Source organism: Tachypleus tridentatus, chromosome 9 (assembly GCF_004210375.1).
Source record: "Tachypleus tridentatus isolate NWPU-2018 chromosome 9, ASM421037v1, whole genome shotgun sequence".
In the NCBI taxonomy this organism is placed as follows: domain Eukaryota; kingdom Metazoa; phylum Arthropoda; class Merostomata; order Xiphosura; family Limulidae; genus Tachypleus; species Tachypleus tridentatus.
The window spans coordinates 2,807,982-2,880,070 of record NC_134833.1 but is presented as its reverse complement, the minus strand read 5'-3'; the positions used below and the strand labels follow the sequence as shown (position 1 = coordinate 2,880,070).

Genomic DNA, 72,089 nt, shown 5'->3' with positions numbered 1-72,089 from the left:
TTAATATTATTTATTAAGAAATATCGTTAAGTCGATTTGGACTTCAGATATAATAGAAATATTGTTAATTAAAAACAGTTTTAAGTTTTTTGAGCATCACTTATAAAATTAATATTATTTATTAAGAAAAGTGTTGTGTTTGTTTGATTTTCACTTAAGAAATTAATATTATTTTTTATGAAGCAATGTTAGGTTTGTATGGACGTCAATTATAATATTAATATTATTTATTTAGAAAAAAACATTAGGTTTCTTTGGACTTCAATTATAGTGTTAATAATATTTATTAAGAAACAATGTTAAGTTTATTTGGAGATAACTAATAACATTAATAATATTTATAAGTAAACAAAGATGGTTTAATTGGACATCACTTATAACATAAATTTTTTTTATTAAAAAGAATGTTACCTTTCTTTGGACAAAACTTATAACAATAATATAATTTAATAAGAAACAATGCTAGTTTTCTTTCGAGATATCCATAACATTAATCAGGAAATAATCTTGATTTCATTGGACTTTACTTCTTATGTTAATATTAGTTATTAAACAAACAGTGTTGAATATTTTTGGATATCATTTATAACATTAATTTTATTAATTAGAAAATGTTAGGTTTCTTCGGACATCTCTCTTAACATTGATATTATTTATCAAGAAACAATATTAGGTTTCTTTGGACATAACTAATAAAATCGATATTATTTATTACAAACAATATTGGTTTCCATGGACATCACTTATAACAGTAATATTATTTATTAAGAAACAATGTTAGGTTTCTTGAGTCAACCCATAAACATTAATATCATTTATTAAGAAACAATGTTTGTTTCTTTGAGTATCTCTTATAACATTAATATTATTTTATAGAAAGACTGTTAGAAATGTTTGGATATCAGATATAACAGTAATATTACTTATCATGGAAGAGTGTAAAGTGGTTTTGAACATCTCTTATAAAATTAATGTTATTTATTAAGAAACAATGCAGTGTTTGTTTGAAGATTACATAAAAATAATATTACTTTATTATGAAACAGTGTTATGTTTCTATGGGACTCACATATAACAATAATGTTACTTCTTAAAAATAATGTTGGTTTCTTTGGACATCACTTATAACATTAATATTAGTTATTTAAATAAAACGTTAGGTTTCTCTGGACCTCATTTATAACACTATTATTTACTTAGAAACAATGTTATGTTTTTTGGAGATAACCAATAACAATAATAATATTTATAACAAAACAACCTTGGTTTCATTGGACTTATAGCAGTAATTTTTTATTAAAAACAACTAGGTTTCTTTGGACATACCTTATAAGATAAATATTAGTTTTTAAAAATAATGTTTGTTTCTATGGACATCACTTATAACATTATTATTATTTATTGAGAAACAATGTTAGGTTTATTTGGGCATATCTTATAACATTAATAATATTATTTAAAAACAGTGTTGATTTCTTAGAACATCACTTATAAAATTTATTTTATTTATGAATAAACAACGTTAGGTTTATAAACATCACTTACAAAATTAGAATTATTTATTATGAAACAATTTTAGGTTTGTTTGAACTTCACTTTTAAAATTGATATTATCTATTAAGAAGCTTGTAAAATTAATATTATTCATTAAAACACAATTTTAGGTTTGTTTGAACATCACTAATAAAATTTATATTATTTATTACGAAATTTGTAAAATTAATATTATTTATTAAAAACAATTTTTGGATTGCTTGAACATAACTTGTAAAATTCACACTATTTATTAAAATCAAAGGTAGGTTTGTTTGATCACCACTAATAATATTAGGTTTGTTTGAACATCACTTGGAAAATTAATATTATAAAAGGTATATTTCTTTGAATATTACTTATAAAATTAATATTATGAATTCCGAAACAAAGTTAGGTGTGTTTGAACATCACTTATAACATTAATATTATTTATTATTAAACAATCTATGGATGACACTGATATTATTAATATATTTTTAAGAAAGAATGTGAGGTTTCTTGAACCTCACTTTTAAAATTAATATTATTTATTAAGAAACAATTTTTGAATTGTTTAAAAATCAGTTATCAAATTAATACTCTTTATTAAGAAACAATGCTAGGTTTGTTTGTTCATAGATTATTAAATTAATATTATTTATTATGAAACAATGTTAGGTTTTTTGGATGTCCTACTTAATATTAATATTATCTATTAACGATAATTTAGGTTTGTTTGGAAATCATTTATAAAACTGATTTTATTAATTAATAAACAATGATAGGTTTGTTTCAACATCATTCATAAAATTGATACTACTTATTATAAAACAGTGTGAAGTTTGTTTCAACATCAGTTATAAAATTATTATCATTTATTAAGAAATAAAATTAGGGTTGTTTGATTATGACTTCTAAAATTAATATTATTTATTAAGAAACAAATTTACGTATGTTTGAATATAACTTATAAAATAATACTCTTTATTAATGGACAATGTTAAGTGTGCTTGATCATAACCTATAAAGTTAATATTATTTATTTTGGTAGAATGTTAGGTGTCTTTGGATGTCAATCATAACATTGATATTATCTATAGCAAAATTTAGGTGTCTTTAAACACCACTAATAAAATTAATATTGTTCATTGATAAACAATGTTAGGTTTGTTGGAACATTAATTATAAAATTGAAATTATTTATTAAGAAACAATGTGAGGATTGTTTAAATACCACTTATAAAACTAATATTACTTATTCAAAACAAAGTTGTATTTGTTTGAATATCACTTATAAAATTAATATTATGAATTCCGAAACAAAGTTAAGTATGTTTGAACATCACTTATAACATTAATATTATTTATTATTAAACAATCTATGGATGACACTGATATTATTAATATATTTTTATAAAAGAATGTGAGGTTTCTTGAACCTCACTTTTAAAATTAATATTATTTATTAAGAAACAATTTTTGAATTGTTTAAAAATCAGTTATCAAATTAATACTCTTTATTAAGAAACAATGCTAGGTTTGTTTGTTCATAGATTATTAAATTAATATTATTTATTATGAAACAATGTTAGGTTTTTTGGATGTCCTACTTAATATTAATATTATCTATTAACGATAATTTAGGTTTGTTTGGAAATCATTTATAAAACTGATTTTATTAATTAATAAACAATGATAGGTTTGTTTCAACATCATTCATAAAATTGATACTACTTATTATAAAACAGTGTGAAGTTTGTTTCAACATCAGTTATAAAATTATTATTATTTATTAAGAAATAAAATTAGGGTTGTTTGATTATGACTTCTAAAATTAATATTATTTATTAAGAAACAAATTTACGTATGTTTGAATATAACTTATAAAATAATACTCTTTATTAATGGACAATGTTAAGTGTGTTTCATCATAACCTATAAAGTTAATATTATTTATTTTGGTAGAATGTTAGGTGTCTTTGGATGTCAATCATAACATTGATATTATCTATAGCAAAATTTAGGTGTCTTTAAACACCACTAATAAAATTAATATTGTTCATTGATAAACAATGTTAGGTTTGTTGGAACATTAATTATAAAATTGAAATTATTTATTAAGAAACAATGTGAGGATTGTTTAAATACCACTTATAAAACTAATATTACTTATTCAAAACAAAGTTGTATTTGTTTGAATATCACTTATAAAATTAATATTATGAATTCCGAAACAAAGTTAAGTATGTTTGAACATCACTTATAACATTAATATTATTTATTATTAAACAATCTATGGATGACACTGATATTATTAATATATTTTTATAAAAGAATGTGAGGTTTCTTGAACCTCACTTTTAAAATTAATATTATTTATTAAGAAACAATTTTTGAATTGTTTAAAAATCAGTTATCAAATTAATACTCTTTATTAAGAAACAATGCTAGGTTTGTTTGTTCATAGATTATTAAATTAATATTATTTATTATGAAACAATGTTAGGTTTTTTGGATGTCCTACTTAATATTAATATTATCTATTAACGATAATTTAGGTTTGTTTGGAAATCATTTATAAAACTGATTTTATTAATTAATAAACAATGATATGTTTGTTTCAACATCATTCATAAAATTGATACTACTTATTATAAAACAGTGTGAAGTTTGTTTCAACATCAGTTATAAAATTATTATTATTTATTAAGAAATAAAATTAGGGTTGTTTGATTATGACTTCTAAAATTAATATTATTTATTAAGAAACAAAGTTACGTTTGTTTGAATATAACTTATAAAATAATACTCTTTATTAATGGACAATGTTAAGTGTGTTTCATCATAACCTATAAAGTTAATATTATTTATTTTGGTAGAATGTTAGGTGTCTTTGGATGTCAATCATAACATTGATATTATCTATAGCAAAATTTAGGTGTCTTTAAACACCACTAATAAAATTAATATTGTTCATTGATAAACAATGTTAGGTTTGTTGGAACATTAATTATAAAATTGAAATTATTTATTAAGAAACAATGTGAGGATTGTTTAAATACCACTTATAAAACTAATATTACTTATTCAAAACAAAGTTGTATTTGTTTGAATATCACTTATAAAATTAATATTTGTATTATGAATGAATGATAGGTTTGTTTGTACATTACTTGCAACATTAATGTTATTAATTATCAAACAATGTTAGGTTTCTTTCGAGATTATTTCTTACATTAATATAATTTATTAAGGAACACTTTTAGAATACTTTGGATATTCTTATAAAATTAATTTTATTCATCAACAAACACTGTTAGGTTTGTTAGAACATTGCGTATGAAATTTATATTATTTTTTAAGAAACAATGTTAGGCTTGTTTAATTATCACTTGTGAAATTAATATTATTTATTAAGGAACAATGTTACATTTTTATGGACATCACTTCTTTTAATTAACATTATTTATTAAGAAATAATTTTAGTTTTCTTTGGACATCACTTATAAAAGTAATATTATTTATTAAGAAACGAAATTAGGTTTCTGATCAGAACTTACAGAATTAATACAATTTATTAAGAAAAAATATTAGAATTCTTTGGATATTTTTATAAAATTTATTTTAATCATTAATAAACATTTTTAGGTTTGTTTAAACATCACTTATGAAATTGATATTATTTTTTAAAGAATCAATGTTGATTTGTTTAATCATCACTTGTAAAATTAATATTATTTATTATGAAACAATGTAAGGTTTATATGAACGTCACTTCTAAAAATAACATTATCTATTAAAGAAAATGTTGGTTTCTTCGGTTATCACTTATACTATTTTTATTTATTTATCAATAAACAATGTTTATTTTGTTTGAGCATGCCTTATAAAATTAATATTAATTTTCAAGAAACAATGTTACGTTTGTTTAAACAATACTATTAAAACAAATATTATTTATGAAGAAACAATAATAAGTTGGAAAGATCAAAACTTATGAATTTAGTAATATTGATTATGAAAAATTTTAGGTTTGTATGGATATCACTTTCATTAATATTACTTGTTAAGAAACAATTTTAGTATTCTTTGGATATCATTTAGAAAATTAATTTTAATTACTATTAAATGTTAGATATTTTAACATCACTTATAAAATTAATAATATATATGAATATTCTTTATTAGTATTATGAATTATAACTTTTAAAATTAATATTATTTTATAAGAAACAATGTTAGGTTTCTTTGGATGTTACTCATAACATTAATATTATCTATTAAAGAAAACTTTGGATTCTTTTGAAATCACTCATAAAATTAATTTAATTTATTAATAAACAACGTCAGGTTTGTTTGAACGTCACTTATGAAATTGAAATTATTTACAAGAAACAATGGCAGGTTTTCTGGAACATCACTTGTGCAATTAATATTATTTATTATGAAACAATGTGAGGATAATATGCATATCACAGTAATATTACATATTAAAGAAAATTTAGGTTGTTTGGATGTCACTTATAAAATTAATTTTATTCATAAATAAACAATGTTAGGTTTCTTTGAACAATACTTACAGAATCAATTTCATTTATTATAAAACACTTAGGTTTGTTTGTACACCATTTGTAAAATGAATATAATTTATTATGAAAAAATGTAAGGTTTACATGTACGTAACTGATAAGAGTAGTATTATCTATTAAAGAAAATAAAGGTTTCTTTGGAAGTGGCTTATAAAGTTTGTTTTATTTATCAATAAACAATGCTAGATTTGTTTCAACACCACTTATAAAATTAACATTATTATTAACAAACAATGTTAGATTAGTTTGAACATCAATTACAAAATTAATATTATTTATCAAGAAACAATTTTAGGTTTATTTGAACAACATCACTTGAAAAATTAATATTATTTTATTAATAAACAATGTTAGGTTTGTTTCATCATAACTTATAAAGTTATGAAAGAATATTAGGTTTGTGTGGACGTCATTTATAATATTAATATTATTTTTTACGAAAGAGTTTTAGGTTTCTTTGTACATCACTTATGAAATTAATATTATTTGTTATGAAACAATGTTAGGTTTGTTTGACCATCACGTGTAAAATTAATATTATTATTATATAAACAATGTTACGTTTATATGTATGTCATTCATAACAGTAATATTATCTATCAAAGAAAATTTAGATTTCTCTCGAAATCACTTCTAAAATTAATTTTATTTAATATTAACATTATTAGGTTTGATTGAACATCACTCATAAAACTAATATTATTTATTAATAAATAATTCTAGGTTTGAACATCACTTAAATAATTAATATTTTTATTATGAATCAAAATAGGTTTGTTTGTACATTACTTGCAACATTCATGTTATTTATTATAAAGCAATGTTGGGTTTCTATCGAGGTCACTTTTTACATTAATATTATTCATTAAGAAGCAATTTTAAAATTTTTGGACATTCTTATTAAATTAATTTTATTCATTAATAAGCAATGTTAATTTTGTTTGAACATCGTTTACAAAATTATTATTATTTTTTAAGAAAGAATGTAATTTTGTTTGAATATCACTTATAAAATTAATATTATTTACTAAGAAACACTGTTATTTTTCATTGATTATAATCTATAAAATTAATACCATTTACTATGAAATAATGTTATATTTCTATGGACATATCTTTCATTAACATTATTTATTAAGAAATGATTTTAGGTTTCTTTGAATGCAACTTATAAAATTAATATAATTTATTTAAAAAAATATTATGTTGGTTTTAACATCACTTGGAAAATTAATATTATTTATGGAAAAACAGTGTTAGGCTTGTTTGAACATATCTTATAAAGTTAATATTATTTATTATGAAACAACGTTAGGTTTGTTGGTACATTAGTTGCAACATTCGTGTTATTTATTATGAAACGTTCTTTAGACGTCACATCTTAAATTAATACTATTTATTAAGAAACAATTTTATGATTTTTTGACATTCTTATAAATTAATTTTATTCATAAATAATCAATGTTATGTTTGTTTGAACATCACTTATGTAACTGAAATTATTTATTAAGAAACAATGTTAGGTTTCTTTGAACATCACATATAAAATTAAATATATATATTAAGAAACGACATTAGGTTTATTTCTTCATAGCTTATAAGCTTAATATTAATTGATATCAAATAATGTTAGGTTTCTTTGCATGTGACCCATAACATTAATATTTTCTATTAAAGAAAATTCAAATTTCTTTGGAAATAAAAAAAATACTTTCATTTATTAATAAAGAATGTTAGGCTTGATTGAACATCTTTTATAATATAAATATAATTTATAATAAAGGAATGCTTGTTATCTTTGAACATAACTTACAAAATTAATAACTTTTTATTTAGAAACAATTTTAGGCTTGTTTGTACACCACTTGTACAATTAATATTATTTATTATGAAACACTGTTAGGTTTAGATATGTGTCATTGATAACAGTAATATTGTTTCTTTAGAAATTACTTATAAAATTAATATTATTCATTAATAAACAATGTTAAATTTGTTTTATCATCACTTATAAAGTAAATATTATTTATAGAGAACCAATATTAGGATTGTTTGAAAATCGCTTTTAAAATTAATATTATTTATTATGAAAAAATGTTAGAGATCTATGGTCGTCACTTTTTAGGTTAAAATTATTTATTAACAAAAACTTTTAGTATTCTTTAAACATCACTTATAAGTTTAATTTTATTAAATAATAAACAATATTAGCTTTGTATAAACATCACTTGCAAAACTAATATTATTTATTAAGAAACAATGCTAGTTTTGTTTGATCATAACTTATAAACTTAATATTATTTATTGTGAAACATTGATTGTTTTTTGGATGTCACTCATAACACTAATATTATATATAAAAGTAAATTTAGGGTTCTTTGGAAATCACTTATAACATCACTTATCGAATTAATACTCTTTATTAAGAAACAATGTTAGGTTTGTTTGTTCATAGATTATAAAATTAATATTATTTATGATGAAAGAGTGTTAGGTTTCTTTGGATGTCCTACTTCATAAGATTATCTAATAAAGGTAATTTCGATTTATTTTAAAATCATTTATAAAATTAATTTTATTTATTAATAAACAAGGTTAGGTTTGTTTGAACATCACTCATAAAATTGATACTACTTATTATGAAACAGTGTGAGGTTTGTTTCAACATCAGTTATAAAATTAGTATTATTTGTTAAGAAACAATATTAGTTTCTATGGACGTCTTTTCTAACATTTATATTATTTATTAAGATACAATTTTAGATTTCTCTGAACATCACGTATAAAATTAATACTATTTTTGAAGAAAAAATATTAGGTTTGTTTGAACATTACTTTCAAAATTAATATTATTTGTTAAGAAACAATGTTAGGCTTTTTAATTAGTATAATTTTTAAGAAACAAAGTTAGGTTTCTATGTGCATTACTTATAACATTTATATTATTTATTAAGATACAATTTTAGATTTCTTTAAACATCACTTATAGAATTAATATTATTTATTACGACACAATGTGTGGTTTGTTTGAACATCACTTAAAGAATTAATATTATTTATTATGACACAATGTGAGGTTTGTTTGAACATCTCTCATGACAAAAACATTAATAATTATGAAACAATGTTAGGTTTCTGTGGGCTTCACACCTAACAATAATATTATTTATTACGACACAATGTGAGGTTTGTTTGAACATCACTCATGACATTAACATTAATAATTATGAAACAATGTTAGGTTTCTGTGGACTTCACACTTAACAATAATATTATTTATTACGACACAATGTGAGGTTTGTTTGAACATCACTCATGACATTAACATTAATAATTATGAAACAATGTTAGGTTTCTGTGGACTTCACACTTAAAAATAATATTATTTATTACGACACAATGTGAGGTTTGTTTGAACATCACTCATGACATTAACATTAATAATTATGAAACAATGTTAGGTTTCTGTGGACTTCACACTTAACAATAATATTATTTATTAAGAAACAATGTTAGGTTTGTTTGAACATAACTGATAACATTTATGTTATTTTTAAGAAAGAATGTTTGTTTGTTTTTGACATCACTAATAACATTAATATTATTTATGAAGAAGCAATGGTAGGCTTCTTTGGACACCTCTTATAACATTAATAATATTTATTAGGAAACAATGTTGGTTTCTTTAGACTTTTCTTAAGCTATTGTATCAGCAATATTATTTTTTAAGAAACACTGTTAGTGTGCCTTCCATTAGCTATTTAAATGAGTTTTGTGTCACCCTCTACTGTTGTTGTTAACCATAACCCATGTTTTTCTAAGTATACCCTCCATCAGCTATTACCCAGATACTAAGTAAGGAAACAAATATAAACGAATGAAAAATAAAAGAAGCCCTATTTATACAGCTTCTAAAACCAAAATTAAACCAATATAAAGGAACACCTTTATATCTATACTAGTTAATAACCTAACATACAGTTGAAACGCCCTCTACAATTCCATACCAGTTTATACTCTCGTCCTTAAAACATGTGTCCGGCAACGGTCACATTCAAACTCTTTCTTTTTTAATCTGAAGATGACTTAGGAAGGTCGAAACGTTGTTCTCTCCTTATCAATAAAAGTGTTAATACTGTGGTATTTTCCGTTATGGGTCTTACTTGCTGTGTTGAATAATACTGTGGTGTGTTCCGTTATGGGTCTTACTTGCTGTGTTGAATAATACTGAGGTATGTTCCGTTATGGGTCTTACTTGCTGTGTTGAATAATACTGTGGTATGTTCCGTTATGGGTCTTTGTTATTCTGCATATTGTTTGTTGTTTCTGTTCTTGATACGCGAGCAGGGAAATAACCATTGTTTATAACCATGACAAATTAATATAAACTACTAATAATGATAGAAACATTGTAATAAAAATAGAAACTTATAATAATATTAGAAACTCAACTAATCTTTATAAAACAGTTAAAGTTTCTTACCATGGAAACAGTATAGCTACGAGTCAGCCGGAGGTGAAAATGTGGTATTTTAAATTACAAGAGAATTATAAATTCTTTACTTGCTTGCCAGTTGTTATAAAACTGATATTTTATAAAAATACAGCTTGTCCTTGTGATGGAAGGATAACATTTGAAAGATGTAGTGATATATGTGACAAATACGATCTTTATCAGAACATTCCCATCCGTACTAACAGTAAAAGTGCAGGGCTATTTGAACCATCAAGTCCTACCACCACACGACGTTCATGCATACTTGGATGTGCTAGATGTGACATTCATGTATATGCATTAAGACTATTGGAGTAAAGATAAGGAAGTTAATAGGCCCTAGAGGGGCAAAATGAAGGACCCCTTAGCTCAACAACTGTGTAATGACAACATTTGTAAAAATAGTTTTGACATTTAGAGATAACATTTACCACAACTTGACCGTCACGGTCATAGAACTCTCAAAGAAATCTGATCAAATAAATGTAGTCTACGCGAATCGGTCATTCCAAACAAAGATAGCTGTATTAGTTCGAGGAACGTTTAGCTTTCCAACATTTCGCTATGATTGTTATGCGATGTGCATGAGAAGTAGCATGACGAAAAATAAACTGTTTACTTGTCGTAGGTTGACATGTGAGATAATTACATTAAAGTTTTAAATACGGTAGAAATATTGTAGATAAATAAAGTTTTAAATGTCACAATAAGTATAGTATAGTGGAAAAATTGAAATAAGTACAATGGTTAGATTTATGAAATATTTAATAGAATATAAAAACATTCAAGTTATATAAAAATTTAAATACAAAACAACCATTAAAAGTTAAAAAGAGGCATATACTATTGCTATGTACGTATGTAATGATAGAGACTTGTGTTTATCAATTCATTTCACCACAACACACGCTAATGGTTTAAACACAAAAACATGTGTTTATCAATTCATTTCACCACAACACACGCTAATGGTTTAAACACAAAAACATGTGTTTATCAATTCATTTCACCACAACACACGCTAATGGTTTAAACACAAAAACATGTGTTTATCAATTCATTTCACTACAACACACGCTAATGGTTTAAACACAAAAACGTGTTTATCAATTCATTTCACCACAACACACGCTAATGGTTTAAACACAAAAACATGTGTTTATCAATTCATTTCACCACAACACACGCTAATGGTTTAAACACAAAACATGTGTTTATCAATTCATTTCACCACAACACACGCTAATGGTTTAGACACAAAAACATGTGTTTATCAATTCATTTCACTACAACACACGCTAATGGTTTAAACACAAAAACGTGTTTATCAATTCATTTCACCACAACACACGCTAATGGTTTAAACACAAAAACATGTGTTTATCAATTCATTTCACCACAACACACGCTAATGGTTTAAACACAAAAACATGTGTTTATCAATTCATTTTACCACAACACACGCTAATAGTTTAAACACAAAAACATGTGTTTATCAATTCATTTCACCACAACACACGCTAATGGTTTAAACACAAAAACATGTGTTTATCAATTCATTTCACCAGAACACACGCTAATGGTTTAAACACAAATCATGTGTTTATCAATTCATTTCACCGCAACACACGCTAATGGTTTAAACACAAAAACATGTGTTTATCAATTCATTTCACCACAATACACGTTAATGGTTTAAACACAAAAACATGTGTTTATCAATTCATTTCACTACAACACACGCTAATGGTTTAAACACAAAAACGTGTTTATCAATTCATTTCACCACAACACACGCTAATGGTTTAAACACAAAAACATGTGTTTATCAATTCATTTCACCACAACACACGCTAATGGTTTAAACACAAAAAACATGTGTTTATCAATTCATTTTACCACAACACACGCTAATGGTTTAAACACAAAAACATGTGTTTATCAATTCATTTCACCACAACACACGTTAATGGTTTAAACACAAAAACATGTATTTATCTATTCATATCACCACAACACACGCTAATGGTTTAAACACAAAAACATGTATTTATCTATTCATATCACCATACAACTTCGGATATTTATTAGTCTTTACCACAGATATAGAACTTCAGATGTTTATCAGTTTATAAAACAGATATAGAACATTATGTATTTATTAGTTTTTAACACAGATATAGAACTTCAGATGTTTATTAGTCTTTAACACAGATATAGAATTTTGAGTATTTTGAAGTCTTAGCACAGATAGAGAACTTCAGATATTTATCAGTCTTTAACGCTGTTCAATTTATTACTGTTATATCAGAAGTGATGATTACATCTGTATCCTAAAGTTAAGTTGAATTATTTCAACTTGTTACTGTTATATCAGAAGTTATGAACATATCTGTATCCCAAGGTTAATTTTAAAGATTTCGACTTATTATCGTTATATCAGATACGATGATTACATGTGTATCTCAAAGTTAGTTTTACTGATTTACACTTACTACTGTTATATCACAGGTGTTGAAAATATCTCTTTCCGAAAGTTAAGTTGAATTATATCAAATTATTACTGTTATATCGGAAGTGATTAATACAACTTTATCACAAAGGTAAGTATAAAGATTTCAAGTTATTACTGTGTTATAAGAAGTGATGAATACATCTCATTTCGAAAGGAAAGTCTAATTATTTCAAATCATTAATATTATATATCAGAAGTAATGAATAATCTGTATCTCAAAGTTAAGTTTATTGATTTCAACTTATTATTGTTATATCAGACTTGATGTTTACACATGTATCCCGATGTTAGATCTAATGATTTAATCTTTTTCTGCTGTAACAGAAGTAATGAATACATATGAATCCAGAAATTAGTTTCAATGATTTCAACTTGTCACTGTTATACCTGAAGTTATTAAAACATGTGTATCCTAAAGTTAAGTTTAATTATTTCAACTTACTATTGTTATATCAAAAGGGATAAAGACATTTGTATCTCAAAATTAGCTTTAATGGTATGAACGTTTTACTGTTTTATCAGAAGTAATGAATACATCTGTATCTGAAAGTTAAGTTTAATTATTTCAACTTACTATTGTAATGTCAAAAGTGATGAAGACATTTTTATTTCAAATTTAACTTTAATGATATGAATGTTTTACTGTTTTATCAGAAGTAATGAATACATCTGTATCTGAAAGTAGAATTACATTTACAGAAGTTCTTGAAAAGTCTTTTCTTCAGTTTTAATTGTTTAGTTATATTCCTATAATCTCTCAGTAGTGTTAAAATTGAGATTAAATATCTATATATCAAAAAATGTTACACAAATACACAGGCTTTCATAAGGTGTCCTAATTTTTTCACATGACTGTATATCCCAGTGTTAAGTTTAATTACTTTATCTTATTGCTGTTATATCAGAAGTGATGAATATATCTGTATACTGAAGTTACGTTTTATGATTCCAACTTATTACTGTTATATCAGAAGTGATGTGTGTGTTTTCTTGTAGCAAAGCCACATCGGGCTATCTGCTGAGCCCACCGAGGGGAATCGAACCCCCGATTTTAGCGTTGTAAGTCCGAAGACATACCGCTGTACTAGCGGGGAGCATATCAGAAGTGATGAATACCTCTCTATTTGAATGCTAAGTTTATTATTTCAACTTATTACTGCTAAATCAGAAGTGTGAATAAATTTGTATCCCAAAGTTAATTTTAAAGATTTCAACTTATTATTGTTATATTAGACGCAATGATTACATATGTATCCCGAAGTTCGTTTTACTAACTTCATCTTTATACTGTTATATAGAAGAGATGAATACATTTGAATCACAAAGTTATATCTGATGATTTAAACTTATCACTGTTACATCAGGAGTGATGAAGACATCTGTATCTTAAAGTAAACTTTCATTATTTCAAGTTATTACTGTTATATCTGAAGTGATGAAGACATCCGTATCTTAAAGTAAACTTTCATTATTTCAAGTTATTACTGTTATATCAGAAGTGATGAATACTCGTGTATCCCAATTTTAAGTTTAATTACTTCAACTTATTACTTTTATATTAGAACTGAAGATTACATATGTATCCCGAAGTTAGGGTTAACGATTTGAGCTTTTTACTGTTTTGTCATAAGTTATAAATGCATATGAATTTTTATGTTAAATTTAATGATTTTAAATTGTTACTGTTAATATTAGAAGGTATGAATACATCTGAATCCCAAAGTAAAGGTTAATTACTTCAACTTATTATTGTTATATCAGAAGCGATGAAAGCATGTTTATACTGAAGTCAAGATTAATGATTTTAACTTATTATCGTTGTATCAGAAGTGATGAATACATCTGTATCTCAAACTTATTATTCCAAGTAATTATTGTTATATCAGAAGTTATGAATACATTATATTCCAAAGTTAAGTTTGAGTGTTTTAGGTTATTACTGTTATATCTCAAGTGATGAATACATCTGTATCTCAAACTTATTATTCCAAGTAATTATTGTTATATCAGAAGTTATGAATACATTATATTCCAAAGTTAAGTTTGAGTGTTTTAGGTTATTACTGTTATATCTCAAGTGATGAATACATCTGTATCCCAAGCCAGAGTATAATTATTTCAACTTATTACTGGTATATTACACCTGATAATTGCATATGTATGTATATTTTAGGTTTAATTATTTCAACTTATTACTGTTATATCAGAAGTGATGAATAAACCTGAATCTCAAAATTTAGTTCACTTATGAACAAGAGTGAGTCAGATATTGGCAACTGATTTTTTGATGAGAAACAGTGAGGTAGATGCTGGTAATACATTGTTTGATGACCAAGAAATGGTTAACTGTTGGTATTACACTGTTTAATTAAGAACAGTGAGCTAGATATTTGAAATAAATTGTTTGATGAACAACAGTGGGCTAGATGTTGGTGATACATTAATCCGTGATGACAAGAAAACCCACTTGTAGAGAAATATATATATGCTTAAAAACAGTTGGTATGGGTTGAGAAAATTTTTCATGTAGAGGAACGAACAACGTTTCGACCTTCTTCGGTCATCGTCAGGTTCACAAAGAAAGAAAGAAGTAACTGACCAATAGCTGACCACATGTTTGAAGGCGGTTGTGTAATTGAGTGTAGGAATGTAGAGGGCGTGCTTAGATGTTTGATTATATTTATTAATATAGGTATAAAGGTGTTCCTTTGTATTAGTTTATTTTGGGTTTAAGTTGTTGTTATAAGTAAGTCTTCTTTAATTTTGCGTTTGTTTATGTTTGTTTCTTTATTTAGTATTTGTGTGTTTTCTATGGTTATATTGTGTTTATTTGATTTGCAGTGTTCGAAAACGTGTGAAGGTGACTTCTTATGTTCTTTGAATGTGGTTTCCATTTTTCTACTTGTTTCTCCAATATAGAAGTCTTGGCAGTTATCACATTGCATTTTATAAATAATGTTGGTGTGGTGTTTGTCAATGTAGTTTTTACGTAGTATATACCTCAGTTTTGTGCCTGGTTTTTAAATAAATTTGGTATTAACTGGAATGTCGTATTTTATTACTAGTTTTTGCCAAATGTTGGTTATTTTTCTGCTGATGTCGGGATATATAATATGCAGCAGTATATGGTTTCGTGATTTTTTTATTCGTGAGTTATGTTTACTTTTGTTTTTTGATTTTGCTTTTTGTCTATGTGTGTGCGTATAATGTTTTCTACGGTTTGTGAAGGAAACGTATTGATGTTGATGAAGTATTGTTTTATTTTGTCTAATTCATCATTAATTTTATCTGATGAACATAGTTTTATGGTTGTGTTTATTTGGTTTCTTAGTATGTTGAGTTTTTGTTTTGTTTCATGTGCTGAGTCCCAAGGAGTGTATAGTCCAGTATGGGTGATTTTTCGGTGGATTTCTGTTTTAAATTGTGTATCGGTTCTTGTAATTTTGAGGTTAAGAAATGATATTTGATTGCTTTCTTCCTGTTCACATGTGAAGTTAATGTTGGGATGTATAGAGTTAATGTGGTTGAAAAAATTAAGTGTGTTCTGTAGATGTGAATCCTGCAATCGTGTCGTCTATATATCTGTACCAGTATAGTGGTGGATGTAATGCTGTTTTAATTGCTTGTGTTTCAACTTGTGTCATAAAAATATTGGCTAAAATTGGTGATAATTGGTTGCCCATGCTTAGATTATTTGTTTGTATATAGTTGTGGTTTTTGAACATGAAGTTTGTCTTCATCATGGTGAATTCTATAAGGGTTGCTAATTGGTTGCTGGAAATGTCTATTGATGGATCAGGATCTCAGATATAGAGCTCTAAGGCTATCTTGCAGGCTTTAGCGTTTGGGACTTCTGTAAAGAATGATATAACATTGAAACTGGCCATTAAAGCTTTATGATTAAGTTGATTAAGGTTAGACTTGAAATTAAAAGAGAATGAGCTGACTTATGTCACATATTTGGAGAATGTCCATGCTATGTATTTACCAAGATTGTAATTAAACGATTCATATGTGGACATTGTTGGTCGTAATGGACAATCTGGTTTATGAGATTTGGGGATGCCGTATATTTGTGGTGTGCGTGAGTCGGTCTTGCGTAGGTATGAATAAAGTGTTTGTGAAATTGTGTTGGCTTTTTACATTTTTAGTAGTATTTTGTTTAATTGCGTTTCGTGTGTTTTTGTTGGATTTGTGTGTATTGGTTTAAATTTGTTAGTGTCTGATAGGATGTTCTCCATTTTTTGGACTATTCATTCGTGTTCATTATGACTATAGCGTTTCCTTTATCTGCTTTTATAATTTTTATATTTTTGTCTTGTTTTAGGTTTTTAATGGAATTAATGTCTCTTTCTGTAAGATTGTTTTTTAGCTTTCTGTTTCGTGAAATTATATTGATCGTTTTATGAGAAATTCTTCGAAAAAATCGTTTAAGATGTTGCTTTTAGGTGTTTCTGGAAAATATTAATTTTCGAATTTTTTCTGGAATGTTTGGCTGTTGGATATTAATGGAACTGTCGAAGTTGTCTTCTTTCTGTTGGTTGTTTTCTTGTTGTTTTTGTTTTCTGTAAAAAGTATTACAAGTCTCCTGGCTAGATCTTCTAAAGATGTTTTAATTTCTAAGGTTGGAATATACCTAGGTGCTATTATAAAGTTGACTCCTTTGTTAAGTAGATTATCTCGTCTGTGTTTAATTGTCGGTCGGATCTGTTAATTATGAGGTTAGTCAACGGTTTGTCGTGTTGGTGTTTTTTGTTGTTGTTTGTATCTTAGTTTTTTGTTGTGGCAGATCACTTTGTCTCTGTCATTCCTGGTGTTGATTTGGTTTATGTTTCATCAACAACAGTGGACAAGATGTTGGTGATAAATTGTTTGATGAACAACAGTCAGAGGGTGTTGGTGATACATTGTTTGATGAACAACAGCCAGAGGGTGTTGGTGATACATTGTTTGATGAACAACAGCCAGAGGGTTTTGTTATATATAGATTGTTTGATGAACAACGGCCAGAGGGTGTTTGTTATAGATTATTTGATGAACAACAGTGGGGGTGATGTTGGTAATACATTGTTTGATTAACTGGAGTGAGCTGTAGGTTGTTGATACATTGTTTGATGAACACCAGGGGCTACATGTTGGTGATACATTGTTTGATGAACACCAGGAGGCTACATGTTGGTGATACATTGTTTGATGAACACCAGGGGGCTACATGTTGTTGATACATTGTTTGATGAACACCAGGGGGCTATATGTTGTTGATACATTGTTTGATGAACAACAGCCAGAGGGTTTTGTTATAGATTATTTGATGAACAATAGTAAGCTAGATGTTGAAGATACATTAGTTGAATAAGCACAGTGAGATAAATGTTTGTGATACATTGTTTGATGAACAACAGTGGGCTAGATGTTTGTAATTGATTGTTTAATAAACAAAACTGAGCTTGATGTTGGTGATACATTGTTTGGTGAACAACAGTCGACTAGATGCTCTTAATACATTGTTTCATGAAAAACAGTGAGCTAGATAATTGTAATAGATTGTTTCATGAACAAGAATAAGATAGATGTCAGTAATACAATGTTGGTGAAGAACAGTCGGCTCAATATCGGTGACACATTGTTGCATGAACAACAGTTGGCTAGATGTTGGTGATGCACTGTTTGATGAACAAGAGTGAGCTAGATGTTGGTTATACATTGTTGCATGAACAGCAGTTGGCTAGCTGTTGGTGATGCACTGTTTTATAAACAACAGTCGGTTAGATATTTGTGATACATTGTATCATGAACAACAATGAGATGGACTTTGGTAATACATTGTTTGATGAAGAACGGTCGGCTAGATGTTGGTAATAGATATATGTATGCAAAAACGGCTCGTTTGGGTTGAGAAAATATTTTACATAGAAGAACGAACAACGTTTCGACCTTCTATGTAAAATATTTTCTGAACCCCAACGAGCCGTTTTTACATATATATTTCTCTACAAGTGGGATATCTCGATATCACTGATTGGTAATAGCTAGTTTGATAAAAAAGAAGTGGCGAGGTGTTTTTATAGATTATTTGATGAACAACAGAGGGCAAAGTGCTGGTGCTATATTGTTTAATGAACAACAGGGGGTAGATATTGGTGATACACTGTTTGATGAAAAACAGTCGGCTAGATGTTGTTAATAGATAATTTGATGAATAACAGTGCTGGTGATACATTGTTAGATGAAAAACAATGGGATATATATTAGTAATATATTTTTTGATGAACAATAGTGGACAAAATGTTGGAGGTACATTGTTTGATGAACAACAGTTGGATAAATGTGTGTAATACAGAGTTTTATCAACAACAGTGAGCTAGATATTGATAGTACATAGACTGATGAAAAACAGTAGGATAGATATTCGTAACAGACTGCTTGATTAACAACAGACGGCGAAGTGTTTCTCATAGATTGTTTGATAAACAATAGTGGACAAAATGTTGGTGATACATTGTTTGATGAACAACAGTGGGTTAGATGTTGGAAATAAATTGTTAGATGAACAACAGTGAACGAGATGTTGGTGATACATTGATTAAGAACCGTCGGCTAGATGTTGGTGATACATTGTTGGATGAAAACTAGTGAGCTCTATTTTGGTGACACATTGTTGGATGAACACTAGTGAGCTAGATGTTGGTGACACATTGTTTGATGAACACTAGTGAGCTAGATGTTTGTGATACACTCTTTGATGAACAACAGTGAGCTAGATGTTGGTGACACATTGTTTGATGAACACTAGTGAGCTCTATTTTGGTGATACATTGTTGGATGAACACTAATGAGCTGGATGTTGGTGACACATTTTTTGATGAACACTAGTGGGCTAGATGTTGGTGATACATTATTTGATGAACAACAGTGAGCTAGATGTTGGTGATACATTATTTGATGAACAACAGTGAGGTAGATGTTGGTGATACATTATTTGATGAACAACAGTGGGCTAGATGTTGGTGATACATTATTTGATGAACAACAGTGAGCTAGGTGTTGGTGACACATTGTTTGATGAACACTAGTGAGCTCTATTTTGGTGATACATTGTTGGATGAACACTAGTGAGCTGGATGTTGGTGACACATTGTTTGATGAACACTAGTGAGATAGATGTTGGTAATAAATTGTTTGATTAACAAGAGTGAGATATATTTTGGTGGTACAGTGTCTGATGAACAACACTCTGATCGATATTCATGATACATTGTTTTATGAACAACAGTTGGCTAAATGTTTGATGAAGAACATATTGGTGTACATTATTTGATGAACAATAGTGAGCTAGATGTTGGTGATACATTATTTGATGAACAACAGTGAGCTAGATGTTGATGATACATTATTTGATGAACAACAGTGAGCTAGATGTTGGTGATACACTATTTGATGAACAACAGTGAGCTAGATGTTGGTGATACATTATTTGATGAACAACAGTGGGTTAGATGTTGGAAATAAATTGTTAGATGAACAACAGTGAACGAGATGTTGGTGATACATTGATTAAGAACCGTCGGCTAGATGTTGGTGATACATTGTTGGATGAAAACTAGTGAGCTCTATTTTGGTGATACATTGTTGGATGAACACTAGTGAGCTCTATTTTGGTGACACATTGTTGGATGAACACTAGTGAGCTAGATGTTGGTGACACATTGTTTGATGAACACTAGTGAGCTAGATGTTTGTGATACACTCTTTGATGAACAACAGTGAGCTAGATGTTGGTGACAACATTGTTTGATGAACACTAGTGAGCTCTATTTTGGTGATACATTGTTGGATGAACACGAATGAGCTGGATGTTGGTGACACATTGTTTGATGAACACTAGTGGGCTAGATGTTGGTGATACATTATTTGATGAACAACAGTGAGCTAGATGTTGGTGATACATTATTTGATGAACAACAGTGAGCTAGGTGTTGGTGACACGTTGTTTGATGAACACTAGTGAGCTCTATTTTGGTGATACATTGTTGGATGAACACTAGTGAGCTGGATGTTGGTGACACATTGTTTGATGAACACTAGTGAGATAGATGTTGGTAATAAATTGTTTGATTAACAAGTGTGAGATATATTTTGGTGGTACAGTGTCTGATGAACAACACTCTGATCGATATTCATGATACATTGTTTTATGAACAACAGTTGGCTAAATGTTTGATGAAGAACATATTGGTGTACATTATTTGATGAACAATAGTGAGCTAGATGTTGGTGATACATTATTTGATGAACAACAGTGAGCTAGATGTTGGTGATACATTATTTGATGAACAACAGTGAGCTAGATGTTGATGATACATTATTTGATGAACAACAGTGGGCTAGATGTTGGTGATACATTATTTGATGAACAACAATGAGCTAGATGTTTGTGATACACTCTTTGATGAGCAACAGTGAGCTAGATGTTGGTGACACATTATTCGATGAACAACAGTGAGCTAGATGTTGGTGATAATTATTTGATGAACAATAGTGAGCTAGATGTTGGTGATACATTATTTGATGAACAATAGTGGGTTAGATGTTGGTGATACATTATTTGTTGAACAATAGTGGGCAAGATGTTTGTGATACACTCTTTGATGAACAACAGTGAGCTAGATGTTGGTGATACACTCTTTGATGAAAACAGTGAGCTAGATGTTGGTGATACATTATTTGATGAACAACAGTGAGCTAGGTGTTGGTGATACATTATTTGATGAACAACAGTGAGCTAGAGGTTGGTGATACATTATTTGATGAACAACAGTGGGCTAGATGTTGGTGATACATTATTTGATGAACAACAATGAGCTAGATGTTTGTGATACACTCTTTGATGAGCAACAGTGACCTAGATGTTGGTGATACACTCTTTGATGAACAACAGTGAGCTAGATGTTGGTGACACATTATTCGATGAACAACAGTGAGCTAGATGTTGGTGATACATTATTTGATGAACAACAGTGAGCTAGATGTTGGTGATACATTATTTGATGAACAACAGTGAGCTAGGTGTTGGTGATACATTATTTGATGAACAACAGTGAGCTAGATGTTGGTGATACATTGTTTGATGAACACTAGTGAGCTCTATTTTGGTGATACATTGTTGGATGAACACCAGTGAGCTAGATGTTGGTGATACATTATTTGATGAACAATAGTGGGCTAGATGTTGGTGATACATTATTTGATGAACAATAGTGGGTTAGATGTTGGTGATACATTATTTGTTGAACAATAGTGGGCAAGATGTTTGTGATACACTCTTTGATGAACAACAGTGAGCTAGATGTTGGTGATACACTCTTTGATGAAAAACAGTGAGCTAGATGTTGGTGATACATTATTTGATGAACAACAATGAGATAGGTGTTGGTGATACATTATTTGATGAACAACAGTGAGCTAGATGTTGGTGATACATTATTTGATGAACAACAGTGAGCTAGATGTTGGTAATACATTATTTGATGAACAACAGTGAGCTAGATGTTGGTGATACATTATTTGATGAACAACAATGAGCTAGTTGTTGGTGATACATTATTTGATGAACAACAGTGAGCTAGATGTTGGTGATACACTATTTGATGAACAACAGTGAGCTAGATGTTGGTGATACATTATTTGATGAACAACAGTGAGCTAGATGTTGGTGATACACACTTTGATGAACAACAGTGAGCTAGATGTTGGTGATACATTATTTGATGAACAATAGTGGGCAAGATGTTGGTGATACATTATTTGATGAACAACAGTGGGCTAGATGTTGGTGATACACTCTTTGATGAACAGCAGTGAGCTAGATGTTGGTGATACATTATTATATGAACAAAAAATGAGATAGATGTTGGTGATACATTATTTGATGAACAATAGTGGTCAAGATGTTTGTGATATATATTTGAATGAACAACAGTGGATTAGATTTAGGTAATAGATTTTTTAAATGAACAACAGTGGGCTAATAAATTGTTTAATGAACTTTAGCAAGCTACATGTTGGTGATACATTGTTTCAAGAACAACAGTGAGCTAGATGTTTGTGATACACTCTTTGATGAGCAACAGTGACCTAGATGTTGGTGATACACTCTTTGATGAACAACAGTGAGCTAGATGTTGGTGATACATTATTCGATGAACAACAGTGAGCTAGATGTTGATGATACATTATTTGATGAACAACAGTGAGCTAGATGTTGGTGATACATTATTTGATGAACAACAGTGAGCTAGATGTTGATGATACATTATTTGATGAACACTAGTGAGCTCTATTTTGGTGATACATTGTTGGATGAACACTAGTGAGCTGGATGTTGGTGACACATTGTTTGATGAACACTAGTGAGATAGATGTTGGTAATAAATTGTTTGATTAACAAGAGTGAGATATATTTTGGTGGTACAGTGTCTGATGAACAACACTCTGATCGATATTCATGATACATTGTTTTATGAACAACAGTTGGCTGAATGTTTGATGAAGAATATATTGGTGTACATTATTTGATGAACAATAGTGAGCTAGATGTTGGTGATACATTATTTGATGAACAACAGTGAGCTAGATGTTGGTGATACATTATTTGATGAACAACAGTGAGCTAGATGTTGATGATACATTATTTGATGAACAACAGTGGGCTAGATGTTTGTGATACACACTTTGATGAACAACAGTGAGCTAGATCTTGGTGATACATTATTTGATGAACAATAGTTGGCAAGATGTTTGTGATACACTATTTGATGAACAACAGTGAGCTAGATGTTGGTGATACATTATTTGATGAACAACAGTGAGTTAGATGTTGGTGATACATTATTTGATGAAAAACAGTGGGCTAGATGTTGGTGATACATTATTTGATGAACAACAGTGAGCTAGGTGTTGGTGATACATTATTTGATGAACAACAGTTGTCTAGATGTTCGTGTTACATTATTTGATGAACAACAATGAGCTAGGTGTTTGTGACACATTGTTTGATGAACACTAGTGAGCTAGATGTTGGTGACACATTGTTTGATGAACACTAGTGAGCTCTATTTTGGTGATACATTGTTGGATGAACACTAGTGAGCTAGATATTGGTGATACATTATTTGATGAACAATAGTGGGCTACATGTTGGTGATACATTATTTGATGAACAATAGTGGGTTAGATGTTGGTGATACATTATTTGTTGAACAATAGTGGGCAAGATGTTTGTGATACACTCTTTGATGAACAACAGTGAGCTAGATGTTGGTGATACACTCTTTGATGAAAAACAGTGAGCTAGATGTTGGTGATACATTATTTGATGAACAACAGTGAGCTAGGTGTTGGTGATACATTATTTGATGAACAACAGTGAGCTAGAGGTTGGTGATACATTATTTGATGAACAACAGTGGGCTAGATGTTGGTGATACACTCTTTGATGAGCAACAGTGACCTAGATGTTGGTGATACACTCTTTGATGAACAACAGTGAGCTAGATGTTGGTGACACATTATTCGATGAACAACAGTGAGCTAGATGTTAGTGATAATTATTTGATGAACAATAGTGAGCTAGATGTTGGTGATACATTATTTGATGAACAACAGTGAGCTAGGTGTTGGTGATACATTATTTGATGAACAACAGTGAGCTAGATGTTGGTGACACATTGTTTGATGAACACTAGTGAGCTCTATTTTGGTGATACATTGTTGGATGAACACTAGTGAGCTAGATGTTGGTGATACATTATTTGATGAACAATAGTGGGCTAGATGTTGGTGATACATTATTTGATGAACAATAGTGGGTTAGATGTTGGTGATACATTATTTGTTGAACAATAGTGGGCAAGATGTTTGTGATACACTCTTTGATGAACAACAGTGAGCTAGATGTTGGTGTAACACTCTTTGATGAAAAACAGTGAGCTAGATGTTGGTGATACATTATTTGATGAACAACAATGAGATAGGTGTTGGTGATACATTATTTGATCAACAACAGTGAGCTAGGTGTTGGTGATACATTATTTGATGAACAACAGTGAGCTAGATGTTGGTAATACATTATTTGATGAACAACAGTGAGCTAGATGTTGGTGATACATTATTTGATGAACAACAATGAGCTAGTTGTTGGTGATACATTATTTGATGAACAACAGTGAGCTAGATGTTGGTGATACACTCTTTGATGAACAACAGTGAGCTAGATGTTGGTGATACATTATTTGATGAACAACAGTGAGCTAGATGTTGGTGATACACACTTTGATGAACAACAGTGAGCTAGATGTTGGTGATACATTATTTGATGAACAATAGTGGGCAAGATGTTTGTGATACACTATTTGATGAACAACAGTGAATTAGATGTTGGTGATACATTATTTGATGAACAACAGTGGGCTAGATGTTGGTGATACACTCTTTGATGAACAGCAGTGAGCTAGATGTTGGTGATACATTATTATATGAACAAAAATGAGATAGATGTTGGTGATACATTATTTGATGAACAATAGTGGTCAAGATGTTTGTGATATATATTTGAATGAACAACAGTGGATTAGATTTAGGTAATAGATTTTTTAAATGAACAACAGTGGGCTAATAAATTGTTTAATGAACTTTAGCAAGCTACATGTTGGTGATACATTGTTTCAAGAACAACAGTGAGCTAGATGTTTGTGATACACTCTTTGATGAGCAACAGTGACCTAGATGTTGGTGATACACTCTTTGATGAACAACAGTGAGCTAGATGTTGGTGATACATTATTCGATGAACAACAGTGAGCTAGATGTTGGTGATAATTATTTGATGAACAATAGTGAGCTAGATGTTTGTGATACACTATTTGATGAACAACAGTGAGCTAGATGTTGGTGATACATTATTTGATGAACAACAGTGAGCTAGATGTTGGTGATACATTATTTGATGAACAACAATGAGCTAGATGTTGGTGATACATTATTTGATGAACAACACTGGGCTAGATGTTGGTGATACATTATTTGATGAACAACAGTGAGCTAAATGTTGGTGATACATTATTGATGAACAACAGTGAGCTCTATTTTGGTGATACATTGTTGGATGAACACTAATGAGCTGAATGTTGGTGACACATTGTTTGATGAACACTAGTAGGCTAGATGTTGGTGATACATTATTTGATGAACAACAGTGAGCTAGATGTTGGTGATACATTATTTGATGAACAACAGTGAGGTAGATGTTGGTGATACATTATTTGATGAACAACAATAAGCTATATGCTGGTGATACATTATTTCATGAACAACAATGAGCTAGGTGTTGGTGACACATTGTTTGATGAACACTAGTGAGCTAGATGTTGGTGACACATTGTTTAATGAACACCAGTGAGGTCTATTTTGGTGACACATTGTTGGATGAACACTAGTGAGCTAGATGTTGGTTACACATTGTTTGATGAACACTAGTGGGCTAGATAATACATTATTTGATGAACAACAGTGAGCTAGATGTTGGTGATACATTATTTGATGAACAACAGTGGGCTAGATGTTGGTGATACATTGTTGGATGAACACTAGTGAGCTGGATGTTGGTGACACATTGTTTGATGAACACTAGTGAGATAGATGTTGGTAATAAATTGTTTGATTAACAAGAGTGAGATATATTTTGGTTGTACAGTGTCTGATGAACAACACTCTGATCGATATTCATGATATATTGTTTTATGAACAACAGTTGGCTAAATGTTTGATGAAGAACATATTGGTGTACATTATTTGATGAACAACAGTGAGCTAGATGTTGGTGATACATTATTTGATAAACAACAGTGAGCTAGGTGTTGGTGACACATTGTTTGATGAACACTAGTGAGCTTGATTTTGATGATACATTATTTGATGAACAAGAATGAGCTAGATTTTGGTGATACATTATTTGATGAACAACAATGAGCTAGATGTCGGTGATACATTATTTGATGAACAACAGTGAGCTAGATGTTGGTGATACATTATTTGATGACAATAGTGGGCTAGATGTTGGTGACATATTGTTTAATGAACACCAGTGAGCTAGATGTTGGTGATACATTATTGATGAACAACAGTGAGCTAGATGTTGGTGATACATTATTTGATGAACAACAGTGAGCTAGATGTTGGTGATACATTATTTGATGAACAACAATAAGCTATAATCAGTGATGACGAGAAACCCACTTGTTGAGAAATTTATATGCAAAAACGGCTCGTTTGGGCTGAGAAAACTGACGATGACCGAAGAAGGTCGAAACGTTGTTCGCTCTTCTATGTAAAGTGTTTTCTCAGCCCAAACGAGCCGTTTTTGCATATAAACAATAAGCTATATGCTGGTGATACATTATTTGATGAAAAACAATGAGCTAGGTGTTGGTGACACATTGTTTGATGAACACTAGTGAGCTAGATGTTGGTGACACATTGTTGGATGAACACTAGTGAGCTAGATGTTGGTTACACATTGTTTGATGAACACTAGTGGGCTAGATGATACATTATTTGATGAACAACAGTGAGCTAGATGTTGGTGATACATTATTTGATGAACAACAGTAGGCTAGAAGTTGGTGATACATTGTTGGATGAACACTAGTGAGCTGGATGTTGGTGACACATTGTTTGATGAACACTAGTGAGATAGATGTTGGTAATAAATTGTTTGATTAACAAGAGTGAGATATATTTTGGTGGTACAGTGTCTGATGAACAACACTCTGATCGATATTCATGATACATTGTTTTATGAACAACAGTTGGCTGAATGTTTGATGAAGAATATATTGGTGTACATTATTTGATGAACAATAGTGAGCTAGATGTTGGTGATACATTATTTGATGAACAACAGTGAGCTAGATGTTGGTGATACATTATTTGATGAACAACAGTGAGCTAGATGTTGATGATACATTATTTGATGAACAACAGTGGGCTAGATGTTTGTGATACACACTTTGATGAACAACAGTGAGCTAGATCTTGGTGATACATTATTTGATGAACAATAGTTGGCAAGATGTTTGTGATACACTATTTGATGAACAACAGTGAGCTAGATGTTGGTGATACATTATTTGATGAACAACAGTGAGTTAGATGTTGGTGATACATTATTTGATGAAAAACAGTGGGCTAGATGTTGGTGATACATTATTTGATGAACAACAGTGAGCTAGGTGTTGGTGATACATTATTTGATGAACAACAGTTGTCTAGATGTTCGTGTTACATTATTTGATGAACAACAATGAGCTAGGTGTTTGTGACACATTGTTTGATGAACACTAGTGAGCTAGATGTTGGTGACACATTGTTTGATGAACACTAGTGAGCTCTATTTTGGTGATACATTGTTGGATGAACACTAGTGAGCTAGATGTTGGTGAAACATTGTTTGATGAACACCAGTGAGATAGATGTTGTTGACACATTGTTTGATGAACACTAGTGAGCTCTATTTTGGTGATACATTGTTGGATGAACACTAGTGAGCTAGATGTTGGTGAAACATTGTTTGATGAACAACCAGTGAGATAGATGTTGTTGACACATTGTTTGATGAACACTAGTGAGCTCTATTTTGGTGATACATTGTTGGATGAACACTAGTGAGCTGGATGTTGGTGACACATTGTTTGATGAACAATAGTGATCTAGATGTTGGTGATACATTATTTGATGAACAACAGTGAGCTAGATGTTGGTGATACATTATTTGATGAACAACAGTGAGCTAGGTGTTGGTGATACATTGTTTGATGAACAACAGTGAGCTAGATGTTGGTGATACATTATTTGGTGAACAACAGTGGGCTAGATGTTGGTGATACATTATTTGATGAACAACAGTAAGCTATATGATGGTCATACATTATTTGATGAACAACAATGAGCTCGGTGTTGGTGATACATTATTTGATGAACAACAGTGAGGTAGATGTTGGTGATACATTATTTGATGAACAACAATGAGCTAGGTGTTGGTGATACATTATTTGATGAACAACAGTGAGCTAGGTGTTGGTGATACATTATTTGATGAACAACAGTGAGCTAGATGTTGGTGATACACTCTTTGATGAACAACAGTGAGCTAGATGTTGGTGATACATTATTTGATGAACAACAGTGAGTTAGATGTTGGTGATACATTATTTGATGAAAAACAGTGGGCTAGATGTTGGTGATACATTATTTGATGAACAACAGTGAGCTAGGTGTTGGTGATACATTATTTGATGAACAACAGTTGTCTAGATGTTCGTGTTACATTATTTGATGAACAACAATGAGCTAGGTGTTTGTGACACATTGTTTGATGAACACTAGTGAGCTAGATGTTGGTGACACATTGTTTGATGAACACCAGTGAGCTCTATTTTGGTGATACATTGTTGGATGAACACTAGTGAGCTAGATGTTGGTGAAACATTGTTTGATGAACACCAGTGAGATAGATGTTGTTGACACATTGTTTGATGAACACTAGTGAGCTCTATTTTGGTGATACATTGTTGGATGAACACTAGTGAGCTAGATGTTGGTGAAACATTGTTTGATGAACACCAGTGAGATAGATGTTGTTGACACATTGTTTGATGAACACTAGTGAGCTCTATTTTGGTGATACATTGTTGGATGAACACTAGTGAGCTGGATGTTGGTGACACATTGTTTGATGAACAATAGTGATCTAGATGTTGGTGATACATTATTTGATGAACAACAGTGAGCTAGATGTTGGTGATACATTATTTGATGAACAACAGTGAGCTAGGTGTTGGTGATACATTGTTTGATGAACAACAGTGAGCTAGATGTTGGTGATACATTATTTGGTGAACAACAGTGGGCTAGATGTTGGTGATACATTATTTGATGAACAACAGTTAGCTATATGATGGTGATACACTCTTTGATGAACAACAGTGAGCTAGATGTTGGTGATACATTATTTGATGAACAATAGTGGGCAAGATGTTTTGTGATACACTATTTGATGAACAACAGTGAGCTAGATGTTGGTGATACATTATTTGATGAACAACAGTCAGTTAGATGTTGGTGATACATTATTTGATGAACAACAGTGGGCTAGATGTTGGTGATACACTGTTTGATGAACAGCAGTGAACTAGATGTTGGTGATACATTATTATATGAACAAAAATGAGTTAGATGTTGGTGATACATTATTTGATGAGCAATAGTGGTCAAGATGTTTGTGATATATATTTGAATGAACAACAGTGGATTAGATTTAGGTAATAGATTTTTTAAATGAACAACAGTGGGCTAATAAATTGTTTAATGAACTTCAGCAAGCTACATGTTGGTGATACATTGTTTCAAGAACAACAGTGAGCTAGATGTTGGTGATACATTATTGATGAACAACAGTGAGCTAGATGTTGGTGATACATTATTTGATGAACAACAGTGAGCTAGATGTTGGTGATACATTATTTGATGAACAACAGTGGGCTAGATGTTGGTGATACATTATTTGATGAACACTAGTGAGGTCTATTTTGGTGATACATTGTTGGATGAACACTAGTGAGCTGGATGTTGGTGACACATTGTTTGATGAACACTAGTGAGATAGATGTTGGTAATAATTTGTTTGATTAACAAGAGTGAGATATATTTTGGTGGTACAGTGTCTGATGAACAACACTCTGATCGATATTCATGATACATTGTTTAATGAACAACAGTTGGCTAAATGTTTGATGAAGAACATATTGGTGTACATTATTTGAAGAACAACAGTGAGCTAGATGTTGGTGATACACTATTTGATGAAAAACAGTGAGCTAGATGTTGGTGATACATTATTTGATGAACAACAGTGAGTTAGATGTTGGTGATACATTATTTGATGAACAACAGTGGGCTAGATGTTGGTGATACACTCTTTGATGAACAGCAGTGAGCTAGATGTTGGTGATACATTATTATATGAACAAAAATGAGTTAGATGTAGGTGATACATTATTTGATGAACAATAGTGGTCAAGATGTTTGTGATATATATTTGATGAACAACAGTGAGTTAGATGTTGGTGATACATTATTTGATGAACAACAGTGAGCTAGATGTTGGTGATACACTCTTTGATGAACGACAGTGAGCTAGATGTTGGTGATACATTATTTGATGAACAACAGTAAGCTATATGATGGTGATACATTATTTGATGAACAACAATGAGCTCGGTGTTGGTGATACATTATTTGATGAACAACAGTGAGCTTGTTGTTGGTGATACACTCTTTGATGAACAACAGTGAGCTAGATGTTGGTGATAGATTATTTGTTGAACAATAGTGGGCTAGATGTTTGTGATACATTATTTGATGAACAACAATGAGCTCGGTGTTGGTGATACATTATTTGATGAACAACAGTGAGCTAGATGTTGTTGATACATTATTTGATGAACAACAGTGAGCTAGATGTTGGTGATACACTCTTTGATGAACAACAGTGAGTTAGATGTTGGTGATACATTATTTGATGAACAACTGTGAGCTAGATGTTGGTGATACATTATTTGATGAACAATTGTGAGCTAGATGTTGGTGATACATTATTTGATGAACAATAGTGGGCAAGATGTTTGTGATACACTATTTGATGAACAACAGTGAGCTAGATGTTGGTGATACATTATTTGTTGAACAACAGTAAGCTCTATGATGGTGATACATTATTTGATGAACAACAATGAGCTCGGTGTTGGTGATACATTATTTGATGAACAATAGTGGGCAAGATGTTTGTGATACACTATTTGATGAACAACAGTGAGCTAGATGTTGGTGATACATTATTTGTTGAACAACAGTAAGCTATATGATGGTGATACATTATTTGATGAACAACAATGAGCTCGGTGTTGGTGATACATTATTTGATGAACAACAGTGAGCTAGATGTTGGTGATACATTATTTGATGAACAACAATGAGCTAGGTGTTGGTGATACAATATTTGATGAACAACAGTGAGCTAGATGTTGGTGATACATTATTTGTTGAACAACAGTAAGCTATATGATGGTGATACATTATTTGATGAACAACAATGAGCTCGGTGTTGGTGATACATTATTTGATGAACAACAGTGAGCTAGATGTTGGTGATACATTATTTGATGAACAACAATGAGCTAGGTGTTGGTGATACAATATTTGATGAACAATAGTGGGCAAGATGTTTGTGATACACTATTTGATGAACAACAGTGAGCTAGATGTTGGTGATACATTATTTGTTGAACAACAGTAAGCTATATGATCGTGATACATTATTTGATGAACAACAATGAGCTCGGTGTTGGTGATACATTATTTGATGAACAACAGTGAGCTAGATGTTGGTGATACATTATTTGATGAACAACAGTGAGCTTGATGTTGGTGATACATTATTTGTTGAACAACAGTAAGCTATATGATGGTGATACATTATTTGATGAACAACAATGAGCTCGGTGTTGGTGATACATTATTTGATGAACAACAGTGAGCTAGATGTTGGTGATACATTATTTGATGAACAACAGTGAGCTTGATGTTGGTGATACACACTTTGATGAACAACAGTGAGCTAGATGTTGGTGATACATTATTTGATGAACAATAGTGGGCAAGATGTTTGTGATACACTATTTGATGAACAACAGTGAGCTAGATGTTGGTGATACATTATTTGTTGAACAACAGTAAGCTATATGATGGTGATACATTATTTGATGAACAACAATGAGCTCGGTGTTGGTGATACATTATTTGATGAACAACAGTGAGCTAGATGTTGGTGATACACACTTTGATGAACAACAGTGAGCTAGATGTTGGTGATACATTATTTGATGAACAATAGTGGGCAAGATGTTTGTGATACACTATTTGATGAACAACAGTGAGCTAGATGTTGGTGATACATTATTTGTTGAACAACAGTAAGCTATATGATGGTGATACATTATTTGATGAACAACAATGAGCTCGGTGTTGGTGATACATTATTTGATGAACAATAGTGGGCAAGATGTTTGTGATACACTATTTGATGAACAACAGTGAGCTAGATGTTGGTGATACATTATTTGTTGAACAACAGTAAGTTATATGATGGTGATACATTATTTGATGAATAACAATGAGCTCGGTGTTGGTGATACATTATTTGATGAACAACAGTGAGCTAGATGTTGGTGATACATTATTTGATGAACAACAGTGAGCTAGATGTTGGTGATACATTATTTGTTGAACAACAGTAAGCTATATGATGGTGATACATTATTTGATGAACAACAATGAGCTCGGTGTTGGTGATACATTATTTGATGAACAACAGTGAGCTAGATGTTGGTGATACATTATTTGATGAACAACAATGAGCTAGGTGTTGGTGATACAATATTTGATGAACAACAGTGAGCTAGATGTTGGTGATACATTATTTGATGAACAACAGTGAGCTAGATGTTGGTGATACACTCTTTGATGAACAACAGTGAGTTAGATGTTGGTGATACATTATTTGATGAACAACTGTGAGCTAGATGTTGGTGATACATTATTTGATGAACAACAATGAGCTCGGTGTTGGTGATACATTATTTGATGAACAACAGTGAGCTAGATGTTGGTGATACATTATTTGATGAACAACAGTGAGCTAGATGTTGGTGATACATTATTTGATGAACAACAGTGAGCTAGATGTTGGTGATACACTCTTTGATGAACAACAGTGAGCTAGATGTTGGTGATACACTCTTTGATGAACGACAGTGAGCTAGATGTTGGTGATACATTATTTGATGAACAACAGTGAGCTAGATGTTGGTGATACATTATTTGATGAACAACAGTGAGCTAGATGTTGGTGATACACTCTTTGATGAACAACAGTGAGCTAGATGTTGGTGATACATTATTTGATGAACAAAAGTGAGCTAGATGTTGGTGATACACACTTTGATGAACAACAGTGAGTTAGATGTTGGTGATACATTATTTGATGAACAATAGTGGGCTAGATGTTGGTGATACGTTATTTGATGAACAATAGTGGGTTAGATGTTGGTGATACATTATTTGTTGAACAACAGTAAGCTATATGATGGTGATACATTATTTGATGAACAACAATGAGCTCGGTGTTGGTGATACATTATTTGATGAACAACAGTGAGCTAGATGTTGGTGATACATTATTTGATGAACAACAATGAGCTAGGTGTTGGTGATACATTATTTGATGAGCAACAGTGATCTAGATGTTGGTGATACACTCTTTGATGAACAACAGTGAGCTAGATGTTGGTGATACATTATTTGATGAACAATAGTGGGCAAGATGTTTGTGATACACTATTTGATGAACAACTGTGAGCTAGATGTTGGTGATACATTATTTGATGAACAACAGTGAGTTAGATGTTGGTGATACATTATTTGATGAACAATAGTGGGCTAGATGTTGGTGATACATTATTTGATGAACAATAGTGGGTTAGATGTTGGTGATACATTATTTGTTGAACAACAGTAAGCTATATGATGGTGATACATTATTTGATGAACAACAATGAGCTCGGTGTTGGTGATACATTATTTGATGAACAACAGTGAGCTAGATGTTGGTGATACATTATTTGATGAACAACAATGAGCTAGGTGTTGGTGATACATTATTTGATGAGCAACAGTGATCTAGATGTTGGTGATACACTCTTTGATGAACAACAGTGAGCTAGATGTTGGTGATACATTATTTGATGAACAATAGTGGGCAAGATGTTTGTGATACACTATTTGATGAACAACTGTGAGCTAGATGTTGGTGATACATTATTTGATGAACAACAGTGAGTTAGATGTTGGTGATACCTTATTTGATGAACAACTGTGAGCTAGATGTTGGTGATACTTTGTTTGATGAACAACAGTGAGCTAGATGTTGGTGATACATTATTTGATGAACAACAGTGAGCTAGATGTTGGTGATACACTCTTTGATGAACAACAGTGAGCTATATGTTGGTGATACACTCTTTGATGAACGACATTGAGCTAGATGTTGGTGATACATTATTTGATCAACAACAGTGAGCTAGATGTTGGTGATACATTATTTGATGAACAACAGTGAGCTAGATGTTGGTGATACACTCTTTGATGAACAACAGTGAGCTAGATGTTGGTGATACAATATTTAATGAACAATAGTGGGCTAGATGTTGGTGATACATTATTTGATGAACAATAGTGGGTTAGATGTTGGTGATACATTATTTGTTGAACAACAGTAAGCTATATGATGGTGATACATTATTTGTTGAACAACAATGAGCTCGGTGTTGGTGATACATTATTTGATGAACAACAATGAGCTAGATGTTAGTGATACATTATTTGATGAACAACAGTGAGCTAGATGTTGGTGATACATTATTTGATGAACAATAGTGGGCAAGATGTTTGTGATACACTATTTGATGAACAACAGTGAGCTAGATGTTGGTGATACATTATTTGATGAACAACAATGAGCTAGATGTTGGTGATACACTCTTTGATGAACGACAGTGAGCTAGATGTTGGTGATATATTATTTGATGAACAACAGTGAGCTAGATGTTGGTGATACACTCTTTGATGAACGACAGTGAGCTAGATGTTGGTGATACACTCTTTGATGAACGACAGTGAGCTAGATTTTGGTGATACATTATTTGATGAACAACAGTGAGCTAGATGTTGGTGATACATTATTATAAGAACAAAAATGAGTTAGATGTTGGTGATACATTATTTGATGAACAATAGTGGGCTAGATGTTGGTGATACATTATTTGATGAACAATAGTGGGTTAGATGTTGGTGATACATTATTTGATGAACAATAGTGGGCTAGATGTTGGTGATACATTATTTGATGAACAATAGTGGGCAAGATGTTTGTGATACACTCTTTGATGAACAACAGTGAGCTAGATGTTGGTGATACACTCTTTGATGAACAACAGTGAGCTAGATGTTGGTGATACATTATTTGATGAACAACAGTGAGCTAGATGTTGGTGATACATTATTTGATGAACAATAGTGGGCTAGATGTCGGTGATACATTATTTGATGAACAATAGTGGGCAAGATGTTTGTGATACACTCTTTGATGAACAACAGTGAGCTAGATGTTGGTGATACATTATTTGATGAACAACAGTGAGTTAGATGTTGGTGATACATTATTTGATGAACAACAGTGGGCTAGATGTTGGTGATACACTCTTTGATGAACAAAAGTGAGCTAGATGTTGGTGATACATTATTTGATGAACAACACTGGGCTAATTGTTGGTTTTAGAGAAAATTGTAGAAAGTGTACATACTGTAATGGATACTATTAAAGCTGTGAGAAGAATAGTTAGTTCAAGATTTATCAGTGTTGGATGTGCATGTTTAAAGTACAAGTAAATACCTTTAAGTGTTTAGGTTTTACAGTGTAAGGAAGAGTGTTTTTAAAGCTCATGTATATGAAAGAGAAGACACTGGTATATTGTTGAGAAGATGTTAATTGTGTATGAATAGTATATTTTACTCTATAATAGTATATGTTTCTCTATAATAGTATACGTTACTGTGTAATAGTATACCTTACTCTATAATATTATATATTAATCTGTAATAGGATAGGTTACTGTATAATAGTAGTATACGTTAATGTATTTTTTCCCAAATTAATAAATTTGTCAATGATATTTTTGTTCTATATAGATTACAGTATTTCAGTCTCAACTTGACGAATGCAACAATGGTTTGTTTAATAGATATCAGAGAACGTTTATTTCAGATTAATAAAGGCACCTCTTAGGGTTTCCGTTACATATACGTTAGATTACTTTGATCTAAGTACGGGGTATCCCATGCCATCAGTTCTACTCAATATATCTCTGACACCGATTGAAATTCTAGCGATCAACGCAACCCTACACACACCACTATACTGGTACAGGTATGTTGATGATACAATTGTTGGATTCACATCTACAGAACACACACAGTTTTTATTCGCGTTAAATCGATACACCTCAACATTAAATTGATCTGTGAACAGGAACAAACTAACCAAGTATCATTTCTAAACATTAATATCACTAGAACTGTTACACAATTCAAAACAGAAATCCACAGAAAAATCACCCATTCTGGAGTATACATTCCCTGAGACTCAGCACATGAAACAAGACTCAACATACTAAGAAACTAAATAAACACAGCCACAAAACTATGTTCACCTGATAAAATTAACGATGAAATCAGCAAAATAAAACAACACTTCATCAACATCAACAAATATCCTCCAGAAACTGTCGAAAAAATTATACACACTCCTAGACCAACAACAGGCAACAATAAATCCCAAGATACAACAAACTACAAAACCTTATTTTGCTGTATACCTTATGTTCCTAACATCAGTGAAAAAATAACCAACATTTGGAAAAAACTTGTAACAAAACACAAGATTCCAGTAAATACTGAATTAATTCAAAAACCAGGTACAAAACTAAAGTCCATACTATGTAAAACCTACACTGACAAACACAACACCAACTTAATTTATACAACACAGTGCAACAACCGCTACGACTTCTATATTGGAGAAACAAGCAGAAAAATGGAAACTAGATTCAAAGAACACAAAAAACACCATCACGCGTTTTTGAACACTGCAAGTCAAATAAACACAACATAACCATAGAAAACTCCCAGATACAAAGTACGGAAGCAAATATAAACAAACGTAAAATCAAAGAAGCCCAACTAATAGAGTAACTAAAACCAAAACTTAACTAATATAAAGAAACACCTTTATACCTATACTAATTAATAACCTAACATACAACTGCAACGCTCCCTACAATCCCATCCCGTTTATACTCTCGTCTCTAAGACGTGTCCGACAACGGTCACATTCAAACTCTCTTTTCTTAAGCTGAAGATGACCTAGGAAGGTCAAACGTTGTTCTCTCCTTATCAGTAAAAGTGTTAATACCTATACCAGGCGTTCTGAGATATAATCAAAGTTTTTGTTACATATAAATTGGATTACTTTAGTTAACAAATGGACCAATCGAGGTTTTTGTTACATATGCATTAGAGCACTTTCATTCTACCTTAACTGCACCAATTAATGTTTTTGTTACGTTTGCAGATAAATATAAAATAGATGAGGAACTCTTCGGTTGGAACTAATTAGTTTAAATTATGAATCAACCAAACAATACATTTAACAGTAGAAGGCACTTTTATCTTAGAAAACTGATATAACTTTTCAAGGTATTGAAAGCCTTCCAGTAAATTTTCTGCTCTATGGATATAAAGTGACAACAAGACGTGTTGCGCATATCTTTATTTCAATGTTACAAGTTTCATAGACTCGAACTTTAAATTTAAAAGATTATTTTAATTTATTTACCACTTCTATTTTTGAGTACAATAACAGTATTTACATAAGATACAGAACACACGTCATTACTTTATTATTAAAATATTTACTTACAGAGAAAGTTCACAAAGTATAGCTTAAAACATGTGTTTCTATTAAATCCTGAGAACAGATTCTCGTCCTGTAGGAACTTCAAAGTGCATTAAGTCAATTATTTTTTTCTTTCTGGTGAATCGTGAGAAATCAAATCCCCTTTGGGACAGTGGTAAGTTTAAGAACTCAGAACACTATAATCGGGGATTTTATTTCCCCGGTGAACACAACAGATAGCATAGTTTGGCTTTCCTCTAAAACACAAAACAACCTGATATATGATACCGAGATGAACATTAATTAGAATGTTATTTAAACAGTCAGCTGATCTTAACACGCTTCTAGAATTGTTTTGAACGATCGACCACCTACCGTATTTTATGCCGTAATAATGATTTATGTAAACACAGCTTTGACGTATGAATGTATTTATAGGATATTATGTTTTCATAGTGAATAACCCATCTCGGTAAAACAAGTCATAGAGAGAAGCAACATAGAGAACAGTAAGGAACAACGTGTGTATAACATAAAAACTGTACACGACAACATTTACATTAGTAATAAACCATCTAAGTGAAACACGCCACTGGCCTTGTAAAGTTCTGTACATCTATCCATTGCACTTTCTTGTGGACATTGTCCTGTTCGAGAATATTCCAACACAGTTTAAATTTACGGAACTACACTCTTTCTACGTCTGTTTTGTACGGCTGGAATAGGGTAGGTCGAGAGGAAGTGTCTGTTGCGGTTTGAGAGGGGCATCCTAATGACCCTTGCACAGAACTGGCCGCGCCCGAGGTTATTCCAGAGAAGTTGAACAAGTGACATCGGCAAGGGTCGGTCGTACCGGATAGGGGCGGTCCACAGGCTGGAAAATGACCACTAAGAGGACTGGAGTGAGTGGTAGGGGTTATACCACTTGTAGGTCCAGGTGCACCAGGAGCTAGAGACACAGAATCAGAACCAACCCCTAAAGGGGGCCGAAGGTACGCAGGCGTCAAGAACGTGGACTGAGGCCGAACCGGTAAGCTGTAAGGGTGATACCGACTGAGAGGCGGCAACGTGCTGTAATAGCTAAACGGTATAGCGCTGCCCGTGAGAGCGTAAGGATAACCTCCGGCCGAGGCTGCCGCTGCCGCGTTCAGCATGTAGGCGGCGAAATGAGGATCGGCATATGGCCAAGCGAGAGCCATTCTCTGGCGTTTGTCTTTCATCCGTCGATTTTGAAACCACACCTGGAAGAAAGTACTAAAAATGAAAAAAACGTAAAACGTCAGCGATTACTACCATGAATCTAGGGTTAAGAAGATAACACTATGGATTATTTTAACAATATATCATTCATGACTGATTCTATTTCACACAGGACTGAGATTTAGAAATGTTTAGTTTCTTAATTTACATATCTAGGTTTGATAACGTTTTACTTAAACGATGTATACCTATAAAAACAACGGGTTATCTCACCTTGATCGTGCTTTCTGGAAGGTTAAGAGCGGCAGCTAGTTCACAACGACGGGGTCTCGAAACGTAGTTTTCTCTGCAGAATTCCTTCTCTAATCGCGACAACTGTTCACGGGTGAAGGCTGTTCGATAGCGACGAATAGTGTTGATATCTTGAGTAGGATCTGAGAAATAAAAATGACTTGGTAGACATGTAAGTTAAGGTTACCAGACCAGATGACCACAATAACCAGTAGCTAGGTACATATTAACCACAATAACCAGTAACTAGGTACATGTTACCACAATAACCAGCAGCTAGGTACATATTAACCATAATAACCAGTAGCTAGGTACATGTTACACCAATAACCAGTAACTAGGTACATTTTACCACAATAGCCAGTAGCTAGATACAATAACCTTTAGCTAGGTGCATGTTACACCAATAACCAGTAGCTAGGTACATATTACCAGGATATTTATAGAATGGTTATAAATGCACGTACATTAATAATAAAACTGTTAACATATAAACCAAAATTTACGCGATCTATATACATAAGTATATAATATAGATAATAATATAATATAGGTAAGTATATAATATTAGGTAAGTATATAATATAGGTAAGTATATAACATTAGGTAAGTATGTAATATAGGAAACTGTATAACAAGGTAAGTACATAACATTAGGTAAGTGCATAATATAGGAAACTACCTAATATTAGGTAAGTATATAATACAGGAAACTACATAATATTAGGTATGTATATAATATTAGGTAAGTTTTTAATATAGGTAAGTATAAAATATTAGGTAAGTATATATTATAGGTAAGTATATAATATTAGGTAAGTATATAATATTAGGTAAGTATATATTATAGGTAACTATATAATATTAGGTAAGTATATATTATAGGTAAGTATGAATATACTTTGTATGAACGAAGTGTCGGTCTGTGTGAATACAGTTTGCATGTACGAAACTATGTTCTTGTTAATACACTTTGTATAAACGAAATGTAGATCATTGCAAATACACTTTGTATGGACGCAGTGTGGGTATGTGTAAATACATATTGTATGGACCAAGAATAGATTGCATAACTCTAGGTAAATTCACTCTTTGTCCAGAAGACCCAGTATTCCTGGTGTTTTAAGATATATCGGGCTTTTTCTAGACGGATCAATCGTTCATTTGGACAGTTTTGTTATTGTGTCACAAAAACTGATACATCTTGTAGTGTCTGGAACAAGTGACAATAGTCTGACTTCACATTATTATTATTTTACTAGGATTTAACGTGTTTTGATAATCTTGTCATTATAACTGAAACAAAGTGTTTCCAGTGTAACAGAAGACTCGTCACACACACAGGAAGTACAATATCAAATCAACACAGCTTTGGACTGTGCAGTTGTAAACTGTAATTGTTCTACAGTATAATTTTTAACTTAAATACAACATTCAAAAGGGATAGATGTGTAGCACTGACAGCCTACCACGAGGATGTGGCACATGCTGTCTTCTCTCTCGTTCGTTACTTGCACATTTTTCTGACGAGAGGCTATGACATATTCAATTCGATAAAACACGACAGTTGTCACGAGAATAGAAAGACGTCGTGAAACACAAAGCAGAGAAAACTTGGAGAAAGCTGTGATGATGAAACCTGTAATAAATGTTGTACTTGTAAGTTTGACTTTAACACTTCACCCTCCCATCACATGATGAAATACGTTCCTTTCGATAATTGTTTTAAGATTTATTTTAACACTTTACCCTCCCATCACATGATGAAACACGTTCCTTTAGATAATTGTTGTAAGATTTATTTTAACACTTTACCCTCGCATCACATGATGAAATAGGTTCCTTTAGATAATTGTTGTAAGATTTATTTTAACACTTTACCCTCGCATCACATGATGAAACACGTTCCTTCAGTTAACATTCTGTATTAAAATTTTTTTCTGGATAATATGTGTTATATCTTAATTGCTTATGTTGTAAAAGTACAGAAGATTATCTGGAAAATGAAATCTAAAAATTAACCTATTTTCTATTTTCTATTGTGCAAAGTTGCACAATTTCATTTACATAAAGTCTGAATAAAACAACATATAAATCAAGATTTACATGTATTTATACTAAAGTTATACAAAAATGAACAAAAATTATAAGAAGTGAGTAGTGTTTCATGACTTGTGACTGTAATGTAAATCACTTTCACGTATCAGCCCGCAAATACAGTCTCCCATCATGTTTTCGTTATACGCTCCTTGGTAACGGCGTTCAAAGTGCAGTTTATCTTGGTGGAAACGCTCGCCTTGCTCCTATGAGTATGCTCCCATGTTCTCCTGAAATTTATCAAGATGAGCGTCAAGGATATGGACTTTCAGGGACATATGCAGCCCATTTTGTTGTTCTTCACCAGAACCTCAAACAGTTCCACATAATTTTTGGCCTTGTGATTGCCCAATAACACCCAACCAACTGCAACAAAGCTGCCTCAAGCTTTATTTTTCCTTCCTAGTGGGCTTTTTCGGGAATTCTGTGCACTCCAGGATCTTCTTTACTTGTGGTTCAACACATGATGAAACAAGTTTCTTGAGATAATTGTTTTAAGTTTGATTTTAACACTTTACCCTCCCCACACAAGATGAAACACGTTCCTTCAGAAAACTGTGAGTTTCAGTTTAATACTTCTCCTCAATACTTGATGAAACACGTTTCTTCAGAAAACTGTAAGTTTCAGTTTAATACTTCTCCTCAATACTTGATGAAACACGTTTCTTCAGAAAACTGTAAGTTTCATTTCAACACTCCTCTTTACCATTTGGTGAAACACGTTCCTTCCGATAATTGTTGTAAGATTGACTTTAACACTTGATACAACACGTTTTTTTCAGATAATTGCTGTAAGTTTGACTTTATCACTTCTCCTAAACACTTGAAGAAAAACGTTCCTTCAGATAATTGTTATAAGTTTGATTTTAACATTTCTCCTCACACTTGATGTAACACCTTTCTTCGGATAATTGTTATATATCTGACTTTAACACTTCTCCTAAACACTTGATGTAAATGTTCCTTCAGATGGTTCTAAGATTGATTTGTAACACTACTCTTTACCACGTGATGAAACACGTTCTTTTCAGATTGTTGTTTTAAGATATTTACCTTAACACTTCTCCTCACCTCTTGACGAAACACGTTTCTTCAGATAATTGTTGTAAGCTTGCCTTTAACGCTTCTGCACACCATTTGATGACATACGTTGTTTCAGATAATTGTTATAAGTTTGACTTCAACACTTCATGAAATACATATCTTTAGTCAATTTTTATAAGTTTGACTTTAACACTTTTGCTCAACACTTCATGAAACACGTTCGTTGAGATAATTGTTATAAGTTTGATTTTAACACTTCTCCTCACACTTGATCAAACACGTTCCTTCCGATAGTTATTGTATGTCTGACTTTAACACTTCTCTTTGCCACTTGATAAAACACGTTCCTTTATAAAACTGATGTAATGTTGAATTTAACACTACTTCTCAAACTTGATGAAACGCGTTCTCTTTGTTAATTGTTAAAAGTTTGACTTTAACACTCTTTCTCAACACTTGATGAAACACATTTGTTTGGATGATTGTTATGTTTGATTTTAACTTTTTATCCTCCCTTCACATGATAAAAAACGTTCCTTCATAAAATTGTTGTAAGTTTAACACTTCTCTTAACATGATGAAACACGTTCCTTAATAAATTTGTTATGTTTGAATCTAACACTTCTCTTTACGTCTTGATAAAACACGTTCCTTCAGGTAATTATTGTAAGATTGACTTTAACCCTTCTCCTCACACTTGAAGAAACATATTTATTGAGATAATTATTATAAGTTTCATTTTAACACTTCACAATTCCCCTCTCATCTTGATAAATCACATTCCTTAATAAAGTTTTATAAGTATAACTTTTACACTTCCCCTCGATATTTGATCAAATAGGCTCATTCCGTTCGTTGTTGTATCTCTGACTTTAACACTTCTGTTTACCACTTGATAAAGCACGTTCCTTAATAAATTTGTTATAAGTTTGACTTTAACACTTCTCTTGAACACTTGATGAAACACGTCACTTCAGATAATTGTGATAAGTTTGACTTTAACACTTCTCCTGAACACTAGATGAAACACGTTCCTTCATATAATTGTTATAATTTTGATATTAACACTACTCCTCAATACTAGATGAAGCACGTTCCTTCAGATAACTTTTATAAGTTTGATATTAACACTACTCCTCAACACTAGATGAAGCACGTTCCTTCATATAATTGTTATAATTTTGATATTAACACTATTCCTCAATACTAGATGAAGCACGTTCCTTCAGATAACTTTTATAAGTTTGATATTAACAATACTCCTCAACACTAGATGAAGCACGTTCCTTCATATAATTGTTATAATTTTGATATTAACACTACTCCTCAACACTAGATGAAGCACGTTCCTTCATATAATTGTTATAATTTTAATATTAACACTACTCCTCAACACTAGATGAAGCACGTTCCTTCAGATAACTTTTATAAGTTTGATATTAATACTACTCCTCAACACTAGATGAAGCACGTTCCTTCAGATAACTTTTATAAGTTTGATATTAACACTACTCCTCAACACTAGATGAAGCACGTTCCTTCATATAATTGTTATAATTTTGATATTAACACTACTCCTCAACACTAGATGAAACACGTTCCTTCATATAATTGTTATAATTTTGATATTAACACTACTCCTCAATATTAGATGAAGCACGTTCCTTCATATAATTGTTATAATTTTGATATTAACACTACTCCTCAACACTAGATGAAGCACGTTCCTTCAAATAACTTTTATAAGTTTGATATTAACACTACTCTTCAACACTAGATGAAGCACGTTCCTTCATATAATTGTTATAATTTTGATATTAACACTACTCCTCAACACTAGATGAAACACATTTCTTCACATAATTGTTGTAACTTTGACTTTAACACTTCTGTTCAACACTTCATGAAACACGTTCCATTAGATAATTGTTGTAAATTTGAATTTCACATATCTCTTCACCATTGTGTATAACCACATTGTCAGAGTGTTTCTCATTAATAATACTGTTTAACCACGTAGTTATATTCTTTTTTTCATTAATAGCGTGTAACCATTTTGAACATTATTTTCTTAACTTCTTTCTATTTAGTAATAATGTATAAACATATTGATAACTTGTTTCTATTTAGTAATAGTGTATAACCACATTGTTAATTTGTTTCTCATATTTATCAGTGTATAACCACTTTGTTAAGCTGTTTCTATTTATTAATATAGAAAATCCTATTGTTAACGACCTTCTATTCAGTCATAGTGTCTAATAACCATGTTAACATGTTTCTATTCAGTAATGTTTTATAATATCATTGTTAGCGTGTATCTATCTAGTAATCGTGCATAATCACATTCTTAAGTGTTTCTATTTAGTGATAATGTATAAAGACATTATCAACGCGTTTCTATTCAGTAATAGTGTTTAATAACAATTTCAACTTGTTTCTATTTAATAATGTTGTATAGTATCGTTGTTATCGTGTCTACATTTAGTTATCGTATGTAATAATATTGTTAACGTGTCTGTATTTAGTAATCGTGTGTAATAACATTGTTATCGAGTCTACATTTAGTAATCGTATGTTATAACATTGTTAACATGTTTGTATTTAGTAATCGTATGTAATAACATTGTTAACGTGTCTGTATTTAGTAATCGTATGTAATAACATTGTCAACGTAGCTGTATTTATTAATAGTGTGTAACCTTTTTCTAAGTTGTTTTTACTTATTATTAGAAATAATCATATTGTTAACGTGTATCTGTTTAGTAATAGTTTATAATCCCATTCTTCATGTGTTTCTATTTTGTTATACTGTAAATAATATTGTTATGGTGTTTCTGTTTTGTTGTAGTGTAAAATAATATTGTTAACGGGTTTCTATTTAGTAATAGTGTGTAACCACACTGTTTACTTTTCTATATTTAGTAATATATCCACATTATTAATGTGTTTGTATTTATTAATAGTGTATAATCACTATGTTGACCTTTTTCTATTTATTAACAGAGATCATCACATTGCTATCGTATTTCTATTTTCCAATAGTGTATAATAATATTGTTATCATGTTTCTATTTTGCAATATTGTAAAATCAAATTATTAACGTGTTTTTATCTAGTACTAGTGTGTAATAACGTTTTAACGTGTTTCTGTTTAGTAACCTTTATAATAACATTGTGAAAGTCTTTCTATTCAGTAACAGTGTATAACCACTTTGTTTACGTTTTTCTATTTAGTATTAGTGTATATCTACATTCTTAATGTATTTGTTAATAGCGTGTAATGACTTTGTTGAGTTGTTTCTATTTATTTGTTTCTAGAGAGCCACATTGTTAAGTGTTTCTATTTATTAATATAGATAGCCACATTGTTAAGTGTTTCTATTTAGTAACAGTGAATAATCACATTGTGAACGTCTTTTTATTTTGTAATAGTGTATAATAACATTGTTAACGTGGTTGTATTTATTAACAGTATATAATAACATGAATTACGTATTTCCATTCAGTAATGTTGTGTACTAATATTGTGATTGTGTAACTATTAAGAATGTTTAAACACTTTGTTAAGTTCTTTAAATTTATTACTATAGATAGTAACATTGTTAACATGTTTCTTCTTAGTAATAATGTATAATCACTCTGTTAACATGGTTGTGTTTATTAAAAGGGTATAACTACTTGTTTCTATTTAGTAATAGTGTATAATCATATTGTTAACGTGTTTCTTTTAAGTAATAGTATAAAATCACATTCCTAAGGTTTTTCTGTTTAGAATTAATAGAGAATAACGTTCTTAAACTTAGTAATAGGATATTACCACTTTGTTAAATTGTTTCTATTTATTAAATGAGATAATCGCATAGTTATCTAGTTTATTTTTTGGAAAAATTGTATAACAACATTATTGTTTCAATATAGTAATAGCATATTATCACATTGTGAATTTCTATTTACTAATGTTCTGTAATAACATGTTAACAATTTGTTAACTAGTTTCTTTTTAGTAATAGTGTATAACAACATTATTGTTTCAATATAGTAATAGCATATTATCACATTGTGAATTTCTATTTACTACTGTTCTGTAATAACATGTTAACAATTTGTTTATTTTTATTAATAAAGAGAAACACTTAACAATGTAATTATACACTATTACTAAATAGAAGAACGTTAACAAAGTCATTATCACTATAAAAAATATAAATAATTTTAAAACGTGGTTATACCCTAATACTAAATAGAAACACGTTAACTATGATATTATCTCTATTAATAAATAGAAACAACATAAGAAAGTTTGTATACACTATTGATAAATACAATCACGTTAACAATATTACTACACACTATTACTAAATAGAAACACGTTATCAAAGTTATTATACACTATAACAAAATAGAAACACATTTACAATGTGATTATCGACTATTACTAAAAAGAAGCAACTAAGCAAAGTGGCTAACCTGTAGTAATAAATACAATCACGTAAACCATATGGTTATGCACTATTAATTAATGTAAACAGGTTAACAATGTGGTTACACCCTATTACATAATATAAACAAGTTAACAATGTTGTTATACAGTATTACTAAATAGAAACGAGTTAGCAATGTGGTTATACTCTATTAATAAACAGAAAGAAAATTACAATATGGTTATACACTATTAATAAATTCAACTACGTTAACAATGTTATTACACGCTATTACTAAATATAAACACTTTAACAATGTGGTTTTACATTATTTATATATAGAAAAACATAAAAAATTTGTTTATCTCTCTTAATAAATAGAAACAACTTAACAAAGTGTTTATACACTATTAATAATTACAACCACGTTTACAATGTTATCATATAGCATTACTACATAGAAACACGTTTATATTGTGATTATACACTATTACTAAATAGAAACACCTTAACAATGTAATTATACATTATTACTAAATAGAAGCTTGTTAAAATGTGATTATTTCTATTAATAAGTAGAAACAGCGTAATAAAGTGGTTATACACTACTACTTAATACAAACACGTTAAAAATTTGATTACACACTATTACTAAATAGATACACCTTAACAATTTTGTTATACCCTATTACTAAATAGGAACACGTTACCTATGTGATTATTTCAAGCAATAAATAGAAACAACTTTAAAAAGCTGTTACATACTATTAATAAATACAACCATGTTAACAATGTGGTGATACAGTATATAAAATAGAAACACGATAAAAATGTTATTATTCACGCTTACAAAATAAAAGCATGTTAACAATTTGTTTATCTCTGTTAATAAATAGAAAAAGCTTAACCAAGTAGTTATACACTATCAAAAATACAACCTCGTTAACAAAGTTATTATATACTATTACTATTCAAAAACACGCTAACAATGTGAGTTTACACTATTACAAAATAGAAACATGATAATAATATTATTATACACTATTACTAAATAGAAACACATTAGCAATGTGATTATCTGTTTTAATAAGTAGAAAGAACTTAACAAATGGTTATACACTATTAATAAATACAGTCATGTCAACAATACTTTTATACACTATTACTATTTAAAAATACGTTAATAATGTTATTATGAACTATTATTAAACAGTAACACGTAACCAAAGTTAATACAAATTATTAGTAATTAGAAACACTTTAACAATATTATTATACACTAATACGGTATAGAGACACGTATCACGTTAAAAACGTGATTATACAGTATTACTAAATAGAAACACGTTAACAGTGTTATTATACACTGTTACTAAATAGAAATACGTTAACAATGTCAGTATACAACATTACTAAATAGAAACACGTTAACAATGTGATTATCTCTATTGATAAATAGAGATAACTTAAGAAAGTTATTATACACTTTTGTTAAATACAACCACGTTAGAAATGTGGTTACACACTGTTACTAAATAAAAAGAAGCTAACAATATATTTATACACTATTACTAAATAGAATCAAGTTGCCAATATGGTTATACACCATTAATGAATAGAAACAATATAAGTATGTGATTAAATAGTATTACTAAAGAGAAACACGCTGACAATGTGGTTATAGACAATGGTGAGAAGCATTGTTAAAATCAAACTTACAACAATTATCTAATAGAACGTGTTTCATAAAGTTAAACTTACAATAATTATTTAAAGTAAAGTGTTTCATCAAGTGTATGGAGAAGTGTTAAAGTCAAACTTACAACAGTTATAAGTAGGAACGTGTTTTTAAGCTGTTTTCATACATTAATAAAGATAAAGAATTGTTAACGTGCTTTTTAGTAATAGTGTGTAATAACATTGTTAACGCTGTTGTATTTGTCAGTAGTTTGTTCGGTTGTTTATGTTTTTTAATAGTGATAATCACATTTTTAACTTGTTCCTATTTAATAATGGCATATTATAACATTATTAACATGTTTCTATTAAGTAAAAATATATTATCACATTGTTAACGTGTTTCTGTTTAATAATAGTGTATAATAACTTTGTTAACCTGTTTCAATTTATTATTTGCGTATAACCACATTGTTAGAGTGTTTATATTTATAAATAGTGTATAGCCACATTCACAAAGTGTTTCTATTTACAACTAGTGTATAACCACATTTTTACAATGTTTCTATTTAGAAATAGCGGATAATAACATTTTTAACATCTTTCTATTTAGTAAAAATATATTATAACATTGTTAACGTGGTTCTATTAAGTAAAAATTTATTATGAAATTGTTCACTTGTTTCTATTTATAAACAGTGTATAACTACATTGTTAGCGTGTTTCTGTTCAGTAAAAATGTATTATCATATTGTTAACGTGTTTCTATTTAGTAATGGTGTATAATTACATCATTAACATTTTTTTACATATCAATAGTGCATAAAAACATAGGTAACTTGTGTTTGTTTAATAATACTGTAAACACCATCATTAACTCGTTTTTATTTAATAATAGTGTATAACCACATTGTTAATGTGTATCTATATATTAATAGTGTATAACAACAATCTTGACGCTCTTCACTTTTATTAGTTTATAAGAACATCGGTAACGTGGTTGTATTTAGTGATAGTGTATAACCACATTGTTAACGTGTATCTGTTTAGTAATACAATAAACCACATTGATAGAGTGCTTCTATTTAACACCAGTGTATAATTACATAGTTAAATTGTTTCTATTTAACAATAATGTATACCACATTGTTAGATTGTTTCTATTTATTAATAATATATAACTATATTGTTAGAGTGTTTCTATATAACAGTGGTGTATAACCAGTTTGTTAGATTGTTTCTCTTTAACAATAATGTATAACCACATTGTTAAAGTGTGTCTATGTATTAATAATGTATAACCACAATGTTAACGCTCTTCTATTTTTTAATAGTTTATAACAACATTTGTAACGTGGTTGTATTTAGTGATAGTGTATAACCACAGTGTAAACGTGTATCTGTTTAGTAATAAAATATAACCACATTGTTAGAGTGATTCTATTTAACACTGGTGTATAATTACATTGCTAAATTGTTTCTATTTAACAATAGTGTATAACTACATTTTAGATTGTTTCTTTTTAACAATAAAGTATAACTACTTTGTAAGATTGTTTATATTTATCAATAGTGTATAACCACATTGTTAGATTGTTTCTATTTACTAATAGTGTATAACTACATTGTTAGAGTGTTCCTATTTAACAATAGTGTATAACTACATTTTAGATTGTTTCTTTTTAACAATAAAGTATAACTACTTTGTAAGATTGTTTATATTTATCAATAGTGTATAACCACATTGTTAATGTGTGTCTATGTATTAATAGAGTATAACTACAATGTTAACGCTCTTTTCTTTTTTAATAGTTTATAACAACATTGGTAACGTGGTTGTATTTAGTGATAGTGTATAACCACATTGTTAACGTGTTTGTGTTTAGTAATACAATACAATCACATTGTCAGAGTGCTATTTTTAACAATAGTGTATAACTACATTGTTAGAGTGTTTCTATTTGACAATAGTGTATAACCACATTGTTAGATTATTTCTATTTATAAATAGTGTATAACAACATTGTTAGATTGTTTCTATTTATTAATATTATATAACTATATTGTTAGAGTGTTTCTATATAACAGTGGTGTATAACTACATTGTTAGATTGTTTCTATTTACTAATAGTGTATAACTACATTGTTAGAGTGTTCCTATTTAACAATAGTGTATAACTACATTGTTAGAGTGTTCCTATTTAACAATAGTGTATAACTACATTGTTAGTTTTTCTATTTAACAATTGTGTATAACCACATTGTTAGATTATTTCTATTTATAAATATTGTATAACGACATTGTTAGTTTGTTTCTATTTATTAATAGTGTATAACTGCATTGTAAGATTGTTTCTATGTATGATTAATGTTTCTGTTTAGTGATACAATATAACCACATTCTTAGAGCGTTTCTATTTATCAATACGGTATAACTACATTGTTAGAGTGTGTCCATTTAACAATAGCGTATAACTACATTGTTAAAGTGTTTCTATTTAACATTAATGTATAACCATATTGTTAGATTGTTTCTCTTTATTAATAGTGTATAACTCCATTGTTATATTGTTTTTATTTAACAATAGTGTAAAACCACAATGTTAACGTGTTTCTGTTTAGAAATACAATATAACGACATTGTCAGAGTGCTTCTATTTTACAACATGTATAAACACATTGTTAGAGTGTTCCTATTTAACAACAGAGTAAAACTACGTTGTTGGAGTGTTTCTATTTAAAAATAGTGTTTACCTACATTGTTAAAATGTTTTTATATAACAATAATTTATACTCACATTGTTAGATTGTTTCTATTTAAAAATAGTGTATAGCTACATTGTTAGAGTGTTTCTATTTAACAATAGTGTATAACCACAATGTTAATGCTGTTTTCTTTTTAAATACTTTATAACAACATTGGTAACGTGTTTCCATTTAGTGTTATAATAACGATATTGAGATTTTCTATTTAACAATAGTGTATAACTACATTGTTAGATTATTTCTGTGTATTAATATTGTATATCAACATTATTAGATTGTTTCTATTTATTAATTTTGTATAACTGCATTGTTTGATTGTTTCTAATTACAAATAGCGTATAACTACATTGTTAAATTGTTTCTATCTATGATTAATGTTTCTGTTTAGTGATACAATATAACCACATTCTTAGAGTGCTTCTATTTAACAATACGGTATAACTACATTGTTAGAGTGTGTCCATTTAACAAGAGTGTATAACTACATTGTTAAAGTCTTTCTATTTCACATTAATGTATAACTACATTGTTAGATTGTTTCTATTTATTAATAGTGTATAACTCCATTGTTAAATTGTTTTTATATAACAATAGTGTAAAACCACAATGACAAGGCTCTTCTCTTTTTTAAATAGTTTATAACGTCATTGGTAACGTGGTTGTCTTTAGTTATAGTGTATAACCATAATGTTAACGTGTATCTGTTTAGAAATACAATATAACGACCTTGTTAGATGCTTCTATTTTACAATATGTATAAACACATTGTTAGAGTGTTCCTATTTAACAACAGTGTAAAACTACGTTGTTGGGGTGTTTCTATTTAAAAATAGTGTTTACATACATTGTTAAAGTGTTTTTATATAACAATAGTTTATAATCACATTGTTAGATTGTTTCTATTTAACAATAGTGTATAACTACATTGTTAAAGTGTTTCTATTTAACAATATGTATTACCACATTGTTAGATTGTTTCTATTTATAAATAGTGTATATACATTGTTAGATTGTTTTTATTTATAAATAGTATATAACTACATTATTAGATTGTTTCTATTTAAAAATAGTGTATAACTACGTTTTTAGAGTGTTCCTATTTAATAATAATGTATAACCACAATGTTAACGCTCTTCTCTTTTTTAATAGTTTATAACAACATTGGTATCTTGTTTCTGTTTAGTATTACAATATAACCATATTGTTATTGTATTTCTATTTAACAGTAGTGTATAACTACATTGTTAGGTTGTTTCTGTTTATTTATAGTGTATAATTACATTGTTAGATTGTTTCTATTTATTAATAGTGTATAACTACATTGTTAAATTGTTTCTATTTAACAATAGTGTATAACTACATTGTTAGAGTGTTTCTATTTATCAATAGTGTATAACCACATTGTGTATGTGTGTCAATGCATTAACAGTGTATAACCACATTGTTAATGTGTATCTATGTATCAACAGTGTATAACCACAATGTTAACGCTCTTCTATTTTTTATAGTTTATAATAATATTGGTAACGTGGTTGTATCTGGCGAAAGTGTATAACCACGTTGTTAACGTGTTTCTGTTTAGTAATACAATATAACCAAATTGTTAGAGTGCTTTTATTTAACAATAATGTATGACTACATTGTTAGAGTGTTTCTATTTAACAATATGTATAACCACATTTTTAGATTGTTTCTCTTTATTAATAGTGTACAGATACAATGTTAGAGTGTTCCTATATGATAATAGTGTAAAACTACATTATTGGTATGTTTCTATTTAAAAATAGTGTATAACAACATTGTTAAAGTGTTTCTATTTAACAATAATTTATAACCACATATTTAGATTGTTTCAACTTATTGATAATGTATAACTCATTTTTAGTGTTCCTATTTAACAATAGTGTATAACTAAATTGTAAGATTGTTTCTATTTAAAAATAGTGTAAAACTACATTGTAAATGTGTTCCTATTGAACAATAGTGTATAACCACAATATTAACGCTTTTCTCCTTTTTAACAGTTTATAATAACATTGGTAACGTGTTTCTGTTTGGTATTACAATATAACCATATTGTTATTGTTTTTATACTTAAAAATAGTGCATAACTACATTGTTACTGTGTTCCTATTTAACAATAGTGTATAACTACATAGTGAGCTTGTTTCTATTTAACAATAGTGTAAACACATTGTTAATGTGTGTCTATGCATTAATAGTGTATAACCAAAATGTTAACGCTCTTCTATTTTTTTATAGTTTATAACAACATTGGTAACGTGGTTGTATTTAGTGATAGTGTATAACCACATTCTGAACGTGTTTATGTTTAGTAATACAACATAACCTCATTGTTAAAGTGTTTCTCTTTAAAAATAATGTAGAATCACATTGTTAGACTGTTTCTATTGATTAAATGTGTATAAACACATTGTTAGAGTGTTCCTATTTAACAATAGTGTATAATTTTATTGTTAGATTGTTTCTATATATTAATGGTGTATAACCACAATGTTAACGCTTTTCTCTTTTGTAATAGTTTATAACAATATTGGTAACGTGTTTCTGTTTAGTATTACAATATAACCACATTTTATTGTTTTTTCATTAACAATCGTGTATAAATACATTGTTAGATTGTTTCTGTTTATTAATAGTGTATAACTACATTGTTAGATTATTTCTGTGTATTAATAGTGTATATCTACATAATTAGATTGTTTCTATTTATTAATTGTGTATAACTACATTTTTAGATTGTTTCTATTTGTTATTAGTGTATAACTGCATTGTTAGATTGTTTCTAAATAAAAATAGTTTGTAACTATTTTGTTAGAGTGTTCCTATTTAACAAAAGTGCATAATTACATTGTAAATGCTCTTCTCTGTTTTATTATTTTATAACAACATTAGTAACGTCTTCGTCTTTAGTATTACAATATAACCATATCTTTAGAGTTTTTCTATTTAACAGTAGTGTATAACTACATTGTTAGGTTGTTTCTGTTTATTTATAGTGTATAATTACATTGTTAGATTGTTTCTATTTATTAATAGTGTATAACTACATTGTTAAATTGTTTCTATTTAACAATAGTGTATAACTACATTGTTAGATTGTTTCTATTTAACAATAGTGTATAACCACGTTGTTAATGTGTGCCTACGTATTATTAGAGTATAAACATAATGTTAACCTTTTTTTAAATAGTTTATAACAACATTGGTATCGTGTTTCTGTTTAGTATTACAATATAATCATATTGTTATTGTTTTTCTATTTAACAGTAGTGTATAACTAGATTCTTAGAGTGTTCCTATTTAACAATAGTGTGAAAGTACATTGTTGAGTGTTTCTTTTTAAAAATAGCGTATTACTGCATAGTTAAAGTGTTTCTATTTAACCACAGTGTATATCCATATTGTATTGTGTTTCTATGAATTAAGAGTGTATAACCACAATGTTAACGCTCTTCTCTTTTTAATAGTTTATAACAACATTGGTAACGTGGTTGTATTTAGTGATATTGTATAACCATATTGTTAAGTTGTTTCTGTTTAGTAACACAAGTTAACCACATTGTTACAGTGTTTCTACTTAACAATAGTGTGTAACTACATTGTTAAAGAGTTTCTATTTAATAATATTGTACAACCACATTGTTAGATTGTTTCTTTTTATTAAGAGTGTATAACTACATTATTAGAGTATTTCTGTTTAGAATACTGTATAACTACATTGTTAGAGTGTTGTTATTTGACAATAGTGAAAACTACATTGTTTGAGTGTTTCTATTTAAAAGTAGTGTATAACTACATTGTTAAAGTGTTTCTATTTAACAATAATTTATAACCACTTTGTTAAATTGTTTCTATTGATTAATAGTGTATAACTACATTGTTAGAGTGTTTCTATTTAACAATAGTGTATAACTACATTTTTAGAGTGTTTTCATTTAACAATAGCGTATAACCACATTGTTAAATTGTTTCTATTTTAGAATAGTGTATAACCACAATATTAACTCTGTTTACTTTTTTAATAGTTTATAACAACATTTGTTACGTGGTTGTATTTTGTGATAGTGTATAACCACATTGTTAACGCCTTTCTGTTTAGTAATACAATATAACCACATTGTTAGAGTGCTTCTATTTAACAATAGTGTATAACTATATTGTTAGAGTGTTTCTATTTAACAATATGTATAACCACATTGTTAGATTGTTTCTATTTATTAATAGGGTATAACTACATTGTTAGGTTGTTTCTATTTATTAATACTGGAACACTCCATTGTCAGATTGTTTCTATTTATTAATAGTGTATATCTACGTTGTTAGAAGGTTTCTATTTAACAATAGTGTTTAACTACATTGTTAGATTGTTTGTATTTATTAATAGTGTATGACCACATTGTTAAAGTGTTTCTATTTATTAAAAGGGTATAACGACTTTATTTCGTTCTTCTTCTTTAGGAATAGAGATATTCACATAGTTAACGTATTTTTATTTAGTATAAACACATTGTTCACTTTTTTTATATCTAGTAATAATGTGTAACCACATTCTTAAATCCTTTATAGTTAGTAATAGTGTATAACAACATTATTATCTTCTTTGTTTTTGGTAGTTATGTATAAGTACAGTGCTAACTTGTTTCTATTTAGTAATATTGTATAACCATATTGTTAACGTGTTTATATTTATTAACATTTTATAAGCATATTGTTATCGTGTTTCTATTTATTAATACTGTATAAACACATTTTCAATTTGTTTGTATTTAATAAAATTGTATAACCACATTGGTAAAGTGTTTGTATTTATTAACAGGGCATAACCACATTGTTTAGTGTTTCTAGTTAGTAATAATGTATAATAATAGTGTTAACTTGTAATGTTGTATAATGATATTCCTATTGTGTTTTTATTTAGTAATATAATATAACCACGTTGTTAACGTGTTTGTATTTAGAAAAATGTATTACGACATTGTTAACTTGTTTCTATTTTTTTAATTGAGTATAGCAACATAGTTAGAACATTTCTATTTATAAACAGTGTGTAACTACATTGTTAACGTTTTTGTTCAGTAAAAATGTATTATCACATGTTAACGTGTTTCTGTTTGGTAATAGTGTATAAAAACATTAAATTATTTCTATTTATTAATTGCGTATAACCACAATGTTAACGTGGTTATATTTATTACTAGTGTACAGCCACTTTATTAAATTGCTTCTAATTAATAATGGAAATAATTACATTGTTGACATCTTTCTGTTTAGTAAAAATGTATTATCACATTGTTAACGAGTTTTTATTTAGTAGTAGAGTTTAATAACATTGTTCCCGTATTGTTAGTTAGTAATAGTGTGTATTTAAAAGGTTTACGGGTTTCTGTTTCGCAATAATGTATAAACACGATGTTAGCGTGTTTAGTAATAGGGTATAATTACAATATTAACTTATTTCTACCACATTGTTATTTTTTCTATTTATTAATTGTGTATAACCACATTCTAAAATCGTTTCTATTTAGTAATAGTGTATAACCACATTCTAAAATCGTTTATATTTATTAATATTGTATAACCACATTATTAGAGGGTTTGTATGTAATAATAGTGTAGAATCACATTGTTATAAAGTTTCTATTTATTCTTTTATTCATATAACCACTTGTTACTCGGTTTCTATTTATAAACAGTGAATAACAATATTGGTAAGTGGTTTTATTTTGGAAAAATGTATTATCGCATTTCTAACTTGTTTATATTTAGTAATAGTGTATATTTACATTGTTGTGCGTTTCAGTTTGGTAATAGTGTATAATCTCATTTTTAACGTGTTTCTATTTCTCATAGTATATAACCACATTGTTAAAGTGTTTCTATTTATTAATAGTGTATAATCTCATTGTTAACGTGTCTCTATTTAGAAATAGTGTAAAATCACATTTGTTAAAGTGTTTCTATTTATTAATAGTGTATAATCTCATTGTTAACGTGTCTCTATTTAGAACTAGTGTATAACCACATTTGTTAAAGTGTTTGTGTTTATTAATAATGTATAACCAAATTGTAGAGTGTTTCTATTTAATAATAGTGTATAACCACATTGGTAACGTGGTTTTATTTAGTGATACTGTATAAGCACTTTTTTAGTGTTCCAAAAGTGTGTTTCACTTTATAATAGTGTATATCCACATTGTTGACATGTTTGTAATTATAAGAGCGTATAACCACATTGTTAACTTGTTTGTATTTGTAATTCCGTATAATCACATTATAAGCTTGTTTGTGTTTGTAGAAGTGTAAAGCCGCAATGTAGTTATACACTATTAATAAATTGAAACAATCTAACAATGTGGTTATCAATTATTTTTCAATAGAAACACACCAACAATGCAGTTTTACACTATTGTTAAATATGAACACTCTAACAATGTAGCTATTCACTATTAATAAATAGAAACAATCGAACAATGTTGCTATACATATTGTTAAATAGAAACACTAACAATGCAGTTATTTACTACTGTTAAATATAAGCACTCTAACAATGTCATTATATTGTATTACTAAACAGAAAAACGTTAACTATGTGGTTATACAGTATCACTAAATACAACGAAGTTACCAATGCTATTATAAACTATTAAAAAGAAATGAGCGTTAACATTGTGGTTATACACTACTGTTAAATAGAAACAATTTAACAATGTGGTTATACACTATTGTTAAATAGAAACACTCTAACAATGTATTTACAAACTTGTTAACGTGTTTGTATTGATAATCACATTGTTAACTTGTTTGTATTTATAATAGTATATAATGACATTGTTAGCTTGTTTGAATTTATAATAGTGTATAATCACATTGTTAACTTCTTTGTGTTTATAGTAGTGTATAGTCACATTGTTAACTTGTTTGTATTTATAATCACAATGTTACCTTGTTTGTATTTATGATCACATTGTTAATTTGTTTGAATTTATAATCACAATGTTACCTTATTTGTATTTATAATCACTTTGTTAACTTGTATGTATCTATAAACACATTGTTAACTTGTTTGTATTTATAATCACATTGCTTGTTTGATTTCATAATAGTGTATAATCACATTGTTAACTTGTTTGTATTTATAATAGTGTATAATCAAATTGTTAAATTGTTTGTATTTATAATCACAATGTTAACTTTTTGTATTTACAATCAAAATGTTAACTTGTTTGTATATATAATAGTGTATAATCACATTGTTAACATGTTTGTATTTATAATACTGTATAATCACATTGTTAACTTCTTTGTATTTGTATAATCACATTGTTAACTTCTTTGTATCTGTATAATCACATTCTTAACTTGTTTGTATTTAAAATCACAATGTTACCTTGTTTGTATTTATGATCACTTTGTTAACTTGTTTGTATTTATAATCACATTGTTAATGTGTTTGTATTTATAATAGTGTATAATCTTATTTTTACCATTTTGTATTTATAATCTAATTGTTATCTTGATAGTGTTTATAATCAAATTGTTAAGTTGTTTGTATTAATAATAGTTTATAATCACATTGTTAAGTTGTTTGTATTTATAATAGTGTATAATCACATTGTTAACTTGTTGGTATTTATAATCACATTGTTAATTTGTTTGTTTTGGTAGTCACATTGTTAATTTGTTTGTTTTGGTAGTCACATTGTTAACTTGTTTGTATTTATAATCACATTGTGAAGTTGGTTGTATTTATAATAATGTATAATCACATTGTTAACTTGTTTGTATTTATAATCACATTGTTAATTTGTTTGTTTTGGTAGTCACATTGTTAACTTGTTTGTATTTATAATCACATTTTTAACTTATTTGTATTTATAAACACATTGTTAAATTGTTTGTATTTATAATCACATTTTTAACTTGTTTGTATTGATAATCACAATGTTAACTTTTTGTATTTATAATCAAAATGTTAACTTGTTTGTATATATAATATTGTATAATCACATTGCTAACTTTTTGTATTTATAATCAAAATTATAACTTGTTTGTATATATAATAGTGTATAATCACATTGTTAACTTGTTTGTAAATGTATAATCACATTTTAACTTGTTTGTATTGATAATCACATTGTTAACATGTTTGTACTTATAATCACATTGGTAACTTGATTTTATTTGTAATAGTGTATAACATTGTTAACTTCTTTGTGTTTATAGCAGTGTATAGTCAAATTATTAACTTCTTTGTATTTGTATAATCACATTCTTAACTTGTTTGTATTTATAATCACAATGTTACCTTGTTTGTATTTATGATCACATTGTTAACTTGTAGGTATTTATAATCACTTTGTTAACTTGTATGTATTTATAAACACATTGTTAACTTGTTTGTATTTATAATCACATTGTCAACGTGTTTGTATTCATAATCTTATAGTGATTTTGATTGTATTTATAATATGGTATAATCACAGTTTAATTTGTTTTGTATTTGTATAATCACATCCTTAACTTGTTCGTATTTATAATTACATTGTTAAATTGTTTGTACTTATAGTAGTGTATAATCAAATTGTTAACTTGTTTGTATTTATAATAGTGTATAATCACATTGTTAACTTGTTGGTATTTATAATCACATTGTTAATTTGTTTGTTTTGGTAGTCACATTGTTAACTTGTTTGTATTTATAATCACATTGTGAAGTTGGTTGTATTTATAATAATGTATAATCACATTGTTAATTTGTTTGTTTTGGTAGCCACATTGTTAACTTATTTGTATTTATAAACACATTGTTAAATTGTTTGTATTTATAATCACATTTTTAACTTGTTTGTATTGATAATCACAATGTTAACTTTTTGTATTTATAATCAAAATGTTAACTTGTTTGTATATATAATATTGTATAATCACATTGCTAACTTTTTGTATTTATAATCAAAATTATAACTTGTTTGTATATATAATAGTGTATAATCACATTGTTAACTTGTTTGTAAATGTATAATCACATTTTAACTTGTTTGTATTGATAATCACATTGTTAACATGTTTGTATTTATAATCACATTGGTAACTTGATTTTATTTGTAATAGTGTATAACATTTTTAACTTCTTTGTGTTTATAGTAGTGTATAGTCAAATTATTAACTTCTTTGTATTTGTATAATCACATTCTCAACTTGTTTGTATTTATAATCACAATGTTACCTTGTTTGTATTTATGATCACATTGTTAAACTTGTAGGTATTTATAATCACTTTGTTAACTTGTATGTATTTATAAACACATTGTTAACTTGTTTGTATTGATAATCACATTGTTAATTTGTTTGTATTTATAATAGTGTATAATCTTATTTTTACCATTTTGTGTTTATAATCTCATTGTTATCTTGATAGTGTTTATAATCACATTGTTAAGTTGTTTATATTAATAATAGTTTATAATCACATTGTTAAGTTGTTTGCATTTATAATAGTGTATAATCACATTGTTAACTTGTTTGTATTTATAATCACATTGTTAAGTTGGTTGAATTTATAATAATGTATAATCACATTGTTAACTTGTTTGTATTTATAATCACATTTTTAACTTGTTTGTATTGATAATCACAATGTTAACTTTTTGTATTTATAATCAAAATGTTAACTTGTTTGTATATATAATAGTGTATAATCACATTGCTAACGTGTTTGTATTTATAACAGTGTATAATCACATTGTTAACTTGTTTGTAAATGTATAATCACAATGTTAATGTGTTTGTATTTATAATCACATTGTTAACTTGTTTGTATTTATAATAGTGTTTTGTCACATTGTTACCTTTTTTGTATTTATAATAACGGTGTTAACTTGTTTTTATTTATAAGTAATTAATCACATTGTTAACTTGTTTTTATTTATAAGTAATTAATCACATTGTTAACTTGTTTTTATTTATAATAGTGTATAATCTTATTTTTACCATTTTGTATTTATAATCTTATTGTTAACTTGATTGTGTTTATAATCATATTGTTAAGTTGTTTGTATTAATAACAGTGAATAATCACATTGTTAACATTTTTTGTAATTATAATCACATTGTTAATTTGTTTGTTTTGGTAGTCACATTGTTAACTTATTTGTATTCATAATAGTGTATAACCACATTGTTAAATTGTTTGTATTTCTAATCACATTTTTAACTTGTTTGTATTTATAATCACATTGTTAACATGTTTATATTCATAATCTTATAGTGATCTTGATTGTATTTATAATATGGTATAATCACAGTTTAATTTGTTTTGTATTCGTATAATTACATTGTTAACTTGTTGGTATTTATAATTGTATAAAGACATTGTTATTTTGTTTGTATTTATAATAGTATATAATCACATTGTTAACTTCTTTGTATTTATAAGAGTTTTATCACTTTGTTAACTTGTTTGTATTTATAATAGTGTATAATCACAATGTTAACTTGTGGTATTTATAATCACATTCTTAAATTGTTCGTATTTATAATTGCATTGTTAAATTGTTTGTATTTATAATAGTGTATAATCAAATTGTTAACTTCTTTGTATTTATAATAGTGTATAATCACATTGTTAACTTGTTTGTAATTATAATCACATTGTTAACTTGTTTGTAATTATAATCACATTGTTAATTTGTTTGTTTTGGTAGTCACATTGTTAACTTGTTTGTATTCATAATAGTGTATAACCACATTGTTAAATTGTTTGTATTTATAATAGTGTATAATCACATTGTTAACCTGTTTATATTTCTAATCACATTTTTAACTTGTTTGTATTTATAAACACATTGTTAACTTGTTTGTATTTATAATCACATTGTCAACGTGTTTGTATTCATAATCTTATAGTGATCTTGATTGTATTTATAATATGGTATAATCACAGTTTAATTTGTTTTCTATTTGTATAATCACATCCTTAACTTGTTCGTATTTATAATTACATTGTTAAATTGTTTGTACTTATAGTAGTGTATAATCAAATTGTTAACTTGTTTGTATTTATAATAGTATATAATCAAATTGTTAACTTGTTTGTATTTATAATAGTGTATGATCACATTGTTAACTTGTTGGTATTTATAATCACATTGTGAACTTGTTTGATTTTATAATAGTGTATAATCACATTGTTAACTTTTTGTATTTATAATGACATTGTTAAGTTGTTTGTACTTATAATCAAATTGTTAACTTGTTTGTATTTATAATAGTGTATGATCACATTGTTAACTTGTTGGTATTTATAATCACATTGTGAACTTGTTTGATTTTATAATAGTGTATAATCACATTGTTAACTTTTTGTATTTATAATGACATTGTTAACTTGTTTGTATTTATAATCACAATGTTAACTTTTTGTAATTATAATCAAAATGTTAACTTGTGTGTATATATAATAGTGTATAATCACACTGTTAACATGTTTGTATTTATAATAGTGTATAATCACATTGTTAACTTGTTTGTATTTATAATAGTATATAATCAAATTGTTAACTTGTTTGTATTTATAATTGTGTATAATCACATTGTTATTTTGTTTGTATATTTAATAGTGTATAATCACATTCTTAACTTGTTTGTATTTATAAGTGTATAATCACATTGTTAACTTGTTTGTATTTATAAGTGTATAATCACATTGCTAACTTGTTTTTATTTATTATAGTGTATAAACACATTGTTAACTTGTTTGTATCTATTATAGTGTATAAACACATTGATAACTTGTTTGTATTTATAATAGTGTATAATCACATTTTTCACTTGTTTGTATTTATAATAGTGTATAATCACATATTTCATTTGTTTGTATTTATAATAGTGTATAATCACATTGTTAAGTTTTTGTATTTATAATCACATTGTTAACTTGTTTGTATTTAGAATCACATTGTTAACTTGTTTGTATTCATAATCACATTGTTATCTTGTTTTTATTTATAATCACATATTATTTTTAGATGAATGTTTCTTACCTTTTCTTTCTCTTGTTTCTGAATGTGATAGTTTTCCTTTCTCTTCCAATGATTGGTCAGAGTGTTGCGTCTTTAGTCGGTTACCGAACCAAACTTTTCCGTGGTCTTCGGAGTCAGAGGACGTAGAAATTGGTGCCATTGAGCCGGGATCAGAACCTGGTGAGTGTCGGCTGTTAGAAGACCTTAAATCAGCGTTGTCCCGCGTGGATGCGTCCTCAACTACGTCGACCGAGACACGGAAAGATTGCATCGTATCTTGGGGTGAGAAACAATGGATGGCTTGTTTTGTGTTGCACGCTTGGGGACACAGCGTTTTGTGTTTCGTTTAGGCTGCTGACCTGATCTGGGATTTCTTTCACCGGCTACTGTAAATCACCGTAGAACGACAGTCTGTTGGCCATGCCGAACTTTCCACTTCACCATCACCTCACAATTTAAGGGGAGGAACTTCAATTACTGTCGTTTATTCTTCTGAATGTTTCATTGGTTGTCTTCGTTCCCGTAGTGATTGTTATCAGTGTGTCTCAGCATTCTATTGGGTAACCACTGAAGTACTTTGAGTGACGTCAAACCTTAGGTGTAAGATTGAAACAATAATTCTGATGGATTATCATGGAGGAGTTCGGTGCAGCTCTCAACGGTGGGCAAAGAAATAAAATTCAGTAATTCAATGCAATAGAGCATTTGAGAAACGTTAAAATTTAAAATTGACCGTAACACCTTACGTTTCATGAAGAAAACGTAGTTTCCACAGGAAGGAACGAAACGTTGGTTTGTTTAAAGTGTCAAATTTACCACTGTTCAACATCCTATGTTATAATGAAAACTTTTCGGAACTTAGGGAAAGCAGATGTGTGTTTCTTATTACCTAATCCACATCGGGCTATCTGCTGAGTACACCGATGGGAATCAAACCGCTGATTTTAGTGTTTTAAATCAGTAGGCTTACCGCTGAGTGTATTGATATGTGCTTTTAGAGAAGAATCGAACTATGTCTTTAGTTTGGTATTTAGTTTTGTAGTTTCTGTAAGATCGCTGGTCAAACCTCACTTTATTTGGTTTAATCCCATTTGTAAAATATAACAAAAATCAGAAAAAAATAGTTGTGGAATACTTTACACGGTTATTCATGGAGTGTTCTTTTCTGACAGTTACTTACTAGCGGAGAAATTTTGTTGGGTAACAAAGATCAAAGATATTCCCCACTGAAGATCACGGACTGTCATCCCTGGAAATCATCACGTGTGTAAGTTGGCGAGCTTTCCGACGAATAGAGTGACGATGCTTCACTGCCTAAAACGCATGGTTCGGTTACCCTCGGTGGAAAATAACAACTATAAATAATTAGTCGAGATTTTTAATTTTTATAGCTGTTTTTATTTCGTTGATAGCAAAATTCAAAGCAGTTTTCCAAAAAGGACGTTTCTAGTTTTCCTCAATATTAACTTAAAAGATAAACGTTCTTGTACTCCGGAATGCATGTGTTAAATGTGATCTCTTAAGTGCAGTGAGTGGCGTACGTTACAAGACTTATTATATCTTATAAGCGACGCTGGTCTTGCGAAAAAGAGGTCATCAATATCTTTACAGAATTTAATAATCCTCGATTACAACCGACCGGTCTACCCTTTACTGCCCTCGCCGGAGCCGTTTGCGGATCTATAGAACGTGTGAAACGACCCTCGATGGACCTTGTCGGCGTCTGTGACCCCGGCCCCCGGGAACAGGAAGAATGAACCGCTCAGTTTCTTAACTACTGTAGTACCCCGCAGTGACATCTACAGAAGTATTCATTAAAACTGACGTGCTTTTATGTTATGACAACTTTAGCAAAAATAACAACCTAGAGATAACCTAAGGAGGTCGAAGCGTTGTTCTGTACTTTATTCTAATTAACGTTTTAATATCTATAGCAGCCGTGTTTATAATATAGAGACGTTAATACTAGACATGTGCAGAAATTTGAGACTGTCTTATATTATTTCGAAAGAGAAATGTACGAAACAAACATCATCCGTGATGTCATACAAACACGTAAGTTTAACAAATCTTGAAACGTGAGACTTTCCTCTCACTTTACCTCTGGAGAAAGAAGGTACAACTTCCAAAAGCACTCAGTTATAAGGTGTATATCCCTTTAAAACAAGTGTCTATCTGTAGTAGCCATCTTTAAAACTTACAGGTAACAAGAGATATTAACCACCCTTTAAACGTACAGGAATATACGAAAAAATGTAAGTATGATCTTTAAAACATATAGAAATATCCGAAAGAGATGGTTTCATAAAAACTTCCACGTGAATTCAGTAGAGTGAAAGTACTTGTCTCTAACCGAAGGCCAATAATCCAAATCTATTTGTACAAATTACAACACGAGATATCGAAACATAATAACACAAGAGTAGTTCTTTCATTAAAGCAAAACACACTTTAAATACAAAACTCTTTTAATTATAACACATCCCTTAAACTATAAAACTCTTTAACATATAATAAATATCTTAAAATAAAACACTTTAAAGTATACACACAGTAAGTTAAAACATACTTAACACAGATAACCAGATTTGCTACTTTTATACTGTTATGAATGACATCATACAGATAACCAGATTTGCTACTTTTATACTGCTGTTAATGACATCATACAGATAACCAGATTTGCTACTTTTATACTGCTATTAATGACATCGTATAGATAACCAGATTTGCTACTTTTATACTGCTATTAATGACATCACACAGATAACCAGATTTGATAACTTTATACTGACATTCATGACGTTATACAGACAATGAGACTTGTTACTTTTATACTGGTATTGATGACATGATACAGATAATCAAATTTCATAAATTTATACTCGTATTCACAACATTAAGAGATAACCAGGTTATCTAACTTTATACTAGTATTAATAACATAATACAGATAACCAGATTTGCTATCTTTATACTGGTATTCGTGACATATTACATAAAACCAGATTTGATAACTTTACTCTGATATTCGTAACGTGATACAGATAACCACATTTCCTAAAATGACACTGGTATTCATGATATAATACGTATAGAAAGATCTTGTACTTTTATATAGGTGTATATGACATTAAACAGATATGCTAACTTATACTGGAATTCTGACATAATAAATATAACGAGATTTCATAACTTTATACTTCTCTTAATGACGTAAAATAGATAACCAGATTCGCTACTTTTATACTGGTATGCATAACATAATATGGATAACCAAATCTCCTAACAATATATTGGTCTTCATGACATGATACAGAAAACAAAATTTTCTATCTTTACACTGGTATTTATAACAAAATACAGATAAAGAGATATTTTAAATTTACACTGTCATTACTGATGACATACAGATAACCATATTTGCTAACTTCATTGAGGAATTCATGACATTATAAAGATAACCAGATTTCCTGACTTTATACTGCTACTCCTGATATAATATAGATAACCACTTTTCTTAACTTTATACTGGTATTCATAACATGATACAAATAAGAGATTTGCTGACTTTACACTGGTATTCATATCATAATACACATAACCAGGTTTGATAACTTTATACTAATATTCATGACATGATAGATAACCAGATCTGCTAACTTTACACTGGTATTCATATCATAATACACATAACCAGGATTGATAACTTTATACTAATATTCATGACATGATAGATAACCAGATCTGCTAACTTTACACTGGTATTCATATCATAATACACATAACCAGGATTGATAACTTTATAATAATATTCATGACATGATAGATAACCAGATCTGCTAACTTTACACTGGTATTCATATCATAATACACATAACCAGGATTGATAACTTTATACTAATATTCATGACATGATAGATAACCAGATCTGCTAACTTTACACTGGTATTCATATCATAATACACATAACCAGGATTGATAACTTTATACTAATATTCATGACATGATAGATAACCAGATCTGCTAACTTTACACTGGTATTCATAACATAATACAGATAAAAAGGTTTGATAACTTTATACTAATATTCATGACATGATAGATAACCAGATCTGCTAACTTTACACTGGTATACATATCATAATACAGATAAAGAGGTTTGATAACTTTATACTAATATTCATGACATGATAGATAACCAGATCTGCTAACCTTACACTGGTATTCATAACATAATACAGATAAAGAGGTTTGATAACTTTATACTAATATTCATGACATGATAGATAACCAGATCTGCTAACTTTACACTGGTATTCATATCATAATACACATAACCAGGATTGATAACTTTATACTAATATTCATGACATGATAGATAACCAGATCTGCTAACTTTACACTGGTATTCATATCATAATACACATAACCAGGATTGATAACTTTATAATAATATTCATGACATGATAGATAACCAGATCTGCTAACTTTACACTGGTATTCATATCATAATACACATAACCAGGATTGATAACTTTATACTAATATTCATGACATGATAGATAACCAGATCTGCTAACTTTACACTGGTATTCATATCATAATACACATAACCAGGATTGATAACTTTATACTAATATTCATGACATGATAGATAACCAGATCTGCTAACTTTACACTGGTATTCATAACATAATACAGATAAAAAGGTTTGATAACTTTATACTAATATTCATGACATGATAGATAACCAGATCTGATAACTTTATACTAATATTCATGACATGATAGATAACCAGATCTGCTAACCTTACACTGGTATTCATAACATAATACAGATAAAGAGGTTTGATAACTTTATACTAATATTCATGACATGATAGATAAATAGATCTGCTAACTTTACACTAGTATTCATAACATAATGTGGATAAACAGGTTTGATAACTTTATAGTGATATGCTTGATACGATGAAAGAACCAGATTTACTAACTTTTCATTGGTATTCATGATATGATACAGATAACAAGATTTGATGATTTGCAATGTTATTTATGATATCATAGAGGCAATCATATATACTAATTTTATACTCGTATTTATACAATAATATATACAACCATATTTGCTACTTTTATAGTGGTATTCATAACATAATAAGGATTACCAAATTTCCTAACTTTAAACTGGTATTAATAAATTAATACAGATAACAAGAGTTCCTGACATAATACTGGTATTCATGACATGATAGATAACAAGATTTGCTAACTTTATACTGGTATTAATGAAATAATACAGATAACAAGAGTTCCTGACATAATACTGGTATTCATGACATGATAGATATCAAGATTTACTAACTTTATACTGGTATTCATAGCATAATACAGATATTCAGATTTGCTTACTTTACACTAGTATTAATGACATAATACAGACAGAGAAAATTATAACTTCATACTGGAATTCATGACATGATAGAGATAACTAGACTTGTTAACCTTATACTAGTATTCACGACATTCTACAGAACACAATATTTTCTACACTGATACTGGTACTCATGAAATAATATATATAACCATATATGCTAACTTTATACTGGTATTCATTACATAATACAAATAAGCAGATTTGCTAACATTATACTAGTATTAATGATATAATGCAGATAACCAGATTTGCTATCTTTATACTGGTATTCATAAATTATACAGATCAACAGATTTGACAACCTCACACTGGTATTAATGACTTAAAGTAGATAGCCAGACAGGTAGTCATTACATGATACAGACAGTTTTATATGCTATCATTATACTCGTGATACAGGTAACAATTTGTTAACTTGATACTGGTATTCATAACATAATACATATAACATATTTGCTACGTTTATACTGGTATTCATGACATAACAAAGATAACCACATTTCCTACTATTATACTGCTATTAATGACATGATACATATAACAAGAGTTTTTGACTTTTTTCTTGTATTCATACATAATAAAGATAACCAGGTTTGCTATCTTTATAAAGGTAATCATAGTATAATAGAGATAACCAGATTAGCGAACTTCATACTGGAATTAAAACCATGATACACATAATGATATTTCTTTACTTTACACGGGTATTCATGACATAATAGAGATAACCAGATTTGCTAACTTTATACTGGTATTCATTACATTATAAAGATAACCATATTTCCTTACTTTATACTGGTATTCATGACAATACAAATAACTAGATTTGCTACCTTGATACTGGTATTTATAACATAACACATATAATCAGATTTGATTACTTTACTCTGGTATTCGTGACATAATACAGATAACCAGACTTGGTAACTTTATACTATTATTCGTAACGTAATACATATAACCAGATTTTCTGACTTTATATTGGTATTCATGACATGATACAGATTACCACATTTGCAATATTTATATTGGTATATATGACATGATACAGATTACTACACTTACAATATTTATATTGGTATTCATGACATGATACAGATTACCACATTTGGAATATTTATATTGGTATTCATTAGATAATAAAGATAAACGGATTTGCTATCTTTAAGCTTGTATTCATTACATAACTGATTAAACACCCCCATGAAGGTTGCCAATACTGAACTGCAACTTAACATCTCGATAAAGATTGTGAATACTGAACTCCAGCTAAACACCACAACAAAGATTGTGAATACTGAACTCCAGCTAAACACCACAACAAAGATTGTGAATACTGAACTCCAGCTAAACACTACAATAAAGATTGTGAATACTGAACTCTAGCTAAACACCACAACAAAGATTGTGAATACTGAACTCTAGCTAAACACCACAATAAAGATTATGAATATGGAACTCTAGCTAAACACCACAATAAAGATTATGAATACGGAACTCTAGCTAAACACCACAATAAAGATTGTGAATACTGAACTCTAGCTAAACACCACAATAAAGATTATGAATACGGAACTCTAGCTAAACACCACAATAAAGATTATGAATACGGAACTCTAGCTAAACACCACAATAAAGATTGTGAATACTGAACTCTAGCTGAACACCACAATAAAGATTGTGAATACTGAACTCTAGCTAAACACCACAATAAAGATTGTGAATACTGAACTCAAGCTAAACACCACAATAAAGATTGTGAATACGGAACTCTAGCTAAACACCACAATAAAGATTATGAATACGGACCTCTAGCTAAACACTAAAACAAAGATTATGTTTCTATCCAAAGAAAATGAGATTTTCGCTTCTTTATATATTTTTTCTTTTCATTAGAAGTTTTATTTATCCTTAGTTTTCATGAAAAGGAACGAAATATAATGACATCTAATTGATAAATAATCAAATATAATGATGTAATAAACATTGAAGTGATTCTCTTTTCTCTGATACGACGCCAATCGATGTGAAGCTCTTTTCATGCCTGCTTTACGGCTGCAGAGAAGAAAAGTGGGTGAATATATTAAAGAGACCAGCGGCCAGTGGTGAACATAATTTTCTTTTTTCTAATAACCCCTGAAATACTACAGTCGATCTTGATAGGGTTTTTAGTTTGGACAATATGACCGTGATGGCTCGCTCATCCAATCTTCTGATAGAAGATCGACATTATGACCATGATGGCTCGCTCATACAATCTTCTGATAGAAGATCGACATTATGACCGTAATGGCTCGCTCATACAATCTT

General features: G+C 29.3%; 1 protein-coding gene across 1 annotated transcript; it reads right to left on the bottom strand.

Moving 5' to 3' along the window:
* Positions 1-38,714: 38,714 nt before the first annotated feature.
* On the bottom strand, positions 38,715-64,781 carry LOC143224660 (homeobox even-skipped homolog protein 1-like). The gene is made up of 3 exons (XM_076452802.1): positions 64,361-64,781; positions 40,269-40,429; positions 38,715-40,036 (listed from the first exon to the last, which is right to left on the bottom strand). The coding sequence occupies exons 1-3, from the start codon at positions 64,608-64,610 to the stop codon at positions 39,482-39,484; spliced, it is 966 nt and encodes a 321-aa protein (XP_076308917.1). The 5' UTR covers positions 64,611-64,781; the 3' UTR covers positions 38,715-39,481.
* Positions 64,782-72,089: the final 7,308 nt, after the last annotated feature.

Bases quoted from the DNA above. Each gene is read 5' to 3' on its own strand.
- LOC143224660 (XM_076452802.1), bottom strand. From the start codon at position 64,610: ATGCAATCTTTCCGTGTCTCGGTCGACGTAGTTGAGGACGCATCCACG. The intron at 40,430-64,360 runs GTAAGAAACATT...TTTATTTCTCAG, and splicing joins AGAAACAAGAGAAAGAAAAG to ATCCTACTCAAGATATCAAC. The intron at 40,037-40,268 runs GTGAGATAACCC...ACTTTCTTCCAG, and splicing joins TTCCAGAAAGCACGATCAAG to GTGTGGTTTCAAAATCGACG.